Below are 65,416 nucleotides of genomic sequence, written 5' to 3'. Positions count from 1 at the left end.
ACCCTGCCCATTCCCAGGCCGCCCCTAAACCTGAGGCTGGGTTCATTGGGAGGAGTCAGGTGCAGTCAGAGTCGAAGACCGCGGTGTGTCCGTGCCTCCGGGTGTTGCCACCAGGCTGACATGCCGTGGTCCTGTTGTCTGGTGCTCCTGCTTGGTCTCTAGAACTTAGCCGCATTCTCGTGCGGCCCCCTCCCCCGTGGTGGCCAGTTGGTACACCTGGTGCCTTCGTGGGCCCCAGCTGCCAGTTGAATGGAGGCTGGCCCCGGGAGAGGGAATGAGCGTTCTCACGGGGGGCAGTGGGCCTGGGCGCCTTGCGTTCCGTTCCGTTCCAGAGCCTGAGAGGCGGAGGCGGGGCTGCTGCAAACCCCCTCCCGGCTCATCGTGTGCTTTTAGCAAGCTCTCCTCCACAGCTCCAGGTTGCTTTGGGGTCAGCCGCGGCCAGGGTCTGGCTTCTAACGCATTTCCCCCGCGCCAGCTCATCTGCCAAATTACTTTGGCCACCTAGCCGTCCTGTCCCAGGGTTCTGGTGGGCCGGGGTCCTCGGGTCTGGGCACCCCGTGTTCTTCCCCCCACCCCCGCTGCCGCCGCCCCCAACTCCGAGGTTGCTCTGAGCTAGGCTGTTGGTCGGTGCGCTGAGGGTTGGACCCGAGCTTTCCCTCTGTTGAGTGCTCCCCGCCCGCGCCTCCCCGGAGGCACAGAGTTCAGTGTGCTTGCGTCTTGTAAGTGGTTGACCCTCCAAAGTTGACTTTCCGAGGCTGGTGGGTTGCTGGTGGCCCTTCACATTCTGGGTCGGAGCACCTGTTGCCTCCGGGGAGGCTGGGCTGGCTGCTGGAGCTTGGTGCCAGCTTGGACAGCTGCGGCGGCAGCGATTAGCCCAGTAAGGGAAGGCCGAGGGGCAGGGCTGTTTTTAGAGAGGCCAGTGTGCTCAGCAGAACCTCCTCAACCCCTTGGACCACCTTCCTTCTTTTAAGGCCTGGAGCAGGTTCCTTGGCATGGAATGCCAATTTTAGAAAGTAGGCCAGGGGCCTAATTACCATCAGCTCCAAAGGCCACTGCTTCTTGGGGCCTCTGTGTCGACACGTGTGTATTAAACTGAGTTGACCATTTTGGCATTCACTCGTTCCCCCTCTGGAAGGGTGGTAGTGGTAGTGGTAGCGGGAGCCAGCCTTCCGAAGGGCTGCAGCCCTGGATTCCTCCAGGGTACCAGTTCAGAAAGTGCCCTGAGAACTCCCTTGGCAACTTCTCGCCACTAGTGAATGCAGCTCTCTGGTCCTCACTGCATGTTAGTGTTTCCTGTTTGACAGAGCCTCGAGCTTCTGCTGTTCTCAGAGAGCCAGGCTTGGTGTGGCCTCTCTTCCACCAGCCGGGGCACAGATGCCCAGCATCCTTCTTAGGGCATCTTTAGTGCCGCCTTGACAGCCGGCCTCCTGCTTACCTTGTGTCTTGTGTCTTAAATGAGGTCAGAGCGTATTCTCTAGCTTCTCCTTCTGTAAGAGGAATGCTCAGAGAGACTCATCATTCAGAGAGAGTTCCCAGTTGCTAAGACAAAAGACCCTAGGGGGCACGTGCCTGCTTTGCCATCTCAGGCAGCTCAGAGATCGGGGGTGATGGGGCTGGGGGTGGCAGGTGTGCACTGAACTGGAAGGGGGTGCATGAGGAAGTGTGTGTTCTGGTGGCCGTGGAACACTTCCCCGGCTTTTGGGAGGCCCATCCTCGACCTCAGGGAAGTTTCTGGCAACACCAAAGTGGATCACCCAGGGGCCCTGGCCCTGACACGGTGGGGTGAGCCCTGGTGTGGGGAGGCTGTGACTGCTGGGCGAAGCAGCAGTCGAGGCGGGTCTGCCTCAGTGGTTCTCCAGCGTCCCCAGCTGATGACGCCAGAAGGAGCCTTGGGAAGTGGCTAGTGAAACTTCCTCGTTTTCGCACACGCGGACCCTGGGGTGTCAGGCGGGACGTGCTGGGTCCAGGGTCACCCTGTTGGCTCTCTCGGCCTTCAGTTCGGTTATTAGGTCAGGCCCCCGCTTTGGGGATACTTCCCAGGCGTGTTCTCCTTGGGGCTAAGTGGTTACTAAGTTGAGCTTATCTCCAACCTGTTCACCCTCTGTTCCTGGCCTTTCGCGTTCTCACAGGCACTTCCTGCGTGGCCCTGCCGGTTTCACTTGTTGGGAAGTCCTGTTCAGCCTTCAAGGCCCTGGCTCCCACGTCACCTCTTCTGAGAATCATCTCCCCCACTCCGTGCCTCCTAGCACCTGCCACCGCCTGCACCATGCAGGAAGCAGGGCGGGGGGGTGGGGGGCACTGGGCCACTTCCTCCGGGGTACAGGCAAGCCAGAACTGAGCAGGGCGGAGGGACCTGCAGGGGTTGTGCACCACTCACCCCCCCAGATGAGTGAGGGGTGATAGGATTAGGGGACAGCTGCCATCTCAGAGCAGAACCGGGCTTCAGCCCAGAACCCGCGCTGCCTAACAGCCTGCTGTTGCCTGGAGTGCTCTAGAACGAGGTCAGCCCCTCCTGGGTGCTGCAGAATGAGCTCTTGGGACGCCACCAGTCCCTTTCACCCAGCCCCTGAATTGGGTGGCAGATGACCCGGCCCTCAGGGAGGCACCTGGCGGTCCCTTTTACTCAGGGACAGGGTTCTTGTCTCGTGTGTCTGTATGACCCTGTGAGCTCTGGTCAGTTACTTCCCCTTTTGGCCTCTGTTCCTGTGTCCAGTTTTAAAAAGCTTGGTGGTTCAGATGGTCAAGTATCTGCCTGCCATGCGGGAGACCTGGGTTCAATCCCTGGGTTGGGAAGATTCCTCTGGAGAAGGAAATGGCAACCCACTCCAGTACCCTTGCCTGGAAAATCCCATGGACAGAGGAGCCTGGTAGGCTACAGTCCATGGGGTTGCAAAGAGTCGGGTGTGACTGAGCGACTTTATTTTCTTTCCCGTGTCCATGGAGGGAGGTTCAGAGGTCTGTGTCGGCATTTATCACGGGAACTTGAATGTAGCTCCTTTGGATGCTGTGTGAGGCATCTCCCCCCAGTTTGTGTAGGGCTGAGGGCTCAAGCCTGGAAAGCTGCTGCTCTTCTCGGTTTGTTTTTGCACCTTGAGGAAGGATAAGGTGGATCTCCGGACTTTGGGGCCAGGGTGCACGGAGCAGGCAGGGGAGACGGAGGGGAGTGCTGGGTGTCCGCAAGGCCCAGTGACTCCCCTGAACCGAGGGTGAGACCCACAGCCCGTTCCAAACAGCTGTGTCCACCTGGGAAGTGGCCAGCCAGGGTGCCTTTATGCCGGGAGGTGCAATGTGCTTTGGGATGAGGGGGCAGGCTTCTTCCCCCTTGAGGGTGAAGCTGTGGGAGTCCGGTTACCCAGTGTGGAGAGGGTGGTAGGGACTGGCCCCTGTCATGCCCTGGGAGGGGCTCCATTGGCGCTCAGGTCCCTTCCCTGCCCACCGTCTCCTCAGTCCCGATTTGCTCGCCCGTGTTTGACCAAAACTGATGGAGGGGTGTGGAGTCAGGTTTGCAGCTGGCTGCTGGTTTGAGGTGTCTTGTGAGAGTGCAGTGTGTGTTTCAGGGGATGGCCCTTCAAATAATACAGGACAGGAGGAGTCCCTCCAAAGAGGGCAGTGTTTTCCCTGTGACTTTGCCAGGAAGCCCTGGCATGGCAGGCAAGGGATTGGTTGCCTGGGAGGTACGGGGGTGCCAGGCGGAACAGGGGCAGTTGGGGAGCTCCACCCTGGCTCGAGGCGGCGGACTTGAGGCAGCTTCCAGGGCTGGGAAGCTGCCCGCCACCGCCTCTGCCCGTGTTCTGGAGGAGGGAGCTGTGGACCGTCGCCGGGGAAACCGTAGCAGAGCTTGAGCATGCCCCCACAGCTCTCCTGGGCCTGTACTCGGGTTGCTGCCCCTGGCCTGCAGCATTCGCTCTTTCAGCCACTGAGACGTGCAGCCTGCCGTGGGCCTCCGGGAGGGTAGCTTGGGTATTAGATGTTTCTTTCTTTCCAAGTCCCCATAGAGTGGCAGGAGGTGGCCCCATCCCCAGAAGCTGCCAGATTCTCTTGTCAGTGACTTCCTGCTTATTAAGATGACTATGATGAGAACCAGGGTGACTTTGGGGTGGTCTCTGAGACCAAAGGGTTTGGAAGATGGCTTAGAGGGTTGGCAGTTAGATGCTCAAAGGAAGAAGTCCCACATCCTTGGGAAAAGAGATGCTGTCTTAGCCTGTCCTTTCTTGGACTGTATTTTGAAGGCTGGTGGGTTTAGGGAGGCAGAGGGGTGGGGTTTTGGTTCTGGTGGCTCCCAGGGTGTTCTGACTTCTGCTAACTTTTGTCCCCCAGCGACCAACCAGTGGTTCATCCCGGCTGTGAGAGGGGACATCCCTCCTGGATGTGCAGCCTATGGCTTCGTGTGCGATGGGACACGCCTGCTCGTGTTCGGAGGGATGGTGGAATATGGGAAGTACAGCAACGACCTCTATGAGCTCCAGGTAGTGTCCTGCTTGTCAGAGTGGGGGCAGGCCCTGTGCCACCCAGACCTTCTTACCCTAGTCAGCTGCACCCTCCCACCCCCAGCAGCCCCTCCGTATGTGACAAACAACCCAGCTCACCCTTGAGTTAATCACTGAGCCTTGATTTTGCAGGCAAGCCGATGGGAGTGGAAGAGACTGAAAGCAAAGACGCCCAAAAATGGGCCTCCTCCGTGTCCTCGGCTCGGGCACAGTTTCTCCCTTGTGGGCAACAAATGTTACCTGTTTGGGGGTCTGGCCAATGATAGTGAGGACCCCAAGAACAACATTCCGAGGTGAGGCTTTGTCCTGTTTGTGTGGAATCCCATGAAGGCTGGGGTGCTTGCCCACACAGCAGTCAGTTTTGCTGTACCAGGTCCCTTTCATTTGTGAAACAGGAGGGTTGGTTCCCCCAACCTTGCCTTGGGCTGGTTCCTGCTCCTCAGACCCAGTTTCGAGCTGGTCCTTCTCGGTGCCCGCAGGCTTCGTGATGGGTATTTTCCAAGGGCCTTTCTAAAGTCTGTAGGTAGTCCTGAGCTAGTGCTCCCTTTTCACCTCGAAGGTCCTCATGTCATGTCCAGCTTCGTGCAGGGCAGCTGAGCACACCCCATCCTGCTGCTCCCCTTCCACTCGCACCCCTCCTTAGGGATGAGGACAGAGGTGGAAGGATTTGGAGTTTGTGTAGCGTTAGCCCCGCTTTGTCTCCTCAGGAGTCTGCCATTCCCTTGTCAAAGCGGGTGGCCTGCCCTAACCTGACCTTTCTTTTCCAGGTACCTGAATGACTTATACATCCTGGAACTGCGGCCAGGCTCTGGAGTGGTAGCCTGGGACATTCCCATCACTTACGGTGTCCTGCCCCCACCCCGAGAGTCTCACACTGCAGTGGTTTACACCGAGAAGGACAACAAGAAGTCCAAGCTGGTGATCTATGGAGGAATGAGTGGCTGCAGGCTGGGGGACCTCTGGACCCTGGATATCGGTACGACATGGGTGTAGCTGCTCCCGTGGTCTAGGAGTGCAGCTGGGCAGCTGGCGTGGGGTGTTGTGGTGGGGCTGTCGCAGAGGGGAGAAGTGTCCTGCCTCACACCCTACTTGTGACTGGGTCAGGATAGGACCTATCTGAGGCTGTCCTCTTTGCCCTGAGCTTGCAGTGTTTAAGAAAGCGCAAGGCTCTGTTGACCGAGTCGATCTGCTACCTTGCAGTAGAGTGAGGGGAGAGGGAACGGCCTAGAATGACGTTGTGTGGGTGAGGTAGCACGAGACCCTGTCAACTCGTCAGTGGTCACGGTGTTCTGGGAGCAGGGCCCCCTGGTCTATTCCAGTCAGAGGGGCTGCCCAGACATGGTGAGACCCCTAGGGGCTATTTGGGCAGGTCGACAGGCAAGAAATCAGGAGTTCAGGCTTTTGACTTGAAGAAGGTAGAGGGGAAAAGGTGACAGACTGCACAACTACAGAGGGTTAGGTGGTCCTGTAGCATTGCATCGGCATTCTAAAGAGATCATTTTGGGCACAGAAATTTCTAGCAGCCCTGGGTCTGTAGATGGTGGAGCTGACGGTGGGTGAGTGCCTCTTGAAGAGTGGGAGGTGTTATGGTGTGTCTGGAGGGTATGGCAATGGCTCCTACCCCCAGCCCCAGCCCTGGTTCATAGCAGGTGCTCAAGAAAGACTGCTTGGGAAGTGCCAGAGCCTGGTGATCAGGGGGCTTCTCAAGGCCTGTTGGGAGGCCAGGTGTGCAGTTCTTGTGCTGTGTTAATACCTGCTTTCCAGAGCCTTCCCCATGTCTGGGACACAGCCTGTGGGTCAAAGGGCATGTGTCCGACCTGCTGTGAGTAACCTTCTCTTCCCACTGCTCCGCACAGAGACTTTGACGTGGAATAAGCCCAGCCTCAGTGGGGTGGCACCTCTTCCTCGAAGTCTCCACTCGGCCACGACCATAGGAAACAAGTGAGTAGCCAGTCATGGCTTTTTTCTCTTTGTAGCCCCCACCTCCCACCCCCATGGGCTCACAGTTTCGTTCCAGCAATCCCTGAGGCCTGAGGAGACCTTTCTTTGGTTGGGCTGGCATTCAGCAGCCCTGTCTTCCCATTATGACCCTGGGGGACCAAAAAAATAAAAAAAAAAAGAGGGTAGAGGGACATAGATTGTTCTAGATCCTCTGCAGCAGCAGCTGAGTGTCTTTGTCAATGCCAAGGTCCCAGAGTGAACGTAAGGATGATTGGGACAGAGTGGAGCTTTGGGTGAGCTACACCGAAGCTCTGTGCGCTGGAGGTGACACAGTTCTTGTGAGGGCTGAGCCACCAAGGCAGAGAGGGCACGTTCAGAGCTTTGTGCGTCCCGGGGAGAACTAGAGGACCCGGGGTGTTCAGGACATTCTGGATGGAAGAGGCGGCCTCGAGCTTGGCACCTCGTCCACAACCATCTCCTACTCTTCCCTCCCTCGTCCCAGAATGTACGTGTTTGGTGGCTGGGTGCCCCTCGTCATGGATGACGTCAAAGTGGCCACACACGAGAAGGAGTGGAAGTGTACCAACACCCTGGCTTGTCTCAACCTGGGTATGGCCTCCTTGGGCTCAGTGCAGCCTGCAGAGGGCTGCGGGAGGCTGGCCCACCTCGGCCTGAGGGCTGTGTTGGGGGCGCAGGGGGCCGAGCTGCTTCTAGGCCGTGCCTCTGGAACTCCGCGAGGCGTAGCCAGTGGTCCAAGCGCCCTGAGGGATGCTCCTTGGCGTGTTTTGAATAGGCTCTTCCTCACTGGCATAACCATGCAGTGCCTCCCTCTCATTTCCTGTTGGTGGTTTCTCACCCACCCTGCAGGGACCACGCTATAGATGTGAGCATTGCTTATAGGTTCCTTAAAAATGGAGCACACAGGACAGCGGCCTGCTCTACGCAGCGCAGTGCCTGGCCCTTGTGTTTTCTCTGTCCCGGAGACCATCCCATCCTCGCAGGGCAAGTGGCTCATTCTTTTGAATTGTGCTCGTGGTGTCAAAACTTGCACCGACGCTGCTCCGTGAGTATCCTTGCACCGTTCTCACCACGTTCAGGTGTATCCAAAGAGGGACAACCTAGAGGTAGCCTTGCTGGCAGGGGGATGTTACTGGACATGCAGATGTCCCTAGCGGTGCTCACGAGGCCGGAAAAGTGTACGCTCTTCACCAAGCCCAGTAGGTGCTTGACTTCCCATGGGCCAGCTCCCGGTCCCCTCCCCTGGCTCACCCTCGACCCTGGCTGCAGCATAAGGAACATCAAGCTGCCAGGCACCTTCTGGGTTAAGTTTGCCTTTCTCTTATCTCGAGTGAGGGTATGTATTTTTCTTTTGAGATCTTCTGTCACTTTTTCCGTAACTTGCGTTCCTCTTTGCCCATCTCTTTCTAGAGGCTTTTGTATTGCTCCATGTGCAAGAAGGGGAACCTTTGACTGTGTCTTTCGTGTAGTTTTCCCAGTTTATAGTTTGTGGTTTCTAATTTTGTACGGTCTTTTTGCCATACAGAATTGTACTTTTTTTGTTTTTGTCTTCGTCTTACTTTAGTAATCTTGGATGACTTCCTGGTTTTAATTCCCCATCCCTGACAGCAAAAGGCCAAAGAGCCCCTGAGGGTTGTCGGTTCCTCTGTGCCCTGCTGACTTTCACATCCTGTTCTCCCCAGATACCATGGCTTGGGAGACCATCCTGATGGATACGCTGGAAGACAATATTCCCCGGGCTCGTGCTGGCCACTGCGCAGTAGCCATCAATACTCGCCTTTACATTTGGAGTGGGCGTGACGGCTACCGAAAGGCCTGGAACAACCAGGTCTGCTGCAAGGACCTCTGGTACCTGGAAACAGGTAAGGCTAACTAGAGGAGAGCTTCCACACCCGTCCCTGAAGTGTCTGCCTCTCCCTCCTCACTAGTGATGCTCTCTTATAGAAAAGCCACCACCTCCAGCCCGGGTACAGCTGGTGCGAGCCAACACTAACTCCCTGGAGGTGAGCTGGGGGGCCGTGGCGACAGCCGACAGTTACCTTCTGCAGCTCCAGAAATATGACATTCCTGCCACGGCTGCCACTGCCACCTCCCCCACACCCAATCCAGTCCCGTCTGTGCCTGCCAACCCTCCCAAGAGCCCTGCCCCAGCAGCAGCCGCACCTGCTGTGCAGCCGCTGACCCAAGTAGGCATCACGCTCCTGCCCCAGGCTGCTGCCGCGCCCCCGACCACCACCACCATCCAGGTCTTGCCGACGGTGCCTGGCAGCTCAATCTCCGTGCCCGCCGCAGCCAGGACTCAAGGTGAGCTGGGCGCTCGAGGGCAGGAACTGGCTCACCCGGAGGTGGCATGCCTGAGCAGGGGTTGCTAGACCACACGCTTGGAGGCTGTTAGTGCAGACCAGAGGCTGAGTGCTGTTGTGGAGGCCTGGTCCTGACCCGCAGAGACTGTCCCCGAGCGGTGCTGGAAGGGCGGGAGCTGAAGCCCAAGCAGGTTCCCGAAGCTGCTCACTTTGGCCCCTTTTCTGAGCAGGTGTCCCGGCTGTGCTGAAAGTGACCGGTCCTCAGGCTACCACGGGAACCCCGTTAGTCACCATGCGACCTGCCAGCCAGGCTGGGAAAGCCCCCGTGACCGTGACCTCCCTTCCCGCAGGCGTGCGGATGGTTGTGCCTACACAGAGTGCCCAGGGGACGGTAAGGAGCCAAGGCAGGGTGCGGTGGGACGTTCTTGGTAGTGGCGCACTGGCAGGGTTTGACTCCCACCCTGCGCTAGCACCTTTCATCCAGGGCCTGGAAAGTGCTGATGAGGCAACCTCAGCACTAACTTCAGGATTAGTAAGCTGACACCTCAGAATGGTCTCCTCGCCATCTGATCTCAAGGGCATGTTAAATGTGTATTTTCTGAGGGGAGAAGCTAGCCAGCTGGGGTTTGACATGGGCCTGGTCAGTTGTGGGAGTCCAGATCTGGGGTCAGTAGAGCAGCGCCTGGTTGTACTCAAAGCCGAGAGGTGCTGCTCCAGGAAGCAGGGATTGGAGCCGCCTCGGGCCTGGTGTTCCCTGTGGGTTCACACTCCTTGTGTCCCTTGCAGGTCATTGGCAGCAGCCCACAGATGAGTGGTATGGCTGCGTTAGCAGCCGCGGCTGCTGCCACCCAGAAGATCCCTCCTTCCTCGGCACCCACGGTCCTGAGTGTCCCGGCTGGCACCACCATTGTCAAAACCGTGGCCGTGACGCCGGGCACCACCACGCTCCCAGCCACTGTGAAGGTGGCCTCCTCACCAGTCATGGTGAGTGTCCCTTGGAGCTGGTTCTGAGCCCACAGCCTTGAGGACGGGGGTTTCTGGATATCGTCATTAGACAGTGGTCACTACTTCTGCTTTTGGACCAACCATAGAGGATGGCAGTCCATGGTTGGTGCTTGGTGGGGGCTGGGGAATAAGCTGGCAGCCATGGGGGTGTGGCTGCCTTGTGGCCAGACCTGTGGCCCAGTGACCTCCCTTGTTTCACTAAAGCAGAGGTAAACGAAACTGAGCTTGGTGGACATACACAAATGCGCAGGGGCCAGCTCTTCCCCCCGCCAGTTCTAGGTCGAGTCTGGGGTGCTTTCTGACCTACCCACCACTCTTCTCTGCGGTCTCCAGGTGAGCAACCCAGCTACTCGCATGCTGAAGACTGCAGCTGCCCAGGTGGGGACCTCTGTCTCTTCTGCCGCCAACACATCTACTCGTCCCATCATCACCGTACACAAGTCTGGGACTGTGACAGTGGCCCAGCAAGCCCAGGTGGTGACCACAGTGGTGGGTGGGGTCACCAAGACCATCACCCTGGTGAAGAGCCCCATTTCGGTCCCAGGAGGCAGTGCTCTGGTGAGTGACCACCACCAGGAGCACCCAGCCCAGGCCGTGCCCTTGACTGGTCTCTGGATCACTATTTTTGGTGCTCTGTCGTTTCGTTTTTAGATTTCCAATCTGGGCAAAGTGATGTCAGTGGTCCAGACCAAACCGGTTCAAACTTCGGCAGTCACAGGCCAGGCGTCTACAGGCCCAGTGACTCAGATCATCCAGGTGAGCTTGTGGACCCTAGACTGGGACCCTACCTAGATGAGCTTGAGTGGCTCAGAAGGTCCTGTTGCTTGGTTCTGTCACTTGCAGTCTTCAGAATAGTCCAAGCTGCTTGGGCTGGCAGTGAATCCTGGCCAGACCAGACTCACCATTAAACTTGCAGTTCTTTTAAAAAATGACAGATACATATGTGTATCACCGACCGACTCTTGTTAGACACCTGAAGCTAGCATAGCATTGTAGAGCAACCAGAGTTCAATTAAAATTCAACAATGACAACAAAGCCACACTTTGCATCCCAGCAGTGATGCCCATTCATCTCAGCCTTCCTCCCCCCATGCGTTTTCCCCTTACAGACTAAAGGACCCCTGCCAGCCGGGACCATCCTGAAGCTGGTGACGTCTGCAGATGGCAAGCCCACTACCATCATCACAACCACGCAGGCCAGCGGGGCAGGGACTAAGCCTACCATCCTGGGCATCAGTAGTGTGTCCCCCAGCACCACCAAGCCCGGCACCACGACTATCATTAAGACCATCCCCATGTCGGCTATCATCACACAGGCGGGCGCCACGGGTAGGGGCCTTCCCCGGTGTGCTGGGGAGAAAGCAGGTGAGGGGGTAGCCAGTCTGCATCGTCTTTCCGTTGAGGTTTTCCTCTCTGCTCCGCCCTCTCTTTACCTCTTGTGTAAGATTTTCCCGTCTGCTCTGCCCTCTCCTTGCCTCTTGTTTACGATTTGTCAGGAGGTAGCAAGGGTATGGCTGCAGTTCATACCACTTTGTTTTAATTGAGGGGTAACAGGCGTAACTGTTTGAAAAGAGGGCCCGGGAGAAGCGGGCCCGGGTGGGAGGCTGGCACTGTCGCCTGGCCCTTCGTAAAGCCAGGCTGCCCCCCTCTCCTCTAGGCGTGACTAGCAGTGCCGGCATCAAGTCGCCCATCACCATTATCACTACCAAGGTGATGACTTCTGGAACTGGAACCCCCGCCAAAATCATCACAGCCGTTCCCAAAATCGCTACAGGCCACGGGCAGCAAGGAGTGACTCAGGTGAGGTGTGCCCGGCCCTTCCTCCCCGAGGGTCCAGCCCGGGACCGCAGCAGACCACGCAAGGCCTGGGAGGGGCAGCAGAGGGTCTGCTCTGGCCAGCCCCCATGTGACACAGGGGCCCTTTTCTCTGGTTTTCCAGGTGGTGCTGAAGGGTGCACCTGGCCAGCCAGGCACCATTCTCCGCACCGTGCCTATGGGGGGCGTCCGCCTGGTAACTCCTGTTACTGTGTCTGCTGTCAAGCCGGCTGTCACCACACTGGTCGTCAAGGGCACCACAGGTATGGAGGCCTCGGTGCAGGGCCGTGAGGGCAGGGTCGGGGTGTGCCCCAGCCCCACTCGCCTGGGGAGAACAGCCACACCAGCCGTTGACCTCCTCCCACACCTGCCTCCTTCCCTGCCTCCAGGCGTCACGACCCTGGGCACAGTAACAGGCACCGTCTCCACCAGCCTGGCTGGAGCTGGGGGCCATAGCACCAGCGCCTCGCTGGCCACGCCCATAACCACGTTGGGCACCATCGCCACCCTCTCAAGCCAGGTGATCAACCCCACTGCCATCACCGTGTCAGCAGCACAGACAACGCTGACAGCGGCCGCTGGGCTCACCACGCCCACCATCACCATGCAGGTAGGGCAGTCGGAGCTGCAGTGTGCCAGCGGGCCCTTGGTTCCCCTCCTGCATGTGGCACCTGTAGGGTGGTTACTCTGGAGGTACATAATCACGATTCTTAGTCACTGCCTGCTAGTCTGTTAAGTTGAGATAATCTATCTCAGCCGTGTTTAGCGTCTGAGCACTAGGTTCTTTGTGCATCTTGAGCTGAATTCCTGGTGAAGTGGTGAAGCTGGCCTTGGCACAGCACAGGGTCAGCCAGGTTTTCCCCCTACCCCTGCCCGACTGAGGGCTTGCCCCAGCCTAGGCCCTGCTCCTCCACCCATTCCCGGTTCCTTTTCCCTGGTCCCTGAGCCAGTCAGTGTCTTGGAGTGAGGATGAGCAGGTCCTAGACTTGCCAGGGCTTTTGCTTTAGGTGCCAAGCCACTGGTCCCAGGGGGTACTGCAGGTTGGTGGCAGGGGCAGATGCAGGAGGATGGGCAGCAGCACTAACTCCCCATGTACCCTCTCCCCAGCCTGTCTCCCAGCCTACCCAGGTGACTCTGATCACGGCCCCAAGTGGGGTGGAGGCCCAGCCTGTGCACGACCTCCCAGTTTCCATTCTGGCCTCCCCTACTACAGAACAGCCCACGGCCACGGTCACCATCGCTGATTCGGGCCAGGGTGATGTGCAGCCCGGCACTGTGACCCTGGTTTGCTCCAACCCGCCATGTGAGACCCACGAGACGGGCACCACCAACACAGCCACCACCACTGTCGTCGCTAATCTGGGGGGGCACCCCCAGCCCACCCAGGTGCAGTTCGTCTGCGACAGACAGGAGGCCACTGCTGCTCTTGTGACCTCCACGGTGGGCCAGCCGAATGGCAGCATCGTTCGTGTCTGCTCCAACCCGCCATGCGAGACCCATGAGACCGGTACCACCAGCACAGCCACCACCGCCATGTCCGGCATCGGAGGCGGGCCACGGCGAGACATCCGGCTCGCCTGCGCGGCCACCACCATTCCCACTGTAGTCCGAGTCAGCGTGGCTGCTGGGGCATCAGAGGGAGCCCAGGTTTCCATCAAGCCTGCGTGCCAAACCCGTCAGACCAGCGCAACCAGCACCACCATGACTGTGATGGCCACCGGGGCCCCGTGCTCAGCCGGCCCGCTCCTCAGACCAAGCATGGCCCTCGAGGCTGCTGGCCGCGGTGCCACTCTCTTACAGCTGGGGCCCCTGAGTGCCCAGGTCAGGCCCAGTGGCGAGGAAGGGTCCCTCACCAGCCTGGGCCCACTGGTGTCCGTGGGGCACCAGCTGGAGGTGCATCACACACACACGACCAATACGGCCACTGTGGCCCGCTCTGCCATGGGTGCTGGGGAGCCCCACGAGCTGCTGGGGGCCCCCACACTCGTGTATGAAAGCTCAGCCAGCGCCTCTGTGACTGCCGCGGCTCTGGAGGCACTGCTGTGCCCCTCGGCCACTGTGACCCAGGTCTGCTCCAACCCCCCGTGTGAGACCCATGAGACGGGTACCACCCACACGCCCACCACAGCCACGTCCGGAGGGGCTGCAGGCCAGCCAGAGGGTGGGCAGCAGCCTCCCGCCAGCCGGCCCTGTGAGACACACCAGACCGCTTCCACTGGCACAACCATGTCCGTCAGCTTGGGTGCCCTGCTCCCAGATGCCACCCCTTCCCACAGGACCCTGGAGTCCAGCCTGGAGGTGGCGGTGCCGCCCGCAGTCGCCCCCCAGCCCGGCGCTTCATTGCTCACTCCTTTCCCGACTCAAAGGGTGTGCTCCAACCCGCCCTGTGAGACACACGAGACAGGCACCACACACACGGCCACCACTGTCACCTCCAACATGAGTTCCAATCAAGGTAGGTAGACGCAACCAGCCGGGTCCCCGCAGGCTCCCAGGCCCAGGGCTCACCAAGAAGCCTGCAGTTCAGTTCTGTGCAGTCCAGTTGCACAGTACGGGCAGGTCTTCCAGGCAGCCAAGTTCTCTGGTGGCAGACCTGGGTGGTAGCCCTGCTGGAGGAGGGCCTGTCACCCCGTTCTCTGCTTGCCCCACCAGACCCCCCACCGCCTGCCGGCGACCAGGGAGAGGTGGAGAGTACCCAGGGCGACAGTGTGAATATCGCCAGTTCCAGTCCCATCACGACAACAGTGTCCTCCACGCTGACACGGGCTGTGACCACCGTGACACAGTCCACGCCAGTCCCAGGCCCTTCGGTGCCGGTAAGAGCCCAGGAGGGTCCCTGCTACCTGGAGCGCCTGGGCCCATGTTGTTTCTGAACTGGACACCAGGTGGCGCTGTTGCTCCAGGCACGCGCTGCTCCTGGCCCTGTTTCCAGACCATAAAAGGGCAGTTTCTCGCCTAGGCAGGGCACAGGAGGCCCCAGTCCTTGGTGGGTGTCCTGTGGGTGATTTTATTGCTGTAGCTGGTTCCTGTGGCTCATCACTTGGCTATGGAGTGGCACAGGAGGAGTTGGTGGGCCCCTTTCATGAGACCAAGGGGTCTCTCTGGGGTTGGGTTAAAATGGGCCAGTGGGTCAGAAGTCTCGCCTTCTCTTGCCATGCCTCCTGCCGCTCTGTGATGTACTGTCCCTGTCTGTCAGGCAGGGTTGTGGCAACCCATTGAGAATGCAGATCCCGACCCACAGGGAAAGATGAAGGTCTGCCTGGTTTCTGTCTTCCTCTCCTCCCCTCTGACAGGGCTTCTCTCCCTTTCTAGAAGATCTCATCTGTGACTGAGACTGCCCCAGGGGCTCTGACCACCGAAGTCCCCATTCCGGCCACGATTACAGTGACCATAGCCAACACAGAAACTTCTGACATGCCCTTCTCTGCTGTTGACATCCTGCAGCCCCCAGAGGAGCTCCAGGCCTCGCCAGGGCCGCGCCAGCAGCTTCCGCCACGGCAGCTCCTGCAGCCTGCCTCCGCGCCCCTGGTGGGGGACTCCGCCGAGGTCCTGTCAGCCTCCCAGAGCCCTGAGCTCCAGGCCGCCGTGGATCTGAGCAGTACAGGGGACCCGTCTTCAGGCCAGGAGCCTGCCAGCTCGGCTGTGGTGGCCACTGTGGTGGTCCAGCCACCGCCACCCACCCAGTCTGAAGTAGACCAGTTGTCCCTCCCCCAAGAGCTGATGGCTGAGGCCCAAGCGGGCACCACCACCCTCATGGTGACAGGGCTCACCCCAGAGGAGCTGGCAGTGACTGCTGCTGCTGAAGCAGCCGCACAGGCTGCAGCCACAGAGGAGGCCCAGGCCCTGGCCATCCAGGCCGTGCTCCAGGCTGCACAGCAGGCTGTCATGGGTAAGTGCTGCACGTAGGCCAGCTGGCTCAGCAGGCTATCTTCGCTTGAGGCCAGGGGGTAGCCCTGAGGGAGGGACAGGCCGCTCAGGGGTAACGAACCACGCTTCAGGCACCTCCCTCCAGGCGTCCTGAGCAAAGGGAGCTTGTTTGCCATCAGGATGGCACAGTATGGCCTAACCGGAACTGAAGCTGACTTTGGTGCACAGACAGGAGGCGGGTCTCACCAGGGGGAAGGCAGGGGAGAGGTCTAGGGGACAGGCTCTGAGGGCTGGTGTCCAAGGATCCTGCCCGTCGTTCTGAGAGGGCAGTGGTGGTGGGAAGCTGGGGCTGGCATCCCTCCTAAGTTGTCGTCTTCTGCTCCTGGAGCAGGCACTGGGGAGCCGATGGATACTTCAGAGGCGGCCGCGGCAGTGACGCAGGCAGAACTGAGCCATCTGTCAGCTGAGGGCCAGGAAGGCCAGGCAACCACCATCCCCATCGTGCTGACACAACAGGAGCTGGCCGCCCTGGTGCAGCAGCAACAGCTCCAGGAGGCGCAGGCCCAGCAGCAGCAGCACCACCTGCCCACAGAAGCGCTGGCCCCTGCTGACAGCCTCAATGACCCAACCATCGAGAGCAACTGCCTCAATGAGCTGGCCGGAGCTGTGCCCAGCACTGTGGGCCTGCTGCCCCCCACGGCCACCGAGAGTATGTGGGACCCTGCCTGGCCACGGGCGGGTTGACCTGCAGCCTCACTCCCCTGGGGAAGTCAGTTGACTGGGGAAGAAAGTCTTGTGAGTGGGGTCCCAGGTCCCTCGGGGTAGAGGGCCCTGTCGTGTAGCCTGAGGGAGGGGCTTCTGTGTAGAAGGCCCAGTCTCCGGGGCCTTTCTTGCTGATGCCTTTTTGTCCTTCCCAGGCCTGGCCCCGTCCAACACATTCGTGGCCCCCCAGCCGGTCGTCGTGGCCAGCCCTGCGAAGCTGCAGGCCGCAGCCACCCTGACGGAAGTGGCCAATGGCATTGAATCCCTGGGCGTGGTGAGTCTGGGGTGACAGGGTGTTGGGAGCGGGCTAATGAATCCGGACTCAGAGGGTGTCCTGATCACTTCTCCCTCTCTGCCTTCCAGAAGCCAGACCTGCCACCGCCACCTAGCAAAGCCCCTGTAAAGAAGGAGAACCAGTGGTTTGACGTGGGGGTCATTAAGGGTACCAATGTGATGGTGACACACTATTTTCTGCCACCCGAAGATGCTGTCCCAACTGATGTACGTATTCCTGGGAGCCAACACCCTCAGGTGGGCAGGGACTTTTGAATCTCCCAAGGGATGCTCTCTCCATCTTAGGGCTGACCCCTCCTCACCCTATCCCCCTTGTAGCCTTTGAAGCAGTGGCAAAGCTCAGCCCTGGCCCCCCTTCGCCCTGTTCCCCCTGGACATGACGGGGCTGCCATGGCTGCCCTTTGCCCACCCCACTGTCCCCGTAGTGGAAAAGTGCTCCACTGATTCCTGCAGCCCTCTCAGTGGTGGGCTTCACGTCACTCTCATCTCTCCTGTTCGCCTGACCTCTCCCTGTAGGATGACTCGGGCACTGTGCCCGACTACAACCAGCTAAAGAAGCAGGAGCTGCAGCCAGGCACCGCATATAAGTTCCGCGTCGCCGGGATCAATGCCTGCGGCCGGGGGCCCTTCAGTGAGATCTCAGCTTTTAAAACATGTCTGCCTGGCTTCCCGGGGGCCCCATGTGCCATTAAAATCAGCAAAGTGAGTCTTGTGAGATCAGCCTCTGTCCTCAGCTAAGTCCGTGCTCATGGTGCTTTCTTCTTTGCTGGGCTGGGTGGGGGTGATTTGGGAGGGGCCCCTGAGATACAGGCAGAGTCCGGTGGGTCTGGGCTGAAGCTTCTGGTCCTCTCCCTCTCTGACACAGCGTGAGCCATGACTGATGTGCTCATTCACCTAATCCTCTAATGCCTAAACTCCCTGATGAGGTCTGGGCCTGTGACTCTCCATTTTTCTGATGGGGAGACTGAGCCACCAAGAGGCTAAATGATAAGCCATTTGTTAGGTGACAGAATAGGTCTAGGAAAGTGTTTGGAGTCCCGGTTCATTTTGCCATTGTGTCACGCTGCCTTCCAGGTGGGGGCAGACGAAGCCATCTCTTTGGAGCTCCTTGAGCTCTGCTGTGAAATAGTTTGTTGTGTTAGGAGCGGGGTGAAGAAGGAGCCGTCAGTTCTGGAAGCTTCGACTTGGTCTAGGTTCTCTGTTCTCCGACAGGCAGGGGAGGAATAAGTCACAGAGGCCGAAGACGGCCCCCTTGGCCTCTGCTTCCTCTGTTTTAGAGTCCAGACGGTGCTCACCTCACCTGGGAGCCGCCCTCTGTGACCTCCGGCAAGATCATCGAGTACTCGGTGTACCTGGCCATCCAGAGTGCGCAGGCTGGCGGTGAGACCAAGAGCTCGACCCCAGCGCAGCTGGCCTTCATGCGGGTGTACTGTGGGCCCAGCCCCTCCTGCCTCGTGCAGTCCTCCAGCCTCTCCAACGCCCACATCGACTACACCACCAAGCCCGCCATCATCTTCCGCATTGCCGCCCGCAATGAGAAGGGCTATGGCCCAGCCACCCAAGTCAGGTGGTTGCAAGGTGGGTGTGTGTGGGGCTCACTCTGGGGAGGGAGAACTCTTGCCAGCCGCTGGCCTGGTGAGCTTGACCCTCTGGGGTGGGTAGATCCCTCACCTCCACCTGGTGGAGAAAGCTCCTTGGGGGGGGGTGTTGGAGGGGGGTAGGCACGGGGGAGGGCCAATAAGACCTGCAGCCAGAGGTGGGGCGGTGGGCGCCCAGGCTTCGGGCTGCTCTGTCACTTGAGGAGGGGGGGCAACAGCAGAGGCCTCTAAGCTGTGTCCAGAATGGCCCTGGGGGGTGGCATGCGGGTGGCCAGGACCCTGGGGCACATGCCCACGGCACACTCAGTGCCCGGCCACGCTGTGCTGTGTGGCTTCAGGGCTGCCCGCCCACTTCCCCCCCTCTGCTTTCAGAAACCAGTAAAGACAGCTCTGGCGCCAAGCCGGCCAGCAAGCGGCCCATGTCGTCTCCGGAAATGTAAGCAGGGGGTGCCTTTCCAAGAGCCTTCTGGGGCCGGGAGTATGCAGACCCCAAGAGCAAGGAGCATTGGGGACAGCTGGGCCCTGCTTCTCCTGAAACGCGGGGGGCCGCCCAGCCTGGGGGGCAGCCAGAGCTCTGGCCAAGTCCCACTCACTTCACCACGCAGACCCACGCTGACCCTGTCTTTTTTTGCCTTTGCCTCATCTTCCAAGGAAATCCGCGCCAAAGAAATCGAAGGCAGATGGTCAGTGAGAGGCAGCTGCCCAGCGCCTGGCTTCTTCTCCAGCCTCCCCTCTGCTTCAGGACCGCCGCCCGTCCCAACTGCCCGGCGCGCACTCCGCCCTCACGAGCCAGCGGCTGCCCTCCTCTCCCCCTCCTCTCTCTGTTTTTACAAGAATCTTGAGAAAGCACATTTTACCATGGCTGCAGGGCAGGGGGGAGCGGAAGGCAGATGATAAAGAGCGAGTGAGGGAGCGGGCTCCCCCGCTTCCTCCAGGGAGCCCTCGAGGGAAAGACTGAAAAGCACTGGAGCAGATGGAAAGCCTGCCTCCAAAGTCTACACACCCCTCGCTGTTGCCCTTGGCTCCAGGGATCAGCTAAGGCCCGAGGAGTGGGGGGGGGGGGGTTGTAGAAGCACCCCTGGCCCTCTTCCCTGCCTCTAGTCTCAGAGGCTTGGGGGGCACCCCCCCAAACCGGGTATCTGTCTGGTTCTATTTTCTTTTGTGACCTTAGCATTTCTTGCCACGTGACACCCGCCTGTCCTTTTGGCTTATCCAACCCTGCCCTGCCTGGCAGTCCCATGGGAAGCTGACACGTTTTCTCAGAGGCCTTCGTCCTCCCATCCCGTCCTCCCTCCCCTCCTCTTAACCTGTTCAGAGAAGAAAAAGCGAACGAAAAAGCAAGGGGTGGAGAAGGAGCCCCGGGGTGGCCTGAGCAGTGTTCTGTGAAAACCTCCTGACGCCCACCTGGGGCCTTGAGGAGCCCTCCCACTGAGCCCGGCTACGGCGTCTCTGGGGTTGGGGTTGGGGGCCACATCACCAACTGCTGCATTTGTTGTATTTTTTTTTTAAGTTGAAATGGGTGAAGTTAACAGTTTTATTGTAATTTTAGTCTTAGCGTGTGGGGTTTTGTCCCTTTTTTGTTGTTGTTAGTTGTGTACAGAATGTGTATCTTTTTCTGTTGTCTTTTTTTTTTTTTTAACCTTTTCTCCTTGGCGAAGCCTTGGCAGGGATCTTTCTGGACGAAAAAGTGAGGGGTGGCCAGGGCAGGAGGAATATGGCATTTTCCCTGTGGGCCTGGTGTCTGCTGCCCAGTGCGATTTTCTTTCTGGCTCCTGCTCTGTGCCCCTCTACCTGTCCCCAGGCCTCTGGGATGATGGATGGTGAGTGGTCAAGTCTTGCCCCCCTCATGGGTCGTGGCTCCAACATCTAGAGGCTTGAGCTTTAGAGTCTGCTAGAGCCCAGAGTCAGACTTCCTGAGGACGATGGTGCAAAGGCGTGGGCATGACCCGATGCCCAGCCCTGGGTCTGTGGCCCTCTCCACGACTCCCTGGCATGAGCGTTTAGAGCATCCAACACCCACAGCTGCCGCTTTCCGTGGCCACCCTCTCTGTTCAGGGCTGGCACGCAATGGACAGGAACCCAGCCTCTGAAGCTGCCTGGGATGACAAGTCGTGCTGTACCATCAATGCTACAAAGTTGGGCTCTGGGCTCTGCTGGGAGCGGCTAGTCCAGTGTTAGCTCTGCCCCATGTCCAAGGTTTTTTGCAAGGAGCGAGACTTGGAAGCAAGTCACACCGAAGGATTTGAACCGAACAGCCGATGTCTTCAAAGCCCCTTCCTCTGCCCTGGAGATGCAGCTGGGGCTGGGAAGACCCCAGCCTCTGCAGACCCATGCCCCCAGCCCCCACCCTCTGGGGCCTCTGTTGTATTATAGTATATTTCGCTGTGGAAAAACGTCACGTTTAGTCACCTTGGAGCCCACCGCCTGATCCCATTGTCTTCCCCCCCCAGCCCGATTCCTGAGCGCCCTCTGATCTCTGTTTCTGGAAACAGTACGCCCATTCATTATTGTAGAGTAACCCTTGTGACTCAATATTACCATAGTGCGATGTCGTTTTGTGCTATTTTGAACAATTAAAAGACGTTTTTTGAAATAACGACCTGCTGTGTTGCTGTGTCTGGGACTCCACGGAAGGAGGCTGGAGGCGGGAAGCTGGGCCCTGGGGGGCTCACAAACCATCCTCCTCCGTCCAGGAGTTTTTTGCTCCCAGAATTCTGCTTCCCTATTGCCTCCCACAGCCCAAAGGTTGTGCTGCGAGCTGTGGCCTTGGCAGCGAGCTGATCTAGGACCGGGTTGCCCCCAGAAGGTCCCACAATGGCAGCCGGAATGCAGGGCACAGGCCAAAGGGGCTAAAGGGGCCAAAGTTGTTGCTGACTCCCTGTGTGGAGGCCATGTTACCTCCCTCTTCTCCTTCACCACAGGACAGGGGGCAACCACCACCCTCCTTGGACCGAGAGCTCACAGCCCCTAGGACAGACCAGCATCACTGGAGGGACGCCCCTGTGGTCAGAGGGCACTGCTGGAGTAACTCCTGGCCTTGCTCTTTGTGCACGTGGGTCAGGGTCCCCAACTAAACAGTCCCACTGTTGGGTTGCAGTGCCAGGGCTAAGATGGTGGTGTAGCCAGGGGCAGGCAGGCAGCATCAGTCCTCAGTGCCAACCAGGACAAAGGCCCAGAGAGCCAAGTGCAGTGGCCAGGGCTTGGCACAGCCTTGGTGCCAGAGAGGACCAGTGAGGCTACTGCCCCTCTGACAGGGATGGGGCTTGGACACTCCTCTGGTACCAAAATCCAGCAGGTAGGGATGGAAAGTGGTCAACGCACAGTTGGGGGAAAAAAAAAAGAGACAATTCAAGTTTTAAAGACAGGACTGGGGGACTCAAGACCTCGAATCAAGTGCCCTGTTCCTCGGAGCCACATCACATTTATTTAGTGTCTTGGCAAACAAAGTATCTCTTGTGCCCTGATGAAGTCAGCCTCCTGTGTCCCTGGTCACATCTCCCATTTTATTACCTTAAACTATCTCTTATTTTCTTGTACAAGGGCTATCACCTAGCTGGAGTCATAGACCTGCATATGCCTTGGGAAAACATCTTGGTGTGTGCACAAGCAGTGTTCTGAACTTGTGCTGACCCGGCATTCCAAGGTCCACACTATGTTTTTCCTTAGCTTAGCAGGGCATGACGACCCCAACTCATGTACTTTTATTTGGGTTATGCTGTATTGCTATATTTTATTCTTTGCCCATGGGGTTTTTCTCATGGCTTAGAACAACAGGCGGCTGACTATTATCCCCTGCACCTCTCCACTCAGGGCACACCATGGCACCTCACCCCAGTGCATGCTCCTCTGTCCCTGGTACCCTCTCTGTTGGAATCATGGGGTCTTTGAGCATGGGGTCCCATTGGTCCCTCACCATGCCAACTCTGACCTGACTCAGAGTCCAGGCACCTCATGCCTCCGAGGGGCCCGGACAGGGGTGGTGGGGGCAGGCAGAGGCCCAGGGAGAGTGGTGGGCACATGTCCTTCAGGCTACAGCAGGGGGGGCAATGTCCAGGGGTGGGAGGATGTGGGCCAACTGTGGGGCAAAGAGTCTACCTGAGGGACTCCAGAGAGAAGTCATGGGGTGAGGAGCAACGCCCACTTTCACCTCGGGGTTGCCCCATGACCGACGGCCATGTCTGAGGCTGGAACTTCAGAACCTTCCCCGGAGCAAAGCTCATCCTTGGCTAGGCATGTTACAGGAAGGCAGGGGAAAGCTGGGTAGAAGGGATACGCCAGGAATAATGATGGGCATCTGCAGCTGGGTGGCTGATACCAAGCCAGCTGGGACCCCAGCCGGGACCCCCCCCCCCCCCCGCAAGCACAAGGTCACATGGGGGGCACACAGCGGCCACAGGGTGTGCTGACCTGCAGGGAGCCCATGGTCTCGTCGGGACAAGCACATGGTGCTCCAGGCTCCTGTCCCTGGGCTGCACAGATGAGGCAGAGGCCCAGTTACATCTCCGGCAAACAGGGCGCCCCTCCTCTGAAGCCCAAGCTTCCCCAAGCCCCCATGGGAGTCCAGGGTCCCGGAAACGGCCCCTCCACATAATTCTTCCATTGGCTGAGCAAGAGGAGGAAGTTTGACCTGCCTTCTTCAGAGCACCCGACATAATCGGACAGTCCAGAGAGGCAGACTGGGTGCTGGAAGGTCTGCCTGGAGAACTCCGGCTCTGAGGACCCTGCTCTTCACTTGCACGGTTTCCGCCTGACTGTCGAGCAGCATCTCTGAGGTGAAGAGGTCAGGGGCTGTGGAGTGGATTCCACAGAGAGAGGACTTGCCTGCCCTGTGGGGTCACAGGTCAGAGGGGTCTCAGCGTTCAGGCACTTCCAGCTGTCTCTTCTCTTGGACTTCCCTGGTGGTTCAGACGGTAAAGAATCTGCCTGCGATGCTGGAGACCTGGGTTCGATCCCTGGGTCAGGAATATCCCCTGGAGAAGGGAATGGCAACCCACTCCAGTGTTCTTGCCTGGAGAATCCCATGGACATAGGAGCCTGGCGGGCTACAGTCCTACAGTCCATGGGGTCGCCAAGAGTCAGAAGCGACTTCACTGTCACTTTTTCCTCTCGTGGGCACTTGGGCTCATGCCCTGCCCTGCCCTGCCCCGGGGGGGCCCCCCTCAGGCGGGGAGACGTGGCTGGAGGAGGGAAGACAGCCCTGAGTTCTCTCTTTACCTCCCCTCCCACCCCAATCCTAGAATGTCCTGCCAACTCACCTAGCACTTCCCACTAGGAGGGCATTAAGCGGAGGGTGCCCAGCAGAGGAGCTCCAGCGGCCTCAGCTTCCCTCGCGGGGGGCGGCGGAAGGGCCGCCCGGGGGGCGTGGCCGGAGGGTGGGGGCATGGCCGTGAGCCAGCCAAGCCCCGCCCCCGCTGTGGGTTCGGCCCCCGGGCCAGGCGGAACCTGGCGGGGTAGAGGTGGGTGGTGCTAGGCTGGGTCAGCTGAGTGACAGTCACGCGACCGCACTCTGCTCCGTGTGGCTTCCTGGAGGAGAGGGAGTGATGAGCCGGGGTCTCCGAGTGTGGCAGGCCAGTGCTGGGCGGCCCGGGCAAGGGGTGAGGGCTGGGGGTGGTCGGTGTTGTCCTGGAGGAGGCCGTCCAGGACGGGGGACGGGGACGGGGGGGTTCAGTCCCGGGGCCCATCTTGCTCAGGAGGGCAGACCTGCCTCGGGGGGCGCGGGGGGGAGCTTCCCGAGGCTCCAAGTCAGGCAGCCCTAGGGGGCCACTCGAGCCTGGGGTGACCTGCGGCCCCGGGGAGTCCACCGACGGGTCGGGCACCCGAGAAGATGGGGCGGCCTGTAGGGGAGCCTGTCTCCAAGTCTCTGTCCACAGGACATGGAGAAGGAGCAAGAGACGCTGCGGGCCTGGAAGGAGCGCGTGGCGCGCGAGCTGGATCGCGTGGTGGCTTTCTGGCTGGAGCACTCCCACGACCAGGAACAGGGGTGCGCGCCTCGCCCTTCTGGGGGCCTTGGACTGGGTTCTTCGCTCCTCTGGAGCCCCTGTACCTCACTCTGGACTGACTGCCATCTGTGGGGCGCCGCCCCCAGCCTCCATCCCCACCCCCATCCCCGCGAACTCGGCTAATGTCAGCGTGTCCTGCAGGGGCTTCTTCACGTGCCTTGGCCGCGACGGGCGGGTGTACGATGACCTCAAGTACGTCTGGCTGCAGGGAAGGCAGGTACGGACGAGGCGTGCCCGGGGGCGCCCGGGACTGGAACCGGCGCGCTGGGTCCTGCCTGAGTTTGCACACCGGTCAGGGATCGCGGGCTCACCGCCCTCCTTCCCACGGCCCTGAGGACGGCGGCTCCCCACTTGAGCCACGACCCCTCCGCTCCCCCCCCCGCCCCAACCCAGGTGTGGATGTACTGTCGCTTGTACCGCCAGTTTGAGCGCTTCCGCCGCCCGGAGCTTTTGAATGCAGCTAAAGCAGGTGCCCTCCCTCCCCGTCCCCATCTCCCCAGAGGCCACTCTCGGTGATCCCCGCAGCCACGCGGTACTCCCAGTTGCCTGCTTGCCAGCCGGCTCTGGAAGCCCCCCAAGGGCGCCCGGTGCCCACTGATGGGGAGGAAGGCACCGTTTGGGGCATCCCCAACGCACCTTCCAGCGCACCACCTTCCTGACCACCAGGTGGCGAGTTTTTGCTGCGTTATGCCCAAGTGGCACCTCCTGCAAAGAAGTGTGCCTTTGTGCTGACCAGGGACGGCCGCCCAGTCAAGGTGCAGCGGACCATCTTCAGCGAGTGTTTCTACACCATGGCCATGAACGAGCTGTGGAGGGTGACGGGAGACGCGCGGTACCAGGTGTGGGGGAGGATGGGCACGCTGTACATCTCCGTCCCCTCACCTTTGCTGGCTCCTGGCACCTGGGTGTGGGCCAGATCTGTCCTTAACATCAGTTCTTTCTCTGGGCCCACAGGGCCCAGGGCTGCCAGTCACACCCACTGTTACTGCTGTTATTGTCACTGTGTGTCCTCCTTCCCCCAGAGGCCCTCCCCCAACAACCCCCACAGGAGCCCTGGGCACCGTTCAGTTCAGTTCAGTGGCTCAGTCGTGTCCGACTCTTTGCAACCCCATGAACTGCAGCACACCAGGCCTCCCTGTCCATCACCAACTCCCGGAGTTTACTCAAACTCATGTCCATCGAGTTGGTGATGCCATCAAACCATCTCATCCTGTGTCGTCCCCCTCTCCTCCCACCTTCAATCTTTCCCAGCATCAGGGTATTTTCTAATGAGTTGGTTCTTCGCATCAGGTGGCCAAAAGTACTGAAGTTTCAGCTTCAGGATCAGTCCTTCTAATAAATATTCAGGACTGATTTTCTTTAGGATGGGCACAGAGGTGTTACCAAACCAGACTTGGGCCCATGTGCAGTGAAGGCAATCCACTGACACCAGGTGGTGGGGAAGGAAAGTGCAGCATTTATTCCAAAGGGACAGGGTAGGTCCTGCTCAAAACACCTTTCAGAGAAGGGTTTAGGGCAAAATCAAGGAGGAGGTTGAAGGGCACCTGATCGAGGGCACCTGATCGGCTTAGGAACATTCTTCTGATTGGCTGGTGGTGAGATAACCAGGAGGGAGTTACATGATCCACTTTCTGATTCCAATGGTCTGTGCTCTATGTGCCACTGGGCATCATGTACTTAAGTTCTTCCCCCTGGTGGGTGTTTTAGTTATGTGCAAAACAGCTCAAGGATACAACTAAGGATTTTATTTATGGCTCTTGGGGAAGACTTTAGTCTAAACTATTATTATTTTGTCTTGCTTGACTGTTTTCCTTTGTTTCTGCATTTCCTCACTTCTCTGATTAAATTTGCTCCTTGGAACTTGGAAAGGCCTAGGAGGCTAAAGCTTTTCAACAAACAAGAAGTGGGGGACCCTGGGGGATCAACTGCCTGCACACCCCCCCCCCCAGGTTCTGCAGGGTCCTGCTCAGAGGGACCAGCCCTGCCCTGGATAGGAGGGTGCTCCTCCCTGGCCCCCTCATCTTTCAAAGCTGACCTCACTGCCTGGGCACGGTCTGCAACCCCCAGCCCAGGAGCCCTAGCACCCAGCCCGGGGCCAGGCCTTGGTAGGGGTGTCCTAGGAGCTCAGCCCAGGGGACCTGGGCGGAACAGACTGGATGGGCTGCAGCCTCAGCCTGGGTCTCCCCTCACCCCTCCCCCCGCAGAGCGAAGCCATGGAGATGATGGATCAGATCGTGAGCTGGGTGCGGGAGGACCCCTCTGGGCTGGGCCGGCCCCAGCTCCCAGGGGCCCCAGCCTCGGAATCCATGGCTGTGCCCATGATGCTGCTCAACCTGGTGGAACAACTCGGGGAGGCGGACGAGGAGCTGGCAGGCATCTCTGCGGAGCTGGGGGACTGGTGTGCTCAGAGGATTCTGCAACACGTGCAGGTGGGGGCAGGAGGTAGACATTGGTTGCCAGACCAGCCCTGGGGGGCTGGGGCACAGGGTGACCACCATTCCCCACCCCCAGGCCCACACCCACCCCCGAGCTCAGTCATTTCCAATTCTTTCTGACCCTATGGACTGTAGCCCACCAGGCTCCTCGGTCCATGGGGATTCTCCAGGCAAGAATACTGGAGTGGGTTGCCATGCCCTCCTCCAGGGGATCTTCCCCACCCAGGGATTGAACCCAGGTCTCCCGCACATTGCAGGCAGATTCTTTACCATCTGAGTCACCAGGGAAGCCCACTCATGAGCCAGGGGTCTATTTTACAGATGGGGAGACACAGGGAGGTGTGGCCCAGAACCCTTGGAAAGGGTGGGGGAGGACCCCAGGGATCCAGGTGGGGGTGAGGGCAGGAGGGTGGGGTCCAGACCCCCAGGCCCATCAAGGAGCACGAAACCCAGACCCAGCTTCCTCCCAGGCCTCTGGACAGCCAGGTCGGCCCAATCTCAGTCTCCCTGTTCAGTGTCTTCTGGGGCGCAGGCCCAAAGAAAGTTCCAGACCCTTGGGAGGGAATCAGTTCCTCAAAGCCCCTCACCCACCCCTGCTAGCCCACCCAAGCCTGCAGATGGGGAGGGAGGGGGCAGAGGGGGGTGCTGAGCGCTGAATCCCCTTCTGATCCTCCCTCTGCAGAGGGGTGGGCAGGCTGTGCTGGAGAATGTGTCAGAGGATGGTGAGGAACTCTCAGGCTGCTTGGGGAGACACCAGAACCCAGGTGAGGGGTTGGGTGGGCTTCAGATGTGGGAACTGCCTGCCTCCCTCCACACTGGGCACTGAGGACCTGGCAGAGAAGCAAGGATAGGCCTGCCATGCTGGGGGGCACGGCTCAAAGCAGCCCCCACTGCTGGCAAGAGAGGAAGGGAGTCAGCATGCAGCGCATGGGGCTGGAGCCCCCTGCCTAGGGGAGACCACACTACCTGCCTTACCCTGAGCCCTCACCAGGCCACGCGCTGGAGGCTGGCTGGTTCCTGCTCCGTTATGCCATCCAAAGAGGTGATGCCAAACTTCAAGCCCACGTGATCGACAAGTTCCTACTGTTGCCTTTCCACTCTGGATGGGACCCTGAGCATGGTGGCCTCTTCTACTTCCAGGATGCTGATGGCCTCTGCCCCACCCAGGTGGGAATGTGCCCAGGGCTGTCCTCAACCCATTTCACAGAGGAGGGGGGCCCAGGGAGACCCCAGTGGTCCTCAAGCTCACACACACAAGGAGACACATGTCCCTTCATCTTGGAAAGGCTCACTGGGTGATTCTAAGCCATCAGCAGTGGGGGCAGATTTGGTCCCTTATGTTTGTGTGATTATACCTTGATCCCACTGAGGTCCACAGAAGGTGGCTGAGTTGGCCACCGGCAGGAGCTGACTGTCCAAGGGGCTCTAGACAGACCAATGAGACAGCCAGGGTTTGGATTCCAGGGCTCAAGGGGAGCCTGGCCCAGCCCTGCCCTTCCGGCTCAAGAAGCTAGTGCCAATCTGCCGGGCAGTCAAGGCCTCCATAGTTGTCCATGCCACAATGAAGCTCCAAGTGCCTGGGCCAGATGGAGTCTTAGCCAGGGCCTGAATGATGGGGGTGACCTTCCTGCTGAGAGGGGTGGCAGAGGGCGGTACCCAGGCTTCCAGATGCCTCCTCTCTGTTCCCAGCTGGAGTGGGCCATGAAGCTCTGGTGGCCACACAGTGAAGCCATGATCGCCTTCCTCATGGGCTACAGTGAGACTGGGGACCCTGCCTTGCTGCGCATCTTCTACCAGGTGGCCGAGTACACCTTCCGCCAGGTAAGTGCTACTTACTGGTCTCAGCAAAGGTGTGGAGACTGCAGACCGGGCGGGGAGGGTGAGTCTTCCTACACATCCCCCGCTTGCCCCTCAGCAGACATGGAGGTCCTGGCCCCAGTACCCTCTGTTGAGTCAACAGAGCAGCCCCTTCCCCACTGGAGCTCACATTTTGCTGGCAGTGGGACTGACCATAAACAAGTAAACAAGCAAACAAAGATGGGGATGAGAGCTCTGGGAAATACAGCAAGGTCAGGGGGCTGGGGGGGTGCTGATGGGAAAGAAAAAAGCTGGAAGGGGTGCTCAGCAAAGAGGGGTCAACCTGACTCTGGGGTTCATGGGTGCTGGGGCTTTGGGAGGGGAGGCCATAGGGCCCCAGGCCAAGGCAGGGAGATGGCGTGGTGGCTGTCATCCTGGCCAGTGAGCAGGGGCCTGACCTGGGGTGGAAGATGCAACAGGAGCAGGGCTCAGAGACTGGTTGAGTGGGAGGAGTCTGAACTGGCCACAAGTGTCTGGGTGTCATAAGGATATAGATGATATATACTGAGAGCCACGAGGCAAGGTGAGCTTTGAGGACAGAAAGAAAAGAGAAGAGGGAATAGGAGGGCCCAGCAAAGGAGACAAGAATCAGTTGTGAGGCAGAAAGGGAGCCAGGGACACCCCCCAGCACTAGAGACCTGAGTGTAATGAGTGGAGTGATGACCTGTGCCAGCCATGGCTGAGAGGCACCTTGGGGGCTGAGCCTGAATGAAGGAAAATTCCCAATGTGTTTCGAAAGCCACAACTCACTCCATCAGTAAACCCTAGGACAGCAGGGATTACAACAGGGGGTCTTACTTGTTGGTCTGTGGGTTTTGTGACCTGGGAGAAAACTCTTTCTTTACACTAACCTCTAATTGAAATCCAGTATTTGCTTCCATCATGAATGAAAGCACAGTGGTATTAGCAGTGTCTGACTTCATCACCAGTAGACATCCCAAATATGTTCATGTTACATTGTAGTTCGAGGGGCATCTCCCAGTATTGCACACACTCATCATTACTTCCAAACACAACAGTCACAAGACCCGGGGTGATGTAAGTTAATATTGAATGCATTCAAAAGAACCTGTGTTCAAGACCATCAGGTTTAACTGCATAAAGTGAAATTTAAGGAATAAATTGTCAAGAAAGAGAGATGGCCATCGAACAATCAGGAAACTTATAAACAGATCAGTCATTATGCACTGATCATCATAACAGAAGACAGGAAATTCAGACATCCACAGAAATGCCGGACAGGAAAACAGTTCAATCTGTCCGTGTCAGATCAAATAGTTGAATAATAAGTGAGGACATGAGCAGTGTCACTGGAAAGATAGAATGAATAGATATAGAACTAGTGTTAACTGCCAAGAAGAGGAGTAGACATATTCACAGGTCGACATTTAAAAAGACATTTTGATAGTGTACTTCAGTGTCACTGACTTCTTCCACAGTCCTTCTGAGAAGGGATTCCACTCAGGTCTCTATCTGGGGAGGAAAGAGAAGGATCTAGGCCAGGGCTCTGGAGTCTACCCTGGAGCATCTGCAAGGAACTGTGGGCAAGAGAGAAGAAATTCAGAATGGGTCAACACAGCTGCTGGGCAGGGTCAGGCTTCAGGGGGCTCTAAGGGAGAGGGAGATGTGTTTGGGACCTGTGACAAGCAAGGCTGGAGTCAGCTCAGTGCTAGATATCTACAATCTCATCAACTGGAAGACAGGCCTGTGAAGCGGAGAACAGGAACTCAAAGGGAATCATCTGTTAGAAAGTTACATGACAGGTCAGCACTTCTTTCTTTAAATCAATTCTGTTGAAGTGCAATGAATATTTTAAGTATCCATTTTAAGTATTCAGTTCACTGAGATATAGCAATGTATATATCTGTGTTTAGTACCTAAGTTGTATCTGACTCTTGTGGCCCAATGGACTGCAGCCTGCCAGGCTCCTCTGTTCATGGGATTTCCCAGGCAAGAATACTGGAATGGGTTGCCATTTCCTTCTCCAGGGGATTTTCCCGACCCAGGGATCAAACCCAGGTCTCCTGCATTGGCAAGCAGGTTCTTTTGCACAGAGCCACCAGGGAAGTCCCATATATATCTGTATAACTACCAGTATACTCAAGATACAGAACTGTTCATCATACCCAAGCAGGGTTCTTTAAAAATTCCATCTTGCAAGGTTTCATCTCACAGTCAGCAGCCCCTTTCCAAAGTGGGGTATCTAGGTGCCCACTTCGGCTGCAGAAAAAGGAAAAGAGAAAGCCCTTTGTGTTCATATTTGTCCAGGACACGGGATCTAACAGCACTGGTTCTGTAGTTATGGTATCTGGGATCTGCCTGGGGTCTGATCCCGGGTAGCACTTTAGTGGGACGGGTGAACACTTATTCCCCAGGCGTTTGGCATCTGGGCAGCTCCTGCCGGTGCTGCCTGTCACTGCCTTGTTATTGCAGTTTCGCGATCCAGAGTACGGGGAATGGTTTGGCTACCTGAACCGAGATGGGAAGGTCGCCCTCACTATCAAGGGGGGTCCTTTCAAAGGTGAGTGGGGGACAGGGTGGAGCCGCAGGGGCTCAGGGCACTTAGCTGTCCCTAGCCCTCCCAACCCGCTGTCCCGCCTCTCCCCGTAGGCTGCTTCCACGTGCCGCGGTGCCTTGCCATGTGCGAGGAGATGCTGAATGACCTGCTGAGCCGCCTCGCTCCTGCCTCGGCCCTCAGCGCCCGGCCTCCGCCCGCTGGTTCCGCCCGCCTGGGTGCAGAATAAAACGAAGCCTATTACACTGTCTGTGTGTGTGAGCTTCCGTGGGGTTGCGGGAGTGGGGGTAACGCCCGCCGCCTTTGGCTGGAGAGCACCTGCTCGCCCGGCCAGTGACCCACCCAGAGCGCTGGAACCTCCCACCTTGACAAGAGGCCCGCCCCGCGCCGGGGCTCGCCCGGCCATTGGCCCGCCCCGTGTAGACGCCCCGCCCTGCTCTTGGAGCTCCCTGCGCATTGGCTGAATACCTAGGAGGGTGGGTCCGACAGCGCGCCACTTCCGGCCGGTGGCCGGGCCAGGCGCGCACCGCCTCTTCCGCCGCCGCCCCCGCGATCCGGGACCTAGCTCCAGCCCTAGCCGTGGCCTGGCAGCCCCGGTGTCGCTCCGGAGCGCGGCGGCAGCTGACTGCGCGTTCACGACCCGCTGGGAGCCGCGAGCTTCTCCGCCGTTATGAACATCCGCAATGCGAGGGTGAGGGGCAGGGTCCGGAGACGGTCCGCGCCGCGTGGGAGCGGGGCCTGGTGGCCGCGTGCGCATGCTCCTAAGGGGCCCGGCCGAGCCCCAGGGCCGGCCGCCTGGAGCGCCTGCGGCCACCCGGCACGAAACAGTGAAGACCACCGTTCCCATGGGGTTGGCCCTCCCCACAGATGAGGCCAGGGGTTCAAGGCCGGGTTTGTGAACCCCTTCTTTCGGGGATGTTGGGGCTCCGTGGGGTAGTGTTGGGGAGCTTCCTGGCGCTCACGTCCCTTCCTGGAACCGTCAAGTTTTTGCCCGGCAGCTCTGGGCCAGGCCTGTGCAGAGACAGATAGTCCCAGCTCCCGCCCAGATCTGGGGGTGGGGGTGGGGGGGTCGGTAAGTAGACAGCGAGCAGGGCTCCAACAGAACCGAGGCCTACTTAGTGCAGCCCCAGGCCTGATCGCATTCCACTGCCCTCCCTCGCAGCCAGAGGACCTGATGAACATGCAACACTGCAACCTCCTGTGCCTGCCTGAGAACTACCAGATGAAATACTATTTCTACCATGGCCTATCCTGGCCCCAGGTGGGGCGGCTGTTGAATTTGGGGACTGGGTCAAGGAGGCCAGGGAATTCCCACCCTGGGTTGGCTGAGACCATGAAGAGTCCGGGGTGGGGGGCGCCTGGGTGAAGGAGGCCCTGAGGGTTGGCTTCAGCTGAGGTGGCTGGGGGTGGAAAGGAGGTGCCTGAAGACGGGAGATGAACAGGGCCAACCTAGAAGGAGAATTACCACCTGTCTGCCCACCTCTTCCTGGTTAAGAACAAGGGGCACCATGTGGTATGGGAAAACAAGGCCACCTTGCCTGGAGGTCAGGAGCTGTCACTGAACTCCACCCTGGGCTGCTGTCCATCATGGCCAGGGCAAGAGACAGGCGGTTTGACCAGGTGTTTGCTAAGGGCTCCTCCAGCTCTGATAGAAACTTGTTTTCTGCCTCCTTTTTCCTTCTGTCTTCCAGCTCTCATACATCGCCGAGGACGAAAATGGGAAGATCGTGGGGTACGTCCTGGCCAAAATGTGAGTCATCAGGAACAAAGAGACAAGACTGGCGCCTGACCTGCGGGTGGGGGAGGAGGGACACTGACATTTGCACATGTCTGATGGAGGCTGCCTGGGTTGGGTTTTTTTTTTTCTTTTTGAAATGAATAGACTGTTCTTTAGTTCAATTTGAGCTTTAGAGGAAATGTGAGTGCAAAATACACACCCCTCTCACATAACTCCTCCCCTGTCTTCCCTGGTTGCCTCTCTTACTAATATCTCCTTGTACATCTGTTACAATATTGCTACATCGTTATTAAAGTCCATAGTTCACAGTAAGTTTCATCCTTGGAGTCATATGGACAAATGTATAACAACATGTGTTCACTTCTATAGTATCACACAGAGTAGTCTCACTGCCTGCCGAGTTTTCCGTACGCCACCTGTTCATCCCTCCTCTCTCCCCAGGGAACCACTGATCTCTTCACTATCTCCATAGTTTTGCCTTTTTCAGAACATCCCACGATTAGAATCATACAGTGTGTGGGCTTCCCAGGTGGCTCAGTGGTAAAGAATCTGCCTGCCAATGCAGGAGACACAGGTTCGATCCCTGGGTGGGGAAGATCCCCTGGAGGAGGAAATGGCAACCCACTCCAGTATTCTTGCCTGGAGAATCCCATGGACAGAGGAGCCTGGTGGGCTACTGTCCATGGGGTCACAAAGAGTCAGACACGACTGACTGCGCACGTACCTCAACATACAGTATAGCCATTTCAGACTGCCTCTCAGTCTTTTGTATTGAAGTTTCCTCCATGTCTTTTCCTGGCTTGATAACTCCCTTCTTTTTAGCACTGAATAGTGTTCCATTGATACTGCACTTGTCTTTTGTCTGCTGCCTGGGGTCTGGAGAGCCCTGACTCTCTCCCCTACCCTGGGTCTGGGGGTGCTGTGGGGTTTGCTCCTATCTTCTCTTTCTTCTTTCTCTAGGGAAGAAGACCCAGACGATGTGCCCCATGGACATATCACCTCGCTGGTGCGTAGGACCGCCCCCCCCCCCAGGCTCTGGTGGGCGTGGAAGTTAGTTGGAGCCACCTCTGAGGTCCCACTTTTCTGCCCCCAGGCTGTGAAGCGTTCCCACCGGCGTCTTGGTCTGGCTCAAAAGCTGATGGACCAGGCCTCCCGAGCCATGATCGAGAACTTCAATGCCAAATATGTCTCCCTGCATGTCCGGAAGAGGTGGAAGCCGGGATCAAAGGAAGGGGCGTGGGGGCTACTGTCCTGATACGGGTCCTGGGCTGCCTTGGCTTTTGGAGAAGACTGGGAGGTGGAATTCGTGGGGAGGGGGGCTGGGAGGAGGGGCAGGACCTGGACGTGCTGTCCCTGTCTGGCCTGGTCTGTAGAGCTCAGCAATGCCTTGTTCCCCTACAGTAACCGGGCAGCTCTGCACCTCTATTCCAACACGCTCAACTTTCAGTAAGTAGATCTAGATGTTTCTAGTGGGAATGGGACAGTCCCCAGGTCTGGCTTGCCCAGGTGGCTGAGATGGGCTGAGCTACCTTCTAGGCATGAGGGTGGGTGGCAGCTGGAGCTAGGGACAGGCTGTGGCCTCCACTTGGAGACAGTGACACCTACCTGCCACCGTCTGCTTGAGACGTGTTGTGGGTCTAGAGGACATTTAGTGTTTCTTGCTGGGCAGAAGGCGACTACCTGCTGCTGGTGGGGGCCAGGTGAAGGGCAGCATGGTGAAGGCGTTCAGAAGTAGAGACAAGGACCCAGGACAGGAACAGGACTGAAAGTGACCAGGCACCTAGAAGCATCTCAGCAGAACCAGAAGAAAGGGTAAACCAAAGCACATTGGTGCAGGAAGGGTGCAGCAGAGGGGTCTAGAGCCCTGGGTGTCCTAGTGGGCGAGAGCAGTCCGCTCAGTGTGCCCAGCAGAGGACACAGAGAGCCTGGCCAGGAACTGCCCTGCCCAGGGCGTTGTGGTGAAAGCTGCTGGGATGGGCTGTTTGTGGAGAGCCCACTGAGACAGCCTTAGCTTCAGCTTGCTTAAGGAAGGGAAGGACCTACGGGCTGGGCATCTGAGGATCTCTGACCTGGATGCAGACGCCCCTGCTGGTTGACAGTTCCCGGGTCTGAAGGCTGGCGGGGCCTTTCTGGGCCATCCAAGAACACCAAGAACAGAGGCCACAGCACACACACCCCCCATTTCCAACTGCTTGGCATGGGAGGCAGCCAGCCATGTGTGCCCAGGAAGTGACAGGGAACTGGGCAAGGAGGGGGAGGGTATTGCCACATTCAGGGGTGACGGTTCCCAGGAAACCACAGACACAGATCCTTAGGAGCCAGGAGCCATGTTAGGGATGAGGGGTGGTGGCAGGATGCCAGGGGTGGGAGGGAGTCCAGCTTACTGTTGGAGAAAGCAGACAGAAGGCCATGTTGGAAACATCTCCAAAGGGCCTTTGGGGGGGCACTGACACCCTGTCCCACTGGCAGATGGCAACAGAGGGTGGAGGAGAATTGCCCCCAACTCGGTTTCTCCTCCTCTCCACCCCCCCCGCCCCCAGGATCAGCGAAGTGGAGCCCAAATACTACGCTGACGGGGAAGATGCATACGCCATGAAGCGGGACCTTACCCAGATGGCCGATGAGGTGAGTCCAGTGGGGCCAAGGCCACCGGCCCCAAGCAGGCTGAGCGGGGTGGCCTGAAGGAGTTGGAGGTGTCCTGGTCCTCTTCACCTCAGCTGACAGGTGGGGAGCCGGACCTTGGCGGGGCTTTAAAGAAGGCTGTCATTGGGCCAAGACTCCATTTTCTGAGGAGGAGGCCTGTCCTGCCCAGAGGCTGCTGTGACAGGACAGTGGGGAGGCATCTGGACGTGCTGAGGCGCGGGGCTGGGGATGGCTGCGGCTGGCTCCAAGGCTGAGGAGACAGTCAGGGTTCTGCCCAAGGCTCCACAGGGGCTGGGGCCATTCAGAGGGCTCCACAGCAGCCGCGTGAGGGCGTATGAACACCTCCACTTCACTGAAGAGGAAACAGGCCCAGAGGGGGCAGTTGCCGGGACTAGCCCTGGGTCTCCCAACGCAGTCCTATGTTTCCTGCCCTGCCTGCCCCGCCCCCCAGCAAGGGACCAGAAACAGGCCTTGGGAGCAGACCCTCGTGGTCTAGAGACTTAGGCCCTGTCTCCTTCCTCCCGCCTCTCCTGGGCTTCTGGTGGCAGCTGAGGCGGCACCTGGAGCTGAAGGAGAAGGGCAGGCATGTGGTGCTGGGCTCCATCGAGAACAAGGTGGAAGGCAAGGGCAACTCGCTTCCGAGCTCAGGGGAGGCCTGTCGTGAGGAAAAGGGCCTGGTTGCGGAGGACAGCGGTGGTGACAGCAAGGACCTCAGCGAGGTCAGCGAGACCACAGAGAGCACCGACGTCAAGGACAGCTCAGAGGCCTCTGACTCGGCTTCCTAGAGCCCACACCTGCTCCCCTCCCTGTCCTGGCCTGCCCATCCCATCCTCACCGCAAGAGGTTTCACAATAAACTTCACCCAGTGGCCTTGGGGAGTTCACGTGTGCGAGTGTGCACCTGTTGGGTGGTGTGTGGATGCCCCACTCTGGCTCTTGTGTTCCTCTGGATGTGGACCTCACAGCCTTTTGGCACAGTGTGTCCTGCAAGCCCTCCTAGAAGGGAAGAGCTTTGTCAGGGCTTTGGAGAGGTCTGATGGCTTGGAGCCATCTTTGGGTCTGGGAGGGTGGAGGAAAGAGACTCTGGAGTTCTGGAAGCCTTCTGAGCCTTGCTGTGCTGCTGCCCTGCCAGGCTCCAGATGTGGGAGTTCAGCTGCTCATTGACCTTATCTACCATCTCAGTAGTGACCCAACCAGCTCCCCAAGCCCTGGCAAGTGTCCTTGATTCCTCCCTCCCCTGCAAACTAAAAGATCTGCCAATTTTGTGTGTTTGATCACTGTGATACCCCTTGAATCTCCTTCCTAACGGTTTTAGATTCACAGAGGTGAGCAGATAGTACAGGGTTTCTGTGGATGCACGCCCCCCCCAATTTCCACTATTAATAACATTTTGACCTTTCTTTTTTCTTTTTAATTGGAGGCTAATTACTTTATTATAAATAACATTTTGTATTCTTACATTTGACCCAATACTGATACATTATAACTATAGTTCAGGGTTTACATTTCCTTCTGCATTGTACACTCTGGGTTTTGACAAATAACATCATGTCATTTCATGCAGAATGCTGCTGCTGCTGCTGCTGCTAAGTCGCTTCAGTCGTGTCCGACTCTGTGCGACCCCATAGACGGCAGCCCACCAGGCTCCCCAGTCCCTGGGATTCTCCAGGCAAGAACACTGGAGTGGGTTGCCATTTCCTTCTCCAATGCATGAAAGTGAAAAGTGAAAGTGAAGTCGCTCAGTCCGACTCTTCGCGACCCCACGGACTGCAGCCCACCAGGCTCCTCCGTCCATGGGATTTTCCAGGCAAGAGTACTGGAGTGGGGGTGCCATTGCCTTCTCCATTCATGCAGAATAGAAGCCTAAAATTTGCTCCAGTACCTTTCATCCCTGCCATTCCCTCTGGCTGCAGCACCATTGTTTGCTGCCCCTCCTCCCTGGGCGGGCTGCCTGGGCCGCCCACCTCCCAGCGGAGCTCAACACTCCTTACCTGTCACTACCTTATGCCCCTGCTACCGCAGATGGCACACTGCTCTCCTGCTACGCTGAATAATTCGCTACCAGAGGTTGGAGCTCCTGTCTCTCTCTGGCTGGCGCCTGCCACGTGATCAACAGGCAGCCTGGTAAGCGGAGACCAGTGGGCGGGTCGGGAATTGGAAAACGCGCCTGCGCGGGCCTGTGCGCTGCCGCCGGCGAGGGGGAGGGAGGCCGTGTTCTGATGGACTCAAATTTCTGCCTCGCTCCGCCTTTCGCGCCATCAGTCCCTTTCGATTCGCCTACGGAGCCGGCTTCGTTCCCAGGCTCTGATTGGTCCGGCGGCGGCTGGGCCGGCTCCGCGCGGAGGGCGGGGCGGGGCGAGCGGTGGAGCATGCGCATTACCTCAGCCGCGCCCCAGCGCAGGCGGGCGGGAGCCGGTAGAGGCTCCCACGGCCCCTTGCGGGCCTCTCCTTCCTCCCTCGTCCGACCCGCGCTCTCCCCCACCCCCCCGCGCCCTGCGGCCCAGGCGGGCCGGTTGAAGCTCGGCCGCCCCTAGGCGGTCGGGTTTCCTGAGCGGAGGCGGGAGTTGCGGCGAGGGCAGAGGGCAAAGAGGGGAAGCCGCAGGCCCGGGTGACCCTTGGGGCCCAGCACTTCCTCCGCCTCTGCAGGACTCGCCTCGGGAGCGGTCGCTTCAGGGCCTTCGTGCCCACCTGAGGCCGGAAGGCTGGGGGTGGAAAAGCAGGAATGCCTGCCCTCTAGCCGTGGGACTGTGGGTGGGTTCCGGGGAAGTTTTCCCTGGCATGAGCCTATACACCGAGGTGCACAACCTGACGTAGGCACCTAGTAACAGCCTCGCCACCGATCTCATCTCCCTCTGGTCCATTCTCCGCGTAGCAGACCTGACCCCGCCTCCTCCCGGACCAAATATTCACTCGCCAACCGGTTTAACAGATCTGGTCCTGCACGGATGTGGTCCTGCCCTTCTGAGCAGTTTAGATCCTCCGAAGTGGAACAATAGAGCTGAGGATAGAGCGGGCAGTACGGCCTTAAATGCCAAAGAAGCGTTTGGCCAGTACTAGCAAAATTTTACACCAGTGGCCGAATGGGGCATCACGTGAATATTTCTGGAGTGATAAAGCAGAAGGAGAGTAGGGGCCGAGGCCAGTTGAGCAGCCGTTTCTTGCGGGCTTGAGCCCTGTGCCTGGCTCTGCTGAATGGGGGAGGGACTTCGGGGGACCAGTCAGGGCTCAGATAGAGGGGAAGGGGCAAGATGTGTTCCATCCAGCTCCCAGGCCCAAAAGCCCCAGTCCCTGGTGCACATACTGCACCTTAGGGAAGGGCCTAGACACTGGGGGTGGGGGGCAGGGAGCTGAGAAGGTATGTTTTCCCCTTCTGGGCAAGAGAACTGGGCACGGTTGAAAGCCAGGAAGTACCTGTGCAAAGTCTCCCTTGCAGAGCTGCAGGTCAGGGTCATGTGTGCCCACATCTGCACAGAGCCTGACTTTGAAGTCCATGTAAACACATGCCTGGACCCCTTGCACAAGTGCCCACAGGCTCCCCTTCCCTGGGCACCACCCCAAAGCCTAAATACTTCTGCTACCCTTGTCACCATCTGTGTATCCCAGGGATTTCTCTAACATGGTTGTCTACTCCGCTTTGTCACTTGCTAACTGCATCCTGCCTTAGTATACCAGAGAAACACTGTTGCCCTCTGACTTTGAGTTGCTAGAGAGACGTGAAGCATCCCTAGATAAGAGAAGCTCCAAGCTGCCCCCCAGGCTCAGTAAAGCCCTGTTCCGAGGGTTCAGGAAGAGGGCTACCCCTCCCCAGCCCCCCAGGCCTAAGACAGAGCAGGTGTGAGATGCAGGGGAAAGGAGACAGAAGAGTGTCTTCCGGTAGCAGGAAGTGGTAACCACCTATGGGGAAACAAGGCTGGTTCCTCTCTATGGGGCTAAACAGAAGGGGAACATTAGCCTAGCCCTACCCTCTGCCCCTGCCCCCACCCCACCATGTGGCCTGGAGGGACCAAGGACAGGTTCTGGTCTCCCCTGCTGACCTTCCTTCCCCCCGGCTCTCCTAGTGTTGGGAAGGGTGGGCCCCATTGAATATCCTGGGAGTCTGGGGAAGGCAGCTGACCCATGGGAGCCCAGCGGTCAGGAGCAGCTTATGGTGTTGCTGCACACTGGCATTGATGGCTAATGGCCATGATGTGAGGGGTGCAGTCTGGCAATAGGGACCACAAAGCCCTCTGGAGTCTGGGAGGGAGCGGCAGCCAGAGGATGCCAGTTTGTCAGGCACCTTGGGGCTCTCACAGCTACCCTGGCTGCTTAGCAGCCGAACCTGGGGCACAAGGCTGCCCGAGGGCATGCCCCGTGTGTGGGGGGGGGCGGGGGAAGCAAGGTCCAGCTGCAGTGAGAACCACACCAGGCCGAGACCCTCGTGGGCAGTGCCAGGCCCAGGGCGCCCCGCCCCAGGAGCCGCGTTGAGGATGGGACGGGGCGGGGCGGGATGGGGCGGAGCTGGCGCAGGGTGCTGGCTGCCGGGCCCGCGGGTCCCCGCGCCTGGCCCGCTCGCGGCCGCGTGGGAGCAGCTGGGTTTGACGGCGTGGCCACCAGGCGACCATGGCTACGCACGGGAAGCTACGCCGAGAGCGAGGGCCGCAGGCTGACTATGAGGCGCAGGTCAAAGGTGAGAGGGCGTTGGGCGCTCCTGGCCTGTTTCCCAGCGGAGACCCCAAAGGTCGTGGGAGAGCCCGCAATGTGCTGGCCGCTGGCCCGGGACTCGCGGCCCACCCCCAACAACCTCAGGAGCGTGCTGAGGAAGGGAACCCGAGCCCCCTGCCTGCCTCCTCACACCCCTTCAGCCTCAACCGCCGCTGGTCCCACTTCCTTCCTCCTTCCCTCCATTCCTGCCCTGGTGGCTCTGCTCTCCTAGGTTCTCCCTGCCCCTCAGGAGCCCGAGGAGGAAAGGGAGGGGCACCTGATGGCCCTTAAAAAGTGGCATTCTAGCCACCAGAAAGTGAAACACCTTGACTTTGCTGAAGGGGGCTGGGTAGGGGGGTTCGGGGGCTTCAGTGGGTGAATTAGTGATGGCTTTACCCTAAGACCACTCCAGTCCTGTAACCCAGTCCCAATTGCCCTTCTTTGGGCCCTGAGGTGGCTTTGAGTTGAAGGCCACTGTCTCTGGGTCCAGCTGGCACAGCGGAGGTGGACTGCAGAGCAGACCTCTTTGGGTTCTGATAAACACTCTGTGCAAATCGCATGTAAATGAGCCTTGCAAACTCTTAGTCGACAGCTTGTCTCTGGGTCTTATTCAGGGTGTGGTGGCTCTTGCAAAGGGAAGAAAGCCACATCCAAGCACCAGCAGTTTCCTGGTGTCTCAATCACTTGATTTTACCAACGAAGGAGACGCAGCTCAGAGCGTGCTCATGGTCACACAGCACCATAGGTCCTAGGAGGTGTAAGGAAATGAACCTCGAATGTTCTTCCAGTCCAGAGGTGGAAAGTCCAATGTAATTCTGCGATACAAGCAAATTGCACTAAAGTGTGCGCGAGTCCTTCCCGTCTGGTAAAGGTGGGCTGCTGTCCAGACCCAGCTTGATGTGACTGTGCATGGCAAGCCTGCTCTCTAGGCCTTGCTGCATCATCCCTCAGATGGAGAGAGCGATCCCAGCCTGTATCCCCCAAACGTCATGAAGCTGAAGGACTTTGGAAACCCTTCAATCAGCAGATATGTGCCAGTTCATTCACACCGAAAAGATTGGGCTTTGAGCAAGGCTGTCTTTAGATGTTCCTCGCCTGCTGTGGGCATCTAATGACTTGAGCTTCTGTTTCCCATCTCCTCCACCCTCCAGCCCCCGCCAAAGAAACTTCCTACTATGCTACAAAAAGAGGATCAGTATCTCGACACCCGAAATTCTGAAAGGTCAGCACAGTCATGGTTTGGGAGGCTGTCTTTTCTGCTTTGCTTGTCAGCAGAAGTGAGACTGAATGCCTCGCTCACAGGAAGTGTTGTTGGGGCCCAGTCTCGGCTCAGCAATGCAAGCAGACGTGGATTCCATCCTTTTGACAGATGTTTTGTACGTGTCGGTTCTCTGCCAGGCCCTGAAGATACAGCAAGGAGCACCCGAGAAGCCATCCTTGTTCTCATATGGCTCACGGTGGAGGAGACATATTGTAAACAACTTATCACACAACTTGTTTCAATTATGATGAAAACCACTGTAAAGAAAAAGCTCAGATGTCCAGAAAGTGGATGGGAAGAAGACTAGACCTAGTTTATGGGGAGATCCGGAAGGGTTCCCTGATGAGTACACCTCAGCTAAGATATGAGAGCCGGATGCTGCTGCTGCCTAGAGCCTGGGGATTTAGGTAGGTGCCAGCTGTGCTCAGACCCTGCCGACTCACATCTGCTTGACACCAGGTCTGCTGGATCTCAACCAAGGCTTGGTTGCACTGAAAAAGAAATGAACACTTGGCTGTGCTGGCCTGTCGAGCACTACTCACTTGTGATAGGTCCCCAGGGAACTGTTGTTCCAGGAGGGCAAGCAGAAGCCAGTGGACAGCAAGGCGAGCCAGGACATCTCAGCTCTTTCTTGGAATGAAGTGAAACTGACTTTTATCCGAAAAAATGTTGCCGTGATTCAGTGAAGAATCTCATGATCGCAGGTGGCTGAGAGCCCACTCCAGTCGGCCCATGGAGTTCAGTCGGCCCCTGGGACCAGGCCTCAGACAGTGTAAGGAGACAGCGTTGGTTTCAGCATCAGGAAGCAGTTCCACCCCCCCCCCCCCCGGCTTCCATTAACCCAACTTGACTCTTCTGTGGAAAGAGAGTGCTCCCATTCAGTGTTTGCAGTGAAAGCATGGGCTTCGTGGCCCTCGGGCCTTTCACTGAGCTAGTCCCAGCAGTGGAGGGGGGTGAAGGGGCCACATCTGGGGTGCCTGGAGCCAGGGAGATGGACCCAGGGGCTGAGAGTAGGAAAGGGACCTTCTCCAATGGGAAATCAGAGGAGATGGGAGTGCTGGGCAGGCAGGACCCATGGAAGCTGCTGCAGGCCCCACAGAACTCCCTGGGATGGCACTGATGGGACAGAAGTCCCAAGTGTACCAGTACCGAGTCCTTATCCACAGCCAGCCTGGGTCCTGCTGCTTCCTGCCTCCTCTCATTCTGGCTCCTGGCTGAAACCCCCAATTTTCTATTGCCTAGACGGGTGCACTGGTGGCCACTGGGGCTGGGCACTTTTCCTTTGTCACCTGATCCCTGCCCAGGCTCTTCACAGCAGCCCATGTGGGCCCTGAGAGCAAAGCAGGACCCTATAGCTCCACTGCTGCAGCTGCTCTCCCTTGCTGTCTTCCCCCTGCCGCCCCCCACTGGCATGGCTCTCTTCAGCCATGCTGCCTGCAACAGCCTTCACAGTGCCGTCTGCCTGAACATTCTTCCCCCGGATGTCTCCACGGCCCCTCTGTCACTTCCTTCAGCTCTTGTGTTCCAAAGCTGCTTGTTCCTGACCACCTTCCTCTAAAAGAACCCCTCCCTGCCACCACCTCCCGCTCTGCGTTGTCACCCCTTGTTCCCCTGCTGTCCCCCCCACCACACTGTTCCCATCCCAGCTCCAGGAGGGCAGGAAGTGTGTCTCTGAGTCTAGACCCACTGAGTGTATAATCAACATGCTGCTGAATGAAGACATCAGTTAATGTCCCTCCCCTGCCCGGCATCTGGACAGCTGTTAGTACAGGGGTGACCCACCTGCCAGAAGCCAAGATACAGGGCTTCTGTCCCTGGGATGCCCAGGGCTTACCAGTGGCTTACTTAAGCTCGTCATTCTCATTGAGGCGGTTCTTTGCTTTGGGTCTGCGTGGGGAAAGCGGCATTGCCAAATCAAGCCAGCGATAAGGTGTCACAAGCCAGCAGTGTGGGGACCCTGGGTGTGGCTCTCTGCCGAGAGGTGGTATTAGGGAGCCCTGGAGGTGGGTCATCGGGAGTTGGTACTGGGAACAGAAATCAGCCCCGTTGCCTCAGTCCTGTCACTGGTCAGCCCCTACTGGCCAGCCTGGCCCTTGCAGTGGGGCCACCCTTTCTCCTGGGGGCGAGGGCTGGGTTTCCAGCCCCCGAGGCCACAAGTTCATGGCAAGTTTGGCAAGAGTGCCATGACCGCCCCAGCCCTGTGCAGCCCCGTGCGTCCCTGTGTTTGTCGAGGAGGCTGCCCTGCCTGGAGTCCTGGGCACCCCAGGGGCCGGAAGTGGCAAGGGAAGCCACTGGGGGCTTTCTGGGAAGCAGGGAATCATGAGAAGGCCACGTGACTGGTGCCTGGCAGGAATGGACCCCACTCCATCTCAGCCCTGGCTCATGGTCCTGGGAATGGCCTTTCTGTTCCTCGGGCCCTGGCCCACCTGGCTGGTTCCCCTTAGCTTCCGCTCGGAGATCCGTTTCCTCAGGCCCACCCGGAGCCCAGCCAGACTGCCAAGCCCGGAATTGGCCCCTCTCCCCACGGGGCCAGCATCACCTCCCCGGACTCAGGGGGCCCACAGCCCCGGCCTGAGCTGCCCTCCCGCCCTGCAGAGATGCGTTGGCAGCTGGGTGAGCAACTGCGCTGCCTGGAGCTGCAGGGTGAGCTGAGGCGGGAGCTGCTGCAGGAGCTGGCTGAGTTCATGAGGCGCCGTGCCGAGGTTGAGCTTGAGTACTCACGGGGCCTCGACAAGCTGGTGGAGCGCTTCTCCGGCCGTGGAGGCCGCCTCGGGGGCGGCAGTCGGGAGCACCAGAGCTTCCGGTGGGTCCTGGGGCCGGGCAGCTGGGATGGCCGAGCCCGACGCCCGCTCCCGGTTGGTCTGAGCCCCCACCTCCACCCCCCCACCCCCAGGAAGGAGCCATCCCTGCTTTCGCCCTTGCACTGCTGGGCTGTGTTGTTGCAGCAGACACGGCAGCAGAGCCGGGAGAGCACGGCCCTCAGCGAGGTGCTGGGCGGGCCCCTGGCCCAGCGCCTGAGCTACATTGCCGAGGATGTGGGGCGCCTGGTCAAGAAGGCAAGACTTCTGCCCTGGGCCCGGGAGGCGGGTAGGGTAGACCCCAGGATCTAGGGAGGGCAGCCCGTGGGTGCTCAAAGCCCAAGTGTCAGGGACAGGAAGGCCCTGAAGGCTGGGGGGAGCTGGTGGGAGCCTAGAGTGCTGAGCTGAGGGCTGGCGGGATGGACGTGGGTGTTGCCCTGGTGCAGGGTGGCACTCAGCTCACCTCCTCCCCAGAGTAAGGATCTGGAGCAACAGCTGCAAGAGGAGCTCCTGGAGGTGGTGTCAGAGCTTCAGATGGTGAGAGCCCGCGATCACAGGGAGGCCGTCACCTCACCTCTCCCGGGGCCAGGCTCAGGGAGGAGGATCAGGTGCCTGGGAGAGACCTGGGTTTCGGGGATCGCAAGCCAGGCCCTCTCTCCCTGCCCCGGGCGCTGAGTGCTTGGACCAAATGCTCAAGGCCCGAGTCTGAGACAGGCTGGGAGGAGGATGGGGTGGGCTGGCTGTGGCCACGGCCTTGAGCAGGGCTGCCTGGCCTCGGGCCTCCTTGCAGGCCAAGAAAACCTATCAGGTCTACCACACGGAGAGCGTGAGTGCTGAGGCCAAACTCCGCGAAGCCGAGCGGCAGGAGGAGAAACGGGCAGGCCGAAGTGCCACTGCCACCACCACCAGCACCGAGTCCGGGCCACTCCGCAAGGGCTCCATCAAGAAGGGAGGGCGGCTGGTGGAGAAGGTGGGCCTGGGGGGCACCTGTCTGTGTCCAAAGGCTCTGGCTCCTGGCCTTTGTCTTTTCACGTCCTCAACCCTCACTGGGCCATGCAGGGAGGTGGTGTGTGGGTCAGGAAAGCAGGGCTGGCTCTGGGGGGGGGTGTGGAGGGGGGCTCCCTGGGCTCAGTTGGTAGACACAGGGGGCAGGAGAACAGTCTCTAGGCCCAGGACAGCCCACATTCTCCCCTCCCTGCAAACCCAGCTGGCCAAAGAGCGATCCCAAGCCTGGGAGTCCTGCCTCCCACCCATCCTCACCTCACACAGTGGTGGGAGATAGAGGAGTGAGGAGACACGTTGGATGGGGGGCTGAGTGATCAGCGGGGAGGACACGTGTTTGAGATGGTCCCCGAAGGAAGGATGGGGAAGTGGAGGCTATCAGGGTTTAGGAATGAAGAACCTTTCAACTTCTGGGCTATATAGTTTGAGGGGTCCGGTGGGATAGTGGGGGAGCTGTCCGAATGGGGAAGGGAGGGGTGGGGAGTGTGTGTCGAGGGTGGGGGGTACATGGAAGGCAGGGTTGGGGCATTCGGCCACGTGGATGACCCAGGGGCTCATGTGATCCTGAGCAGCGTCACGCCAAGTTCTTGGAGCACAAACTCAAGTGCACAAAGGCTCGCAATGAGTACCTACTAAGCCTGGCCAGTGTCAATGCCGCTGTCAGCAACTACTACCTGCGGGACGTCATGGACCTGATGGATGTGAGTGCGGGGTGTGGGGAGGGTGCGGGAGGGGGGGGGGGCGGGCTCCCACGTCCCGAGCCCTCCCAAGCCATGTCCTCGCTCGTCCCCCAGTGTTGTGACACAGGATTCCACCTGGCCCTGGGCCAAGTGCTCCGGAGCTACACGGCTGCGGAGAGCCGTATCCAGGCCTCCCAGATGCAGGGCCTGGGCAGCCTGGAGGAGGCCGTGGATGCCCTGGATCCTGTAGGCGACAAGGCCAAGGTGCTGGAGGTGCACGCCATTGCCTTCTGTCCCCCGCTACGTTTCGACTACCAGCCCCACGAAGGGGATGAGGTGAGGGTCGGCTTTTTGTGTTCTGATCTTCACTGTGATGGTAGCTGAGTGGAATGGATTTCCTTCCCTTTGCCAAGACCTCAAACCTCCTGAATGCCACTTACTTCTCAGACCCTCATGCAGTGGCCTCAAGGCAAATGGGGCTCTGGAGTTTCTGCACTTGCATTGTAACAAGCAGACCTCCCTAACCCACTTTTGTGGTACAACCAGTGAACACAGCGCCTCCCCCCGCCACGAGGGCAAACATAGCCAGGATGACAGCAATTTTGAGGCCGGCTGGTTGGTGGTAGACAGCTGCCCGTATACTGTTCTTTTGGTGGTTCTGTGTGCTTTAGATATTTCACAGTGCAAACTTGGGAGAGAAAGAAACCATGCAAACACTAGCATATAACTAGGCATCTTCTTTTTTGGCTGCACCGTGTGGCATGGGGGACCCTAGTTCCCCCACCAAGGATAGAACCTGTGCCCCCTGCAGTGGACCTCCAGGGAATTCCTCACTAGGGCACCTTTTTATGCATCTCTGAGCTGTACTCTCCTTTACCAGTTTATTCTCATGAGCATGGACTGGGATTACACTGGATTGTGCATGGACTTGGGGTTCCACTGACCTTTTTCTTTTTTTGCTTATTTCATTTGTATTTCGACCGAAGTCACATCTGATAAAGTCAAATATTACTCAAGGCGTTCAAGGGCACACTGCCCTTCTCTGACCCACCCTTCCTGTTCCTGATTCCCACTCCCCAGATGCAGCCACTTCCCAGTCTTCTAGCTGCTGCTGCTGCTGCTGCTGCAGACAATGCATCAGGTGCTGCTTGTGCTTTGCAGCTTGCCAGAGGCCCTATGATCCCCTTCCATGGACAGTTAGGGCTCCAGCCCACATCACCATCTGTCTCCACCACACCAGGCAATCTCTTCTCTTCAGAGCCCTGCTATGGAGCCATGCAGTCCCAGCTTGTAGGCCTCGATTGACTTCTAGGCCGGCACAGTCCAGGACCTTTCTTTCCCTGTTCTCCTGAGCATCCCTGCTTTAGACCCTCTGCATCCCAGATTGTGTGTCTTTCTCTGTTTTGGTTTATTACCTTGTTTGCACGGAGATCTTCCCTTGTACTTTCCTGACTTAGACTGTCAGAAAAAAACTGCCTGTATTCTGTTCTTGAAATTGGTTGGTAGTTTACCTGGGGGTAGAAGTCAAGGTTGAAAAGCATTTTCTTTTTGGACTGTTCAAAGTATCCCTCCAAGCTTTCAGTAGTATTGTGGGTGAGAAGTTCAGCCCCCGTTCTGATTTCTGCACTGTTGTCTGTCACCTGTAATTTTTCCCGTTGAAGCTTTTAGGATAGTCCCTTCCCCTCATGTACAATTTTATAATGATATGCCTTGGGGATCCTTTTGCCTTCATGGTGCTGGGCCACTCATGGGCTTTGTCAGTACAGAAACTTAAGTCTTAAGGTTTTGAGCTCATAGTGTTCCTTTGGTAATTCCTGTCCCTTAATTTTCTTTGTGCTTGCTTTCAAGAATTCTTGTAATTGGATATTGAACCTCATGGGTTGTCTAATTTTGTTATCTTTTATCTTTCCTATTTCTCATCACTACACCTTTTATGTTTATTAATACTATTTAGGTATATTTAAAAATTTTATTTATTTGGTTGCATTGTGTCTTTAGTTGTGGCATGAAAGATCTTTCTCTACTTGTGGCATGTGGACTCCAGAGCACGAGGACTCAGCACTGTGGTGCACAGCATACATGTGAGATCTTAGTTCCCAGACCAGAGAGCGAACCCAAATCCTCTGCATTGGAAGGCAGATTCTTAGCCACTGGGCCACCAGGGAAGTCCCATCACTATACCTTCTAATTCTGTTCTCTTAGAGATCTTTTTGACTTATCTCTGCCCACCCCTTTTTAATTTTTCTTAAACATTTACTTTGATAAGTTTTTTTCTAACAGTTTTGGTTTGTTTTACATGTTCTTATTTAAAATAGCCCTTTGTTCTTGTTTCATGGATACAGTATATTCTCAAATTTTTCTGAAATGTTTATCGTTTTTCTTGATATTCCCATGTCCCTTACATTTTTTTCTGTTTGCTTGCGTTGATCTCTGTCTTCCACTTTATTTTAAAAAAAAATTTTTGTGGACCATTTTTAAAGTCTTTATGGAATTTGTTACAATATTGCTTCTGTTTTGTATTTGGTTTTTTGGCCTTGAGGCATGTGGGATCTTAGCCCCCTGACCAGGGATCGAACCTGCATCCTGTGCATTGGAAGGCAAAATCTTAATCACTGGACCACTAGAGAAGTCCCTATGTCTTCTTCTTTTCTTTTTTTTATGTCTTCTACTTTAGAGCTCTCTCAAATTGCTGCCAGTTCTTGGCTGTCAGTTCCTATTCCCGAGGAGGCACTGAGAGATGGATTAGGTATTTGGTGTGTGTGAGAAGAGCTTGTCAACAGTGGCTTTCCCCACAGGGTGGCTGGGTAGGGAGTTGGAATGTTCTGTGATGCTTGCCTTCAGCACGGGGAACTGGAGGTGTCTCAGCTGCTGGAAGGAACTTCAAGGACTTGGGGGAGGGGCTCGGCTCTCGCTTGGATGCTGTCAGGAGGCAGGGGTGACTCTGATTCTGTGTCTTAATAAATCTTCTCAAGAAGATGGGGCGGAGGTGGGTAGAAGGAGGCTAGAGTGGTCATTAGCAAGGAGGGAAATGCCTGGCATGCTAGCCGGGCCAGCAGGAGGTTTGGTCATTTTTGTGGCTTGGACAAAGTTCTTGTTCTGGTCCGTGCTCAGACGTGCTGATGAAGTGATATTGTTTTTATCTTCAGCCGCCATGGCCAGAGAGTGGCTTTGTGTGATGCTGATGCTCTGTGACGTCCCTTATGTCTGACAGGTCCACGCCGAGACACAGATGGTGGTGGCTGCTGTGCCTGCTCATCAGGACTAGTCTCTGATTTGTCCTTTCCAAAGAGTCAATTTCTCGTGATCTGCCTGTTATGTGGGCTTGAGGGCAGTGGGTCTTCTCATGTCAGCGTTTCCTAGAGCCTGGATAGAAATTTTATAATTGTGGGCAAACATACATGGATTTACCGTTTGGACCTTCACATGGTTGGGCAGCCACCCCCACCAGCCATCCCCCCAACGTTTTCCATCTTCGCTAATAGAAACTCTGTCCCTGTTAGACATTTTAACTCCCCATTCGCCCTGCCCTAGCCCGGGGCCCCCACCATCTGATTTTCTGTCTCTATGAACTTGACTGCTCTAGGCACCTCTTATAAGTAGAATCTTATACTATTTGTCCCGTTTTGTTTTGTTTTGTTTTGGTTTTTTTACAGAAGGCTTATTTAACTGAGTATAATGTCCTCCGGGTTCACCCATGTTGAAACATGTATGAGAATTTCCTCCATTTTACTGCTGAATAATATTCCACTCTATAGAGACACCACCCTTTGCTTATTCACCCATCAGCTGCTGGACACTTGGGGTGCTTCCACCTTTGGGCTATTATGAGCAGCACTGCAAGGACATCCGTGCATAAGTCTCAGTGCTCATGAGTGTATGCCACCTTCCTCTCGGAAGGGGTCCATGCTTCAGATCTGGCTGGACCGGGTGTCAAGGCTGGTGACCCTCTGCAGTGGCCCCCAAGGCAGCAAAAATCAGCCCCGGAAACCTCTGTGCCTGCTACACAGCCCACCCTAGTGTCTCAAGTGCGGCCCTAACCCCCCCTACCTGATGCTGCACCCTGCAGGTTGCTGAGATCCGGGTTGAGATGGAGTTGCGAGATGAGATTCTGCCCAGAGCCCAGAATATCCAGAGCCGCCTGGACCGCCAGACCATCGAGACAGAGGAGGTATGGGGTGGCCTGGCCCCAGGGTGGGGACAGGGACCTGGACACATGGAGCTGGATGGCCGTGACCTCCCCTTCTCCTTCCTTCTGACTCGACCTCCCTGTTCTTCGCCTGTTCCCCATTTCTTCCTGCCCGGGTACCATCCCCTCCCAAGGTGAACAAGACACTGAAGGCCACACTGCAGGCCCTGCTGGAGGTGGTGGCGTCAGAAGACGGAGATATGCTCGACTCCTTCCAGGCCAGTCCATCCACCGAGTCCCTCAAGTCCACCAGCTCGGACCCAGGGTCTCGGCAGGCTGGCCGGCGGCGGGGCCAACAGCAGGAGACTGAGACCTTCTACATCACGGTGGGGAGGTGGTGCTGGACCGGGAGGGCAGGTGGGCAGCGGGGGCCAGGGAGGGCCGGGGCCAGGACTAAAGCCTTGGGCTCTTCCGGGGCCTTGGCAGAAACTTCAGGAGTACCTGAGTGGACGGAGTATCCTTGCCAAGCTGCAGGCCAAGCATGAGAAACTGCAGGACGCCATCCAGAGAGGTGGGCCCCCCTGCCTCGCCACCCCCAGGGGCGGGAGCATCCCAGCCATGGTGTGGCTCTCCTCCTGCGGCTTCTTCCTGGCCAGAGAGTGTGCTGGGCATGCAGGAAGGAAGCCAGCCAGGGTCCCGGCCCCCATCCTGCCCTTTGTCCTGCGGCCGCCCTCACCTGTAGGCTGCCCCATTCCTCTGCCATGCGCCGAGAAACCTCCTGGCCCAAGAGGCACACCAACCCTTTCTCCTTGCCAGGTGACAAGGAAGACCAGGAGGTGACTTGGTGAGTCCTTCGAGAGGGACCAGTTTGTCCTGAGGACCTGTGGTATTCCTACCTCCCTTGTTCCTCGGTGTCCTTAGTTTTCTACTTATTTTGCCCAGAGGGTTCTGGAATAACTTGTGAGCCCCAATGTCCAGTTGGGCTGGGCTGGGGGGGTCTGAGCAGCCTAGTGTCCAGGTCCGCTCCCCTCAGAGGCAGCTCCTGTTCACTGCGACAGGACCCAGTACACACAGAGAAAACTCCAGAAGAGCCGCACCCCCCGCCCCAGTTCCCAGTATAACCAGAAACTCTTCGGGGGAGACATGGAGAAGTTTATCCAGGTACTTGCCTTTCCCTTCAACCGAGTGCAGGCCCCTCCCTGCTTCGGCCGTGCCTCCAGCCCTGGAGCCCCTGTGGGCCTGAACGAGTTACCAAGAGCTGAGGACTTACCAGGATCATGGGTACCCGCAAGCCCCACTTCTGGGATGCTCACTAGGGAGGGAAGCCAGGAAAGCACCAGAGATCAGAAAAGAACAGTATTGTTTGCAGTGATGTGATTCAGTCTCTCACCGTTCAGAAGAGTCAGCAGGTTATTTAAGTGAACAAACCCAAGGTTCATGATGTTGTTTGTTTCGAGGTCAGCAGAGAGAGTTGGGTGGCATTTCCACTCTGTAGCAGGAAACAGATAAAATGTCAGGCATGGCACCAGGGATCAGAAACCCGCCCCCCCAACTGGGCATACATCTCCCTGGCTTTGTTGGTGACCATGGAATGCATTAAGACAAAATGAAAATGAGCGAGTGACAAGGTGGGCTGTGTCATACCCACTGTGGAGGGCACTCTCTCTGTCCTTGTCCGCAGAGTTCAGGCCAGCCTGTGCCCCTGGTGGTGGAGAGCTGTGTCCGCTTCATTAACCTCAATGGTGAGTGAGATCTGGACCCTCCTGCCCCTGGCCTGCCCCCCGACCAAGATTGGAGGGGTGGGGGCAGGAAGGAGGCTTGGTGCACACCAGTTTTCCGTCCTCCCACAGGCCTGCAGCATGAGGGCATCTTCCGGGTGTCAGGTGCCCAGCCCCGGATCTCGGAGATCCGTGATGCTTTTGAGAGAGGTGGGGATGGGCGAGGTTGGGCGGGAGGTGGGGGGGGGGGGCTGGGAGAGCCGGTGTCATGAGCCTTGCTCCTCGCCACCTCCCAGGAGAGGACCCGCTGGTGGAGGGCTGCACCGCCCATGACCTGGACTCGGTGGCAGGTGTGCTGAAACTTTACTTCCGGAGCTTGCAGCCCCCCATATTCCCACCAGACCTGTTTGGAGAGCTGCTGGCTTCTGCGGGTGAGCCAGGGGCCTGGGGGTGGGGTGGGGGTGGGGGGCTCCTTACTCCCTAGTGGCCACCTGCCCGGGCTCATGGCTTCTCTCATCACCCATCCTGGGGTGATGGCCTTGTTTGCAGAGCTGGAGGCTGTGGCCGAGCGGGTGGAGCACGTAGCCAGCCTCCTGTCCCGGCTGCCCGGATCTGTGCTGGTGGTCTTGCGGTACCTCTTCACCTTCCTCAACCAGTGAGTGCTTCTGGGGGCTGGGGTGGGGAGCTCAGGGGCAGCCCAGGTCGGGGCGTGGGGATGCCGAGCCAGGAGCTCCGTGCCTGTGACCTGCCTGTATCCCCAGCCTGGCCCAGTACAGCGATGAGAACATGATGGACCCCTACAACCTGGCCGTTTGCTTCGGGCCGACACTGCTGCCCGTCCCTGCTGGGCAGGACCCGGTGGCTTTGCAGGGCCGTGTCAACCAGCTGGTGCAGACCCTCATCATCCAGCCTGTACGGGTCTTCCCGGCCCCAGCCCAGCTGCCCGGCCCCATCTATGAGAAGTGCATGGCCCCACCTTCTGCCAGCTGCTTGGGGTAGGCTCTTGGCGCCACCAGGAGAGAGAGGCTGGCCACAGGGGACACCCTGAGGACGCTCATTTACCTTGCTCTTCTCTGGACTACAGGGATGCCCAGCTAGAGGGCCCGACGGGGGACAACGAGTTGGAGCTGGAGCCAGGGACCTCAGCCCAGGAGGAGGGTGAGGGTGGGGAAGGACACCGGGTCCCTGGCCAGGGCGTCCACGCCACCCCCACCCCACCTCACTTGCATCTCCTCTCCTCCCAGACCTGGAGGGTGTCGTGGAGGCCGTGGCTTGCTTTGCCTACACGGGCCGCACGGCCCAGGAGCTGACCTTCCAGCGTGGGGACGTCTTGCGGCTACACGAGCGGGCCTCGGGCGACTGGTGGCGGGGCGAGCACGCGGGGGCACGGGGGCTCATCCCCCACAAGTATATCACTCTACCTGTGGGGTGAGTTTGGAGGCTCTCCTTCTAGCCCCCCCTCCACCCCCGAGTTTCCAATCCTTCCTGCACACAGAGTCCCAGGTCCCGTGGTCCCAGGCTGTACCTTGCTGACTGCTGGCCTGCACCGTGCCTTCTGCCCTGCAGACCCCAAACCCAGAGTGAGCATTCCAAGTGTCTTGTCTTTCCATCCCCAGAGTGGAGAAGCTCACAGTGGGCCAGGGGCTGCTGCCCGGCGGGGACCTGCTGAGCAGCTCAGAGGGGCTCCCCATGGTGGAGCTTGTCCAGAGGTGAGCAGGAGCGGGGAAGACCCCTTCTGGGCCTTGCTCGCCCACCCCAGGCTGGAGGCAGAGTGGCCAGGGACCAGCCTTGCTGTTTCTTTCCCTTTCCTGTGCCCCAGGCTGGGAGAAACCCCTGCCCTGAAGCGTGGGGCCTCCCCAGGGCCCCCTCTAGGCTCCCTGTCTGTGCCCTGCAGGCCAGAGCCGTGCACCCCACCCGAGATCCCTCTTGGCATCCCCGGGGGTCACTCCGGGCACCGACGGCCCTGCATGGTCCCAGCATCCCCGGAACGACATGTGGAGGTGGATAAGGTGAGTGCTGGGAGTGGTCACGTGGCAAGAGGGGTGCACCTGCCCAGGTGTGGGTTCTCTGCTTCTCCTTATGAGCCACTCTTCCCGCCTGAGGTTCAAGTCTGACCTTCCTGATCGCAGGCACACTGGCTAAGCCCAGCCTAGAGAGGGGCAGGCTGGTAAGGGGGTGAGCTTGGTGGGGAGGGACTGGCCTGGAGGCAAGGTAGTGGGAGACCTGGGGGAGGGTGGTCACACATTTAGGCCTCACGTTTGGTTCCTGAGTGGGAAACGGCACACAGGACAGGCTTTAAGGCTGGCATCTAGAGCCAGGCTAGGTGACAGGTGGTAACATGGCAGGCGCTTTGTGAGCCAAAGAAGATGAAAGGGGCAGATGGAAAAGCAGCTGAGTGAGGTGATGAACTGGGGAGCCTGGTGGGGTCATGGTTCTTAGAGGGGGACAGAGAGCAGGTGCCAGATGGGGGCCCTGGCGTGAGATGCAGCCTGGGGAGACACCCAGCTGCCTTCTGTGCCCACTGGCCCCAGCACACCCCTCCGTGGGATCCTGGTGGGCACTGCCAGAAGCCATGGGAGACAATGTGAGCCTGGGGACAGAGAGTAAGAGAGCCCGCTGTGTCCCAGGTGTGGCCTGGTGACCAGGCCTGGGCACCAGGGACAGAGGGGTGATCGGGGACACACATGTGAGGTGGCCGGGGGAGTATGGGCCAGGGGTGGGGGGCAGGGCGTCCATGAGACCCCAGGGCAGGTGGGTGGTAGGTAGGGCCAGGCGGGCTGTGGGGGAGCCCTGGCCTGGGAGGTCAGGACCTGCTGGGGGCCCCTCAAGCCAGAGGGTGGTGGCTGTGATCTCTGCCAGGGAGAGAGTGGGGAGAGGATGGGTACCCAGGGCCCAGCCCGAGGGGCTCCCATTTGAAGGCTGAGCTAATCACCACAGTCCACAGAGGCAGTGGCTGAGGACTTTGTTTCAGGGGGCAGAGAAGTTCAGAGGGTCAGAGGGCCTGACTCCTGAGTCAGGTCACTGTTTTGGGGGCAGGGGACCGGCTGGGCAGGTGGGGCCCACTTGTGCCAACATCTTGCCTTTCTCTCCTCTCCGCCAGGCTGTGGCACAGACCATGGACTCTGTGTTTAAGGAGCTCTTGGGGAAGACCGCCCTCCGTCAGGGCCTTGGACCAGGCACCAACAACTCCCCGAGCCCTGGGCCTCGCAGCCCAAAGCCTCCAGGCTGTGGGCGCCTGGGCAAGAACAAAGGCTTCTCGCGGGGCCCTGGTGCCCCGGCCTCACCCTCGACCTCCCATCCCCAGGGCCTGGAATCACTCTTCAAGTCACACTGAAGGCCCACCTCATCCTCTGCAGGCCCTGCCCCAGCCCAGGGCAAGACCGGCTGGGTGCCCCCAACCCTTTGCTTCTCCCTGGCCCTGTCCAGCATACCTGCTCGAGACCCTCTGCAGAGAGGAGGAAATGGCCTCTCCAGCTCCCCCCTGGCTTCCCCGCTCTGGTTTGGGCCCCTCTGGGAGGCCGCCGCCAAGGGAGGCAGGGGGCAGGTCCCTCATGGCGCTGGGTGTGAGGGCTCGTGGCTGGTTGTCACCCTTGACAGCCAGCAGGTGGCGGGTGCCTTTGCTCAGCTGAGGGCGCCAGCCTGGTGGGGGTTGACAGGCATTGACTCCCAGATGCAAGCCAGTTCTCTGGCTGGCTGGGGGGGTGGTGGTTGGAAGGTGGGTACAGGGCCAGCCTCTTGGCACCCCCAGCACTTGAGGCCAGGGTGCCCAGCTTCTGGGGCTACTTGGCACAGGGCTTTGTGGTTTGGGGACCTGCACCTTGGAAGTCCCGTCTCCTCTGTGGTAGGTTCCAGAGCCTTGCACACGTCTGTGGTTGTGAGAGGGGCCTGAAAATCTCTCTGCACTTCCCCCACATTTAATGCAATTAAACATGCATGAATTTTTTAAACACCATCCTTGTAGAGAAGGGGGACAAAAAGAAGCAAATGTAGAAAAATATGGGAAATCTATTGAAAATGTGTTCATTTCTCTGGTACCCCAGTATTCAAAGAGACTCACCAGGTGGAAAATGAGCCGGAATTTTTATGAGGGCAAGGTCAGAGGGAGGGCCAAGGGGGCCAAGACAGGGCGGGCAAGGATGGCCCCTGGCCCAACCTCCTTTTTCCGCCCCCTGGGCCCTCGGGACCTCTACTGGCCAGCCGCATGTCTCGGCCAGGCTCCTGTGGAGCCAGTTTGTAGGTGGTCAGCTGAGTTCTGTGGAGCCTCTAGAAGGAGAGCAGCTCCACGCCCCGCCCCCCCCACCCCCGCTGCTTTCCCGATTTCTCAGGAGGGGTTGTCCTTGGCCAGGAAAGAGCTGGCTGTGACGCATGACTCCTCTTGGGGCCCCGGGCTGGGCGGGGCACACCTCCAGGTGCAACAGAGCAGGCTTCGCAGCTCAGAGGAGACGCTGCTGCTGAAGGAAGCGTAGATCCAGGGGTTGGTACAGCTGTTGAGGCTGGCCAGCAGCATGAGCAACACGAAGGGCGGCCCTGTGTGGGGCGGGAATCAGGGCTGGGGCTGAGGGGTCCTCAAGGTCAGTGCACCCAGGCTCAGAGGCTGAGCTGGCTGGGTTGGGGGGGTGGAGAGGGGTGAAGGTGCATGTGCACCAAGATTGGGTGGCCCCCTGCAGCCCCAGCCACCGCCACGCACCTTCCCGTGGTGCCTCCGGGTCCCACGCGGCCCACAGCTGCACAAGGAAGAAGGGCGCCCAGCACAGCACATACACTATGACGATCACCAGAGTCATCCTCACAGTCTTGGCCACAGCCGCCGACACCCGGGCTCCCTCGGCAGGGCCGCCTGGCCGGCACCCTCGGTGGGGCCCGCCGGCCCTTGGCGCAGGTCCCGGCCCCAGGCTGGCATGAATCTCCCGGAAGATGAGCACCTGACAGGCAGCGATACCCAGGGCAGGTGCCACAAACACCATCAGGGCAATCCAGGTGACATAGGCGCGGAGGCCCCAGGGCTCGGCAAAGCGGGCCCAGCAGTCGAGGACCCCGCTGCCATCCACGTCACGCTGGGCAAAGATGAAGAGCTGGGGCAGGCTGAGGAGCAGCGAGAAGGCCCAGGCCAGCAGCACCGGCCGGTTCCAGTGAGTGCCACCCCCGTGGCGGTGTGCCAACATGGGGCGGCAGATGGCGCGGTGGCGGTCCAGCGTCATGGCCAGGATCATGTAGGAGGAGGCATACATGCCCACCATCTGCAGGTACTTGACTGCCCGGCACAGGGCATCAGGCCCACGGAAGCGGTCAGTGGCGTCCCAGGCCAGCTGGGGCAGCACTTGGAACAGAGCTACGGCCAGGTCGGCCAGGCACAGGTGGCCGATGAAGACGTGCATGGGTGCCCAGCGGCCCCGCCGGCCCCGCCGCACCAGGGCCCCCAAAACCAGGCCGTTGCTCAGGGCCACAGCCACAAAGACGGTGGAGAGCAGTGCCAGCTCTGCCTGGGCTAGCAGCGGGTCCCGGGCAGTCCACAGCTCCCCTTCACTGCCGTTGCCTGCTGCGGTAGGCTGAGAGAGGTGCCGGGGCACAGCTGGGCAGAATTGGGGACAGAGGGCCAAGTCAGTGAGTCTATTCTGCCCATGCACTGGGCCGCTGTCACCCTGGGCCCTCTGTTTCCTTCCAGCCTCCTCTTTCCTGGCTCCTGGCCTTCCAGCACAACACACATCGTCCAACCTGCGCCCCCCAACCCGCGTCTCAAACCGCATGTGGTGGGGAGGAAAGGGCAGCCTCAGACCCCGTTGAACCAGAGGGCTGGCTCTTTCCAGTGAGGGAGGTGGGCTGAATGGGGGGCGCCCAGGGACAGGAAGCTTACCTGAGGTGGTGGATGCCAAGAACATAGTGGGGCAGGCAGGAGTCCTGAGCACCTGGGGGAGATGAGGTTGTGAGCTCAGCCTCCCACCCAAGGGGCCAGCCGTGCTGCCCAGAGTCTCTGGATAGGGGTCCTTAGAGCCTTGGCCAGGGTGGTGGGGTGGGGGTCTCGCCTGTGTGTGCAACTCTGTGTGTGTGTCTGTGAGAGTGTATGTGTGACTTGTGTGTGTGTGTGTGTGTGACTCTGTATGTGTGTGTGTTCATTCCCATGGCCAGGCCCTGGGGGGTACATCTTAGCTTAATCAACGTTGGTGAAGTCTGGCCACTGAGGCAGACACGGACCTTGGCGCCCAGGACTGGACAGGGGAAGATGGCACCAGGGGTCGTCAGACAGATGGACGAACCCAGCCTAAGACCCACCCATGAGAAGTGAGGCAGATATACAGACGCCCCCACCCCCCACCCTGACAGAGGCCCAGAGAGGGAACCGTTGGAGGGCTGGGGGCAGGGTGCGAGGGCTACTATGTCCCCCTTACCTGGCCGGACTCCCGGGCTCCTGGGCAGCTGGGCGGCAGCAGGCGTAAAGGTGGCCCCAGAGCTCAGATCCGCTTTCCATGGGCAGCCCCGCCCCAGCCAGTCCTCTGGGAGTGACCAGCTCAGGAGGGGACTTCCTCCCCGCCTCCACGAGCCTCCCTGCCTCTGGTACCGGGAAGTAGGCTCCTGGCCTTCTCTGCTTCCCTTCCCGGCCTGCCCAAGCTATCCCAGGTCCGTCCCCGGGGCCCCAGGCTGCCCCTGAGAAGACCCAAGCCCTCCTGAGCTGGGCCTGGCTACCCCCCAATGCTCCCCACACATACCACCTTATGAAAATGTCGGGTCTGCGGAGCTCTGGGCCATCCCCGAGTTCACAGTGTCTTATTTTCAAAGTGGGGCAGCTGTGACCAGAGATGCACTCTCTGTGACCAGAGATGTGTGGCTCAGCGCCACACAGCTTTCTCCTGGCAAAGCCTGACTCCCCTTCGCCGGGACAGGCTCCCCTGGCCCCTCTCCGGGCCTGGGCGAAGCGCCCGAGGCCCCTACTAGGCAGAGGGAGGGCTTGTCCCCAGCTGGTCAAGGCCCCTCCCATCCTCAATTAGGCCTCCCGGAGATGAGGGCCGGAGATGAGGTCCTGCCAGCTCCCTCCCCTGAGGCTCTGTGGGAGCCTGGACACCCCGCCCCCCCTCACAGTTACCTGTCCATCTCTGTACCCCACATCCCGTCTCCCCCTCCTTGTGCTTCCTCAGCCTCCAGGACTCCCTCCCCTCCAGCTCATCACTCCCCACCCTCGCCAACCCTCTCTTGCCACCGGCCCAGCCTCCCTCAGTCCAGGCCGGCCCAGCCCAGCCCCAGGCCACGGCCTGTGCACTGCACAGAGCCTGGCTCCAGGCTGACGTTGGCCCTGTCTTCCTGTTTGTCCGTCTTCCCTGTTGATCTGCGAGGTTAGAGACCAAAACGGCCTCTCCCAGAACAGGCTTGGGTACAGCCCAGGTCAGGCCTCCTCCTCCTAGCCGGACTCTGGCAGCACCAGTACTGGGACATTAGGACAGGGGGTCTATCCGACCTTATGCACCACACATAGCACACAGCATGCACACGTACACATCACACATAGCACACACCATATGCCACACACACCACACATGCACACACCACACACACCCCCACACACCCACACACACCACACACACCACATAGCATAAACAGTACACAGCACACATCCACACAGCACGCACACACACACACCACACAAACCACACCCACACACATCCACACCACTTACCCACACCATGCACGCACACCATACACCCACACACAGCACAACACACACATCACACAGCAGCACACGCCCACACACAGCACACACTCACACACCACACAAACCACACAACCACACCACACACCCACACCCACACACAGCATACCATACTCGCATCATGTTCAGTATTCATACAGCACACGGTACACACACACACTGCTTGTACACATGCTCTGCCTCACACCCCTGCAGTACACATGGGTATTTATAATGGTTTTTCCTATTTGGAAGTCAGTTATAGAATACCAGCGCCACACGTCTGAACACATCAGCCACACCTCCTGACAACAAGAGCGTCCTCACTTTCTGCCTGTAACCACATGAGTGTTATTAACCCAGAAGCATAGAAACAACTTTTCAGCTGCCATCTAGATCAAATAAAAAGGTAGAAAGTAGAGTTTCCAGGTAAGTTTATAGAACAGATTTTTCAAAGGAAAACTGTAAGCCACTGGGAAAAATTCACATCACATCACACTGACTCAATGGACATGAGTTTGAGCAAACCCCAGGAGAGAGTGGAGGACAGAGGAGCCTGGCATTTTGCAGTCCTCAGGGTCACAAAGTCGGACATGACTTAGTGACTGAAACAACACCACCACCCAGTATGTCTTTCTTCTTGCCTTTTGTCCCCATGTGCCTCACAGGACCCCAGTCTCCAGGACTCCCCCATCGGCCTGGGAACCTGAGGTACCTGCTTTGCCACTCCCCCACTGTGTGACTCTGGAAGGCTGTGACCAGCTCTCTGTGACTCAGCTTGCCCCTCTGTAAAATGGGAATCCAGTGACTGAAAGTTGAGCCCTGGCTCTAGGATGGGCAGAGACCTGAGTTGGCTGGTGATGAAGTGCCAACCCCATCACCTCCTTATGGGGTTCTCTGCCCAGACCCAAATGGGACCTGGCAGGGCTGGATTCCAGCAGCGAGCTGGCACAGGGCCGGGGACCATCTTTGCTCCCTGTGTTCCTTGTTTCCTGTTGTCGAGAGTCCAGGGAAAGTCACAGGGAAGGCCCCTCCCTGTGGCTTTCTCTGGGTTCTAAGAAGCAAAGGGAGGGATTTGTGTCTACACCAAGGCCAGGGTGTAAAGCGAAGCAAGTGCTGGGGACCTCTGGAAGGGACAGAGAGACCCCAAGGCTAGTGACTGTGCCTGGAGAGAGACTCTGGCTTCCCCTGGCCCCTGAGAACCCCCCTTCACGGAACCCCGGTGCACGTGCAGGTGCTGTGCCCCTTGAGAGCCTGGGCTGAGTCCTGCTGCCTGCAGCAGAGACCTATGAGAGAGAGACGGCCCAGGAGGCCCCTGTCCCATCTACCAAGAAAGACTTAGCCATGGAGCTATGCTGATTAGCCTCAGGTGGCCTCAGGCATGGGGCAGAACTGAGTAGACACCCTCCCCACTCCCTCAAGCCCCTTTCCCAGCACAGCCCCCTCTGCCCTGCCCTGCCCAGGACTGCATTTTCAGATAGGTTCTATGTGTGGCCAAGGAGTGTGCCCTGAGCTCCCCTGGCCCAGTGTCTGAGCAGAAGGCTAAAGAAGGCTGTCCCCCAGGTACTGGGTGCCAGGGTGGAGGTCGGGGGAGCAGGACCCAGATCCTCCCTGGGGAGTGCAGTCCTGTGCCAAGTGTTGTGCAGGCAGGCAACAGGTGATGGTGGTTGTTTTTCAGTCGTTCAGTTGTGTTCAACTCTTTGCGACCCCATGGACTGCAGCACACCAGGCCTCCCTGTCCATCACCAATTCCCGGAGCCTACTCAAACTCATGTCCATCGAGTCGGTGATGCCATCCAACCATCCAACCATTTCATCTTCTGTCCTCCCTGTCTCCTCCTGCCTTCAATCTTTCCCAGCATCAGGGTCTTTTCCAATGAGTTGACTCTTTGCATCAAGGTGGCCAAAGTATTGGAGCTTCAGTATCAGTCCTTCCAATGAATATTCAGAACTGATTTCCTTTAGGATTGACTGATTGGATCGTCTTGCAATCCAGGGGACTAGCAAGAGTCTTCCCCAACACCACAGTTCAGAAGCATCCATTCTTCAGCACTCAGCCTTTTTTATGGTCCAACTCTCACATCCATACATTGACAACTGGAAAAACCATAGCTTTGACTAGATGGACCTTTGTTGGTAAAGTGATGTCTCTGCTTTTTAATATGCTGTCTAGGTTGGTCATAGCTTTTCTTCCAAGGTGCAAGCGTCTTTTCATTTCATGGCTGCAGTCAACATCTGCAGTGATTTTGGAGCCCAGCAGGAATGGAGACAAAAGGCATTTCTCAGGCCTTTGGGAAGACCCTGGAAGGCTATTTTAGGCATGAGCAAGAAAGAGGAGTCAGCCCAGGACACAAGGAAAGAGTGACAAAAAGCCTGGAGAAAAACCAGGGGAGCAGAGGTTCCCGAGGTTGGGAGGGGAGACAGGTACTGTGAGGGAAGGAAAGACAGGAGTCAAGCCGAGGGGAGGCCATACCTCGGGTCAACTGGAAAAAATGTACATCTGAAAAGTGAAGTATGTTTTATTCGGCAGACTTTTGGAGGACTGCATCCCGGGGGACCAGCCTCTCGGAAAGCTCTGAGGGACGGTCCCCAACAGGTAAGGGAGGAGCCAGGATGTATGGGAGTTTTTGCAACAAAAACCAGGTCATGGGAACATCCAAAGATTAGCATTGGCTAAAGAAAGCTAGACAACTCAAGTGACTACATCAAGTACTTTTCTGTGTGTGGTAAGATGCAGGGGTGCAGGTGATATTCTTTGTCCACACCAGACATGGAGAGAGAGCCCGTAACTGGGCATCCCTCCAGGGGCAGGCATTGCAACCCGCAGCTCCTGCCTGCCGTGGGAGGAATGTGTGATGTCCCAGCGAGTGAACCGGTATGACAGGGACAAAGCAGGGTCTGGAGGCAGGCTGAGGACACAGATACCCTGAATCCAAACATGCGCATGTGCTTTTGGGCAAGTGTGTGCTGAGACAATGGAAAGACAGGGTGACCACTCGCCTGAGGTCTGAATGAAAGTGAACAGGGATTTTGAAAGCGAGACAAGCCCTGTACGTTGGGGGAGGCCGGGCAATAGAATTTGATGGCTTAGGAGCCCTGTAGGCTCTGAGCTCTCTCCGGGTCCTGGATGAGTTTTCAAACATTAAGTCATGAGGGCTTCCCTGGTGGCTCAGGGGTAAAGAATCCATCTGCCAATGCAGGAGACATGGGTTCCATCCCTGATCCGGGAAGATCCCACATGCCTCAGAGCACTTAAGACTGTGCACCACAACTAGTGATCCCATGTTCTAGAACCCATGCTCTGCAACAAGAGAAGCCACTGCAATGAGAAGCCCGTGCTTCTCCACAGCAACTAGAGAAAAGCCCGTGCAGCAATGAAGACCCAGCACAGCTAAAAATAAATAAATAAATGGATAGTTTTTAAAAATTCATTAAATAATCATTTCAGTCTCACCTCTGCTGATGGGATCTTAGTTCCCTGACTAGGGATTGAACCTGCACCCTCAACACTGAAAGCACCGAGTCCTACCCACTTGATGGCCAGGGAATTCCCCAGGAATGACTGTGTAAAATCAGCTCTATTGAGGGATGATTAGCATACAGTAAAATTCACGACTTGTTTCACAAGATCTGACACAATACAGTCGTGTAAGTGAAAGTGAAAGTTGCTCAGTCGTGTCTGACTCTTTGCAACCCCATGGACTTGTCCATGGAATTCTCCAGGCCAGAATACTGGAGTGGGTAGCCTTTCCCTTCTCCAGGGGATCTTCCCAACCCAGGGATCGAACCCAGGTCTCCCACATTGTGGGCAGATTCTTTACCAGCTGAGCCATAGGGGAAGTCCAATACAGTCGTGTAAGCACCATTACAATTATGATACAGAACTGTTGCATCACTGCAGAAAGCTTCCTCATGGCTCTTTGTGGTCTCCTTCCCCTACCCAGAGCCTGGCATTTTCCTATCCCTATAACTGTGTCTTCCCTAGAACTGTCTACACATAGAATCCAAGCATGTGCAATATTTCATGTCTGGCTTTTCTCACTCAACAAGATGCCTTTGAGTTCATCTCTATGGCTGTTTGTATCAGGACTTTGTTTGTCCTTCTTGCTAAGAAGCATTCTGTTGTCCAGATGGACCCCAGGCAGCTTCTTCCATTAGTGGTGGATGGACAGGTAGGTTGCTTCCAGTTCGGGGCTTTCATGAACGAGGCGACTCTGAGCCCCCGGGTGCCAGCATTTCCAGGCTTTAGCTTCTCTAGTGGGCACCTTGGCCCTGGGACAGCCAGCCCCTGTGATAAGTAGGTTTCATTCCGTAAGAAACCAGCAGGTTGTTTTCCACACGCCTTGGATAGCTTTGCATCCCCACAAGCACAGTTCCATTTGCTCTGCATCTTCACCAGCCCTTGCTATGATTGGTCTGTCATTTTTCTTGAGCCTCTTTGAATTTTCACCATTTCAGTGGTATTTTCTTCAGGTTTTATTTTGCATTTCCTTTTGACTGATGATGGTGAGAATCTTTTCATATATTTACTTGCCAGTTGTCTATATTCTTTGGTGAGGAATATACAATATACAATTCTTTGGTCCAGCAGAAAGGTTTTGCAAATAGTTTCTCCCGCCCTGTGGCAAATGGTTTTCTAAGTTTGACAAAGTCTAATTTTATATATTTTTTTCTATTATGGTTTGTGCTTTTTGTGTCCTCTCCAAAAAGTCTTTGAGTAATTCACTGTTGCAGAGATATTCTCCTATGATTTCTTCTAGGTGTATATTTCTAGCTCCTACAGTTAGCTCTACGATTCATTTCAAGTTAAATCTTGTGCATAGTATGAGGTAAAAGTCTGGGTTCCTTGTTTTCTGTGTGGATACTAATTTGTGCTAGAAGCAGTGGTTCAGAAGACTGTTCTTTTCGTCTTGAATTATCTTGCACCTTTCCTGAAAATTGATCGTATGTGCGTAGGTCTTATTTTTTCTGGGCTTGCAATTCTGTTCCTTTGATTTCTATGCCTATCCTTATGCCTTATACCAAGGCTGGCTACACTGCCTATTTTTTAGAAAAAAATTATGTATGTCTTTGTTTACTGTGTGGCTGTGCTGGGTTTTGGTTGCTGCTTGGGCTTTTTTCTAGTTGCAGAGAACGGGGGCTACTTTCTAGTTGCTGTGCATAGTCTTCTCATTGTGGTCATTTCTCTAGTTGGGTAGCATGGGCTCTAAGGTGTGAGGGCTTCAGTAGTTGCAGGTCCCAGTCTCTAGACCACAGGCTCAATAGATATGGCAGAAGTGTTTAGATGCTCCTAGACAAGCATGATCCTCTTGGACCAGGGATCGAACACATGTCTCCTGCACTGGCAGACACTCTACCACTGAGCCACTAGGGAAACCCAAGGCTACGCTATCTTGATTACTCTAGACTGATAGTAATTTATTTTTTTGGATCGTGCCAAACAGCTTGTGGGGACCTTACTTCCCTGATAAAGGATCGAACCCATGCCCTCTGTGGTGAAAGCTGAGTCCTAACCCATGGACTGCCAGAAAATTCCCTATTGTAAGTCTTCAAATCAGATAGCATAAATCTTGTAAATTTGTTATTTCTCAAAATCCTCTTGGCTAGTCTAGGTAATTTGCATTTCCATGTAAATTTTAAAATCAGCTTGTCTGTTTCTACCAAAAAACAAAAAAAGCTTGCCAGGATTTTAATTGCTATTACATTGAATCTGTAGATAAATCTGGGGAGAATTGGCATCGTAACAGTAACAAGTCTTTCAACCCAAGAATGTGGTGTTTCTTTCCATTTATTTAAGTTTCTTTAATTTCTCTCAGCAATATTTTGTCGTTTTTGATATACAAGTTTTACACATATGTTAAGTTATCCCTAAGTGTTCACATTTTTGATGCTATTGTAAATGGTAGTTTTAAACTTCAATTTCTGATTGCTGTTAGTTTATAAAAATACTAACAATTTTTGGATATTGACTGTTTATCCTGCAACTTTGCTAAACACTTATTGGTTCTACTGGTTTTTGCAGATTTCTTAGAATTTTTTCTTACATAGGCAATCATATTCTTTCTGAATCAAGACACTCTTACTCTTTTTTTTTCCGATCTGTATGCCTTTTATTCCTTTTTCGTGCCTTACTGCACTTGCTAGGACCTCCAGTGCAGCGAAGGGTGAAAGTGATAAGAGCAGACAGCCTTGCCTTGTTC

The 65,416-nt window shown here is 57.6% G+C and overlaps 5 protein-coding genes across 15 annotated transcripts in view; 4 read left to right on the top strand and 1 right to left on the bottom strand.

Annotated features, from left to right (window-relative positions):
- HCFC1 (host cell factor C1) overlaps positions 1-20,686 on the top strand; it is a 22,625-nt gene extending 1,939 nt beyond the window's left edge. The window contains exons 2-26 of one of the 6 annotated variants that reach the window (XM_020891848.2): positions 4,318-4,466; positions 4,620-4,780; positions 5,255-5,463; positions 6,344-6,428; positions 6,931-7,037; positions 8,129-8,308; positions 8,391-8,750; positions 8,980-9,140; positions 9,536-9,733; positions 10,088-10,312; positions 10,406-10,510; positions 10,864-11,119; positions 11,412-11,554; positions 11,694-11,832; positions 11,959-12,179; positions 12,677-14,024; positions 14,222-14,385; positions 14,885-15,458; positions 15,825-16,145; positions 16,354-16,472; positions 16,562-16,699; positions 17,009-17,194; positions 17,770-18,070; positions 18,463-18,526; positions 18,742-20,686. In XM_020891848.2, coding sequence (XP_020747507.1) covers positions 4,318-4,466; positions 4,620-4,780; positions 5,255-5,463; positions 6,344-6,428; positions 6,931-7,037; positions 8,129-8,308; positions 8,391-8,750; positions 8,980-9,140; positions 9,536-9,733; positions 10,088-10,312; positions 10,406-10,510; positions 10,864-11,119; positions 11,412-11,554; positions 11,694-11,832; positions 11,959-12,179; positions 12,677-14,024; positions 14,222-14,385; positions 14,885-15,458; positions 15,825-16,145; positions 16,354-16,472; positions 16,562-16,699; positions 17,009-17,194; positions 17,770-18,070; positions 18,463-18,526; positions 18,742-18,781 — 5,954 coding nt within the window. In that variant the 3' untranslated portion in view covers positions 18,782-20,686. Of the gene's footprint in view, positions 1-4,317; positions 4,467-4,619; positions 4,781-5,254; positions 5,464-6,343; positions 6,429-6,930; positions 7,038-8,128; positions 8,309-8,390; positions 8,751-8,979; positions 9,141-9,535; positions 9,734-10,087; positions 10,313-10,405; positions 10,511-10,863; positions 11,120-11,411; positions 11,555-11,693; positions 11,833-11,958; positions 12,180-12,676; positions 14,025-14,221; positions 14,386-14,881; positions 15,459-15,824; positions 16,146-16,353; positions 16,473-16,561; positions 16,700-17,008; positions 17,195-17,769; positions 18,071-18,462; positions 18,527-18,741 lie in introns of all 6 variants that reach the window. The other 5 variants (XM_020891850.2, XM_020891846.2, XM_020891845.2 and 2 more) reach the window with 5 other exon arrangements.
- Positions 20,687-23,551: 2,865 nt separating this feature from the next.
- RENBP (renin binding protein) lies at positions 23,552-31,146 on the top strand. Of its 2 annotated transcripts, none has more exons than XM_020891844.2 (11): positions 23,552-23,657; positions 23,961-24,070; positions 24,231-24,306; positions 24,483-24,558; positions 24,756-24,928; positions 26,294-26,518; positions 27,207-27,288; positions 27,516-27,691; positions 28,214-28,345; positions 30,815-30,902; positions 30,992-31,146. In XM_020891844.2, exons 1-11 carry the CDS (start codon positions 23,631-23,633, stop codon positions 31,123-31,125), a joined length of 1,299 nt encoding a protein of 432 aa, XP_020747503.1. In that variant the 5' UTR covers positions 23,552-23,630; the 3' UTR covers positions 31,126-31,146. The 2 variants fall into 2 exon arrangements, with proteins under 2 accessions (XP_020747503.1, XP_020747502.1); XM_020891843.2 differs by having other exon boundaries at positions 23,579-23,684.
- A 278-nt stretch (positions 31,147-31,424) lies between these two features.
- NAA10 (N-alpha-acetyltransferase 10, NatA catalytic subunit) lies at positions 31,425-37,157 on the top strand. Of its 3 annotated transcripts, none has more exons than XM_020891842.2 (8): positions 31,425-31,587; positions 32,059-32,157; positions 32,588-32,646; positions 33,595-33,640; positions 33,728-33,843; positions 34,036-34,080; positions 35,175-35,259; positions 35,826-36,155. In XM_020891842.2, the coding sequence occupies exons 1-8, from the start codon at positions 31,567-31,569 to the stop codon at positions 36,060-36,062; spliced, it is 708 nt and encodes a 235-aa protein (XP_020747501.1). In that variant the 5' UTR covers positions 31,425-31,566; the 3' UTR covers positions 36,063-36,155. The 3 variants fall into 3 exon arrangements, with proteins under 3 accessions (XP_020747501.1, XP_070319037.1, XP_070319036.1); XM_070462936.1 differs by lacking the exons at positions 31,425-31,587; positions 35,826-36,155 and adding exons at positions 31,672-31,787; positions 36,841-37,157; XM_070462935.1 differs by lacking the exon at positions 31,425-31,587 and adding an exon at positions 31,684-31,787.
- A 152-nt stretch (positions 37,158-37,309) lies between these two features.
- Positions 37,310-55,545, top strand: ARHGAP4 (Rho GTPase activating protein 4). 3 transcript variants are annotated; one of them, XM_070462931.1, is made up of 24 exons: positions 39,841-39,942; positions 41,108-41,178; positions 41,355-41,989; positions 43,813-44,020; positions 44,111-44,273; positions 44,490-44,552; positions 44,806-44,985; positions 45,590-45,718; positions 45,812-46,033; positions 49,764-49,865; positions 50,018-50,209; positions 50,310-50,394; positions 50,640-50,667; positions 50,882-50,984; positions 51,505-51,565; positions 51,674-51,751; positions 51,838-51,972; positions 52,091-52,196; positions 52,303-52,536; positions 52,626-52,699; positions 52,786-52,969; positions 53,158-53,250; positions 53,436-53,550; positions 54,642-55,545. In XM_070462931.1, exons 4-24 carry the CDS (start codon positions 43,815-43,817, stop codon positions 54,873-54,875), a joined length of 2,787 nt encoding a protein of 928 aa, XP_070319032.1. In that variant the 5' UTR covers positions 39,841-39,942; positions 41,108-41,178; positions 41,355-41,989; positions 43,813-43,814; the 3' UTR covers positions 54,876-55,545. The 3 variants fall into 3 exon arrangements, with proteins under 3 accessions (XP_070319033.1, XP_070319031.1, XP_070319032.1); XM_070462932.1 differs by lacking the exons at positions 39,841-39,942; positions 41,108-41,178; positions 41,355-41,989 and adding an exon at positions 37,310-37,400; XM_070462930.1 differs by lacking the exons at positions 41,108-41,178; positions 41,355-41,989 and having other exon boundaries at positions 39,788-39,942.
- Positions 55,546-55,602: 57 nt separating this feature from the next.
- Positions 55,603-58,499, bottom strand: AVPR2 (arginine vasopressin receptor 2). Its single transcript, XM_070462934.1, has 4 exons — positions 57,925-58,499; positions 57,393-57,444; positions 56,229-57,110; positions 55,603-56,068 (listed from the first exon to the last, which is right to left on the bottom strand). The coding sequence occupies exons 2-4, from the start codon at positions 57,415-57,417 to the stop codon at positions 55,863-55,865; spliced, it is 1,113 nt and encodes a 370-aa protein (XP_070319035.1). The 5' UTR covers positions 57,418-57,444; positions 57,925-58,499; the 3' UTR covers positions 55,603-55,862.
- Between the last annotated feature and the right edge of the window lie 6,917 nt (positions 58,500-65,416).

This window comes from Odocoileus virginianus, unplaced genomic scaffold (genome assembly GCF_023699985.2).
Source record: "Odocoileus virginianus isolate 20LAN1187 ecotype Illinois unplaced genomic scaffold, Ovbor_1.2 Unplaced_Scaffold_18, whole genome shotgun sequence".
In the NCBI taxonomy this organism is placed as follows: Eukaryota; Metazoa; Chordata; class Mammalia; order Artiodactyla; family Cervidae; genus Odocoileus; species Odocoileus virginianus.
The sequence above is the reverse complement of the archived record's forward strand: the minus strand, read 5'-3'. Positions and strand labels throughout refer to the sequence as shown.

Bases quoted from the DNA above. Each gene is read 5' to 3' on its own strand.
- RENBP (XM_020891843.2), top strand. From the start codon at position 23,631: ATGAGCCGGGGTCTCCGAGTGTGGCAGGCCAGTGCTGGGCGGCCCGGG. The intron at 27,289-27,515 runs GTGAGGGGTTGG...AGCCCTCACCAG, and splicing joins GGGGAGACACCAGAACCCAG to GCCACGCGCTGGAGGCTGGC. The intron at 27,692-28,213 runs GTGGGAATGTGC...CTCTGTTCCCAG, and splicing joins ATGGCCTCTGCCCCACCCAG to CTGGAGTGGGCCATGAAGCT.
- NAA10 (XM_070462935.1), top strand. From the start codon at position 31,764: ATGAGGCCAGGGGTTCAAGGCCGG. The intron at 32,158-32,587 runs GTGGGGCGGCTG...TCTGTCTTCCAG, and splicing joins ATGGCCTATCCTGGCCCCAG to CTCTCATACATCGCCGAGGA. The intron at 33,641-33,727 runs GTGCGTAGGACC...TTCTGCCCCCAG, and splicing joins ATGGACATATCACCTCGCTG to GCTGTGAAGCGTTCCCACCG.
- ARHGAP4 (XM_070462930.1), top strand. From the start codon at position 39,876: ATGGCTACGCACGGGAAGCTACGCCGAGAGCGAGGGCCGCAGGCTGAC. The intron at 50,210-50,309 runs GTGGGGAGGTGG...GGGCCTTGGCAG, and splicing joins CTGAGACCTTCTACATCACG to AAACTTCAGGAGTACCTGAG. The intron at 52,700-52,785 runs GTGAGGGTGGGG...CTCTCCTCCCAG, and splicing joins GACCTCAGCCCAGGAGGAGG to ACCTGGAGGGTGTCGTGGAG.
- AVPR2 (XM_070462934.1), bottom strand. From the start codon at position 57,417: ATGTTCTTGGCATCCACCACCTCAG. The intron at 57,111-57,392 runs GTAAGCTTCCTG...AATTCTGCCCAG, and splicing joins CTTGGCATCCACCACCTCAG to CTGTGCCCCGGCACCTCTCT. The intron at 56,069-56,228 runs GTGCGTGGCGGT...CGCCCCACACAG, and splicing joins CCCGGAGGCACCACGGGAAG to GGCCGCCCTTCGTGTTGCTC.